Below are 72,089 nucleotides of genomic sequence, written 5' to 3' on the forward strand. Positions count from 1 at the left end.
CACAAAGTACAGTGTTGGAGTGACAGGATAGGCATTTCACTAATCTGGCTGACCCATAGCTGACCCGAATAAGGTTTCCAGGGTCAACATCACTTAGGCTCGTGATTCCCCAATTGCACGTGGAAAATCAGTGCAGTACTTCTGGAGGTCAGGCAGGGGTGGGGAAGGTGATAACGTGACTGGAAACAGTGAGAGTGGGAAATTATAGTTAAGTGCTTGAAACAGCTTAAAGAGTCAGTAATAAACACAGAAAAGAAAATGTTTAAGTACCTGATGACATAATTATTGGCCTTACCTTCATTGCACTCACATCTGTTAATCTACTAAGCCCCATTGCAATGTGGAATAGGAGTGAGCATACAATTAGCATGGAAAGTGTGAACTCAAATTAGCTTTATGACAGTGATCCTGTGCAGATTTAACTCCCAAGCATCATTACAAGAGGCCTGGCTTCAGATGTACATTTGCCAGGAGGCTGAAGCAGAGACAAATCTGGAATGGTCAGTGCTACTCAGGTAAGAATGTGATGGGTCCAGAATGTGACAGGGATTGTGTTCAGGAAAGGAAAGCTTGTTTACCTACTCTTCCTGGCCTTCAATCTAATATTTCAATGATGACCTTCCTTTTCAGCCTTCATCTAGGCCTTCGCCGTTATATATCTGGTGCTCCTGGATTTACTAAGCTCTGGAATTAACATTCCTCCTTGATACTTACTGGAATTATGATCACTGAATCCCCCACTATCAACATCCTGGGGATTACCATTGACTGGAAACTGAACTGGACTAGCCATATATGTACAGCAGCTACAAGAGCAGGTCATAGGCAATGGAATACTGCAATGAATAACTCACCTCCTGACTCCCTAAACCTGTTCACCATCTACAAGTTACCAGTCAGGAGTGTGTCGGAATATTTCACAGAGTGCAGCTCCAACATCACTGAAGAAGCCCGGCACCAACACGGACAAAGCAGCTGCTTTATTAGCATCATTTGTGAAAACATCCACTCCGTCTACCACTTAGGAGCACCAGGGTGTACCATCTACAAGATGCAATGTAGAAATTACCAAGGCTCCTCATGCAGGACCTTCCAAACCATAAGCACTATCTTACAGAAGGACAGATATAGCAGATACATAATCACATCATCATTTGCAAATTCCCTCCAAGCCACTCACCATTCTGATTTGGAAATATATCCCCATTTCCATATATCACCATATATCACCATATATCACCATATATCACCATATATCACCACTATCAAAATCCTGGAATTTCTTCTCGAATGGCATTGTGGGTGTATTTACCCCAAATGGACAGCTGCAATCGAAGAAGGCAAATCACCACTACTATCTCAAGGGTAATTCAAGATGGGTAATAAATGCAGGCCAGCCAGCAAAGACCACATCCCCTGATTAATTCTTTTTAAAAAGAGGCTCCATGTTGTCCTTGCTTCATTGTGATGGTTCCAATCAAATTGTTGCAGTCCCAGCAAGTTACAAGTTATTAAAAGTTGCATTATTGTCCATCACCATTTGCATTCATGACTAAATGCTTGGACTGTCAAGTTTTGATCTGACATATTGACTATATTGACTATAGGATGACTTAGGTCTGGCCACAACAGGGTGTGTCCACTGCTTAGCATGATTTTATTTATGCTGCAGCTTCATCAGTTTGTCATCTTATGTTCAGGCATCTTTGCGGCAAGTTTTTTCATATTCCTCATTGAACCAGGGTGTGGTGGTGATAAATTTGTGAGGGATATTCTGATTCTTGAGATTATAGATTGTTGCAGAATAGAACTCTGTCACTGCTGATAGTCGATTTGTTCATCATAGGTGTTTTAGTTTGCACTGCTAGGTCTTGTCTTAGAGTCATAGAGTCATAGAGATGTACAGCACAGAAAGAGACCCTTTGGATCAACTCATTCTTGCCAACCAGATATCCCAACCTAATCTAGTCCCACCTGCCAGCAACTGGCCTATATCCCTCCAAACCCTTCCTATTCATATACCCATCCAGATCCCTTTTAAATGTTTCAATTGTAGCAGCCTCCACCACATCCTCTGGCAGCTTATTCCATACACGTACCACCCTCTGTGTGAAAAAGTTGTCCCTCAGGTCTCTTTCATATCTTTCCCTCTCATCCTATATTGGTGCCCTCTAGTTCTGGGCTTCCCCAGCCTAGGAAAAAGATTTTGTCTCTTTATCCTATCCATGCCCCTCATAATTTTGTAAACCTCTACAAGGTCACCCCTCAGCCTCCGATTCTCCAGGGAAAACAGCCCCAACCTGTTCAGCCTCTCCCTATAGCTCAAATCCTCAAACACTGGCAACATTCTTGTAAATCTTTTCTGAACACTTTCAAGTTTCACAACATCCTTCCAATAGCAAGGGGACCAGAATTGCATGCAATATTCTAAAAGTGGCCTAACCAATGTCCTGTACAGCCGCAACATGACCTCCCAACTCCTGTATTCAATACTCTGACCAATAAAGGAAAGCATACCAAACGCCTTCTTCACTATCCTATCTATCTGCAACTCCACTTTCAAGGAGATATGAACCTGCACTCCAAGGTCCCTTTGTTCAGCAACACTCCCTAGGACTTTACCATTAAGTGTATAAGTCCTGCTAAGATTTGCTTTCCCAAAATGCAGCACCTCGCATTTATCTAAATTAAATTCTATCTGCCACTTCTCAGCCCACTGGCCTATCTGATCAAGATCCAGTTGTAATCTGAGGTAACCTTCTTTGCTTCACCTCTAATTTTGGTGTTATCTGCAAACTTACTAACTGTACCTCTCATGCTCACATGCAAATCATATATAAATGACGAAAGGTCATGGACTCAGCACCGATCCTTGTGGCACTCCACTGGTCACAGGCCTCCAGTCTGAAAAACAACTCTCCGCCACCACCCTCTGTCTTCTACCTTTGAGCCAGTTCTGCATTCAAGTGGCAAGTTATCCCTGTATTCAATGAGATCTAACCTTGCTAATCAGTCTCCCATGGGAACTTGTCGAACACCTTACTGAAGTCCATATAGATCACATCTACCGCTCTGTCCTCATCAATCCTCTTTGTTACTTCTTTAAGAAACTCAATCAAGTTTGTGAGACATGATTTCCCACACACAAAGCCATGTTGACTATCCCTAATCAGTCCTTGCCTTTCCAAATACATGTACATCCTGTCCCTCAGGATTCCCTTCAACAACTTGCCCACCACCGAGGTCAGGCTCACCGGTCTATAGTTCCCTGGCTTGTCCTTACCACTCTTCTTAAACAGTGGCACCACGTTAGTCAACCTCCAGTCTTCCAGCACCTCACCTGTGACTATCGATGATACATGTATCTCAGCAAGGGGCCTGATCTATCCTGTAGTGAGAATGTCACAAAACAAAATAGAGGCTATCTTTAATGTGAAGGTGGGCCTTGGGCTCCATGAGAACTGTGCAACTGCTACTGTTACCAGTGTCTTGATGAGTCTGCAATGGTTATTTAAGTGAGGGATGAAATCTAGGTTATTCATTTGTTTTGGTTTTCTCACCAGCTGATAGATTTGAGCACATGAAATCTAATCTTCCAAAGGAAAAAAGCCCTCCAACTCTTTCCAACCCCAATGGCATAGTTGAAAACAGACCAAATATTAGATCTTTTAAAAGTGCAACCATGAGATCCATGTACTATCTGATTAAAGCTTATTACCCTTAGGAAAATTCAGGTTGGTCAATAAACATGGACTTACCAATGTCATCAACAGAAAAGAAATAATGCAAGTGAGAAATGCATTTGAAATACTTAAGATGTTACTTCAGTATTAATTGTATGACTTTTACTTAAGTTGTTAGCTTTGAATATTGCAAAGGGCATTATAATATGTAGCTGCCTCTTTCCTATCAAGGTGTGACAGTTCCAACACTCATTAGAGTGGAATGCACTCTTTACATGATAAAGTGATAACACAGCAGTGAGGATTAATGTGTGTTGTAGCAGTTTCCATGGAACTGAAATAAAATCAGTACCTTGGCATGGTACAAAATATTCCCTCTGAGCATGGAAATTCTTTATTATTGTTTTCATATAAGACTTGCAACTTACTGATAACGACAAAGCTACTATTTATTAATACAACTGAAACTGCAAGCACAGAGCAATGTGTTAGCCAATTGTTCTTTTTTATTATTATTTATTGCAAGTGCATACTTGATTCTAATTAATAGTTTGATCAAAGTTTCATGTTTCTTGAAAACATCAAAATTAATTTTTTTTATTAAGCAGACTGTTCCCCTCAGCATGATAATATTTTTCCTTTCTAAAGACACCCCACAAAACAGCTTGGTTAAACATTGATCCACAGACATTACTCACATTTGAGTGATAGAACAATCTGGGGTTACTTTAACCTAGAAAAAGATAAACTTGTTTGGAACTGACAGTCTTATTTGGAACCTACAACCTTATTTGGAGAACAAATGCCGAATTTAACTAAAGCTGAACAGGCTGGGGTTATTTTCCCTGGAGCGTCAGAGGCTGAGGGGTGACCTTACGGAGGTTTATAAAATCATGAGGGGTATGGACAGGATAAATAGGCAAGGTCTTTTCCCTGGGCTGGAGGAGTCCAAAACTAGACAATATAGGTTCAAGATGAGAGGGGCAAGATTTAAAAGGGACCAAAAGGACAACTTTTTTGCATAACGAGTGGTGCATGTACAGAATGAGCTACCAGAGGCAGAGGCAATGGTAGAGGCTAGTACAATTGTAGCATTTAAAAGGTTGGCTATATGAATAGGAAGGGTTTAGGAGGGATATGGGCCAAATGCTGACAAATGGAACTAGATTTATTTAGGATACCTGGTCGGCATGCATGAGTTGGAATGAAGGGTCTGTTTCCATGCTGTACATCTCTATAACTGGAACAAGAGGGCATAGCCTCAAATGTTTGGGGAGCACATTTAGGACTGAATTATGAAATTCCACTCAGCAGGTTGTGAATGTGTGGAATTCCCTGTCCAGTGAAACAGTTGAGGTTAGATTAGATTAGATTCTCTACAGTGTGGAAACAGGCCCTTCAGCCCAACCAGTCCACACCGACCCTCCGATGAGCAACCCACCCAGACCCATTCCCCTACATTTACCCCTTCACCTAACACTACGGGCAATTTAGCATGGCCAATTCACCTAACCTGCACATCTTTGGACTGTGGGAGGAAACTGGAGCACCCGGAGGAAACCCACGCAGACACGGGGAGAATGTGCAAACTCCACACATTGAATTGAACCTGGGTCCCTGGCGCTGTGAGGCAGCAGTGCTAACCACTGAGCCACCATGCCGCCCCATTGAATGGGGCTACGTCATTGAATGTTTTTAAAAGCAACATAGATACCTTTTTGAACAGTAAAGGAATTAAGGGTTAAGGTGAGAGGACGGGTAAATCAAGCTGAGGCCACAAAAAGTTGAAAAGTGTGACACGGGCAAAGCACAGTTAGTCAGGCAGCATCTGAGGAGCAGGAGAATCGACGTTTCAGGCACAAACCTTTTTTCAGAGTTCCAGATGAAGGGCTCCTGACAGAAAACATCGCTCCTGCTCCTTGAATGTTGCCTGACCATCTGTTCTTTGCCAGTGGCACACTCTTCGACTCTGATCCCTAGTATCTGCAGTCCTCACTTTCTCTGAGGCCACAAAAAGATCAGCCATGATCTTATTGAATGGTGGAGTGGGCTCAAAAGGGCCAGATGGCCGACTCCTGCTCCTAGTTCTTATGTTCTAGTTCTATGACTACAGCAAGAAATAAGAGCAGTTATGTTCAATAGGTCTGACAGCATCTATGGAAACAGAACTATTTCAATTCTCAGATTTGAAACTTCTGGCAACCAAGTCCCCTGCTTCCTGAGGCCATCCGTGAATGCGTTCAACTAGCTACCCAGGAAACATTAGATTAAACCTAGGCCAATATCTGAGTAACTACACAACTGACCTCCTATAATCATACTGTTTTAATGCCTAATCATCTAACTACTCTTACCCAGCCTCTTATCCAATTCAACTGATTTCACCCACCTACACATAGACACACCTATTCACTCACCCATCTAGCCAGACGCCCATTCACCAATCACCATTCTTTAATCCATCTTCCATATCCTTTAAACATAGCAAATGCCAAGGAGTGCTATAGTACGCAGGCATGTCCTGACCGTCCCCAGCTCTACTCCAATGGAGTTACTCGTGAGATGCTGCAGAGCATGATTCTGTAGAAGCTGTGATCAGAAAAAGAAATATGCATCAGCATCAAATTGAGAGGATTGACAAGAGCAGCCACAATCTATTCATCACTGCCATTGCTCAGAAACTTTGGGCATGCAAACCTGATTAAGTTACATCCATGTGAGAGATGTATAGTCTCTTCAGCCATCCCAAGTAATTGTAATTGCTAAGCATTGCCCATCTCTCACAAGCAATCAAACACAACATCAAATAGCCTCAGATAACAGGAATCCACAAACCATCACATTCAGGATTCCAGCCACAGTAATCTCCATGGGTGATCTGTGAGCTAATAAGTTGTGGGGAAAGTCAGAAAAGTAACAGAAGTTTATTGAGAGAATTCCTCAGCCTTCATGTCCATCACAATGAAGACTTGTGTTAGGCCTTGACATAGTGTGGCATGTAGACTTCTCAAAAAGGCTATTATCATACCTTCATAAGGAGCTCTAAGAGATGTTGCTTCATCCAATTATTATTACCATAAACAAAGTTTTAATGCTGCATTGAGGGTAAAATTCTTTTCATGAGTCACCATAACCCTAAACTCCCAATCCAAAACTACAACAAAGGAAAGCTCCCTGCCACATTAAAAGAACATGTCCTTGCATGCTTACATTTCAGCATGAGAGTCTGTGAGGCATTGTCTTTCGGTGACTAGAGAAATTGAGGCTCTAATCAAGAAATAAAAGGAAGCATATGGCAGGTATAGACAGCTGGGATCAAATGACTCCTTAATGGAGTATAAAGGCAGTAGGAGTATACTCAAGAGGGAAATCAAGAGACCAAAAAGGATGGCAAATAGGATTAAGGAGAATCCAAAGAATTTCTACAAATATGTTAACTGCAAAGGAGTAACTAGAGAGAGAATAAGTCCCCTTAAATATCAACAAAGCTGTCTAAGTGTGAAACGGCAGGAGATAGGTGAGATACTAAATGAGTATTTCACATCAGTATTTATTATGGAGAAAGATATGGAAGCTAGAGAACTTGGAGAAATAAACAGTGGTATCTTGAAAAGTGTTCATATTACAGAGGAGGAGGTGCTGGATGTCTTAAATCACATTAAGGTAGATAAGTCCCTTGGACCTCATCTGGTGTTTCCCAAAACGTTCTGAGAAGCTAGGGAAGAGATTGCTTGGCCCCTTACTGAAATATTTGTATCAGCGATAACTACGGGTAAGGTGCCAGAAGACTGGAGGTAAGCTAATTTGGAACCTTTATCTAACAAAACCTGTAAGGAAAAGCCAGGAAACTATAGACCAGTGAGCCTTATGTCAGTGGTGGGTTGGAGGGGATCCTGATGGATAGGATTTACATACATTTGGAAGGGCAAGCACTGATTAGGGATAGTCAGCATGAACTTGTGCATGGGAACTTGTCTCACTAACTTGAAGAGGTGACAAAAAAAAAGTAGTACACCGCTATTTGGACTTCAGCAAAGAGTTCAACAAGGTTCTGCAAGAAGACTAGTTAGTAGGATTAGAGAACATGGGATCCAATGGGAGCTAACCAACTGTATACAAAATTGGCTTGAAGATGGGAGAAAGAGGGTGGCGGTGGAGGGTTGCTTTTCAACTGGAAGCCTGTGACCAGTGGAGTGCCACAAGGATCAGCGCTGGGTCCACTGCTTTTTTGTCATGTATATGAATGAATTGGGTGTGAATGTAGAAAGTATGGTTGCTAAGTTTGCAGGTGACACCAAAATAGATGGGGTAGTGGACAGTGAAGGAGATTGTCTCAGACTATCTCAGATTGTCTCAGACCTTGATCAGATGGGCAATGGGCCGAGGAGTGACAAATGGAATTTAATTAAATGTAAGGTTTTGCATTTTGGTAAGGCAAATGGGGTAGAATGTATATAGTTAATGGTAGGGCTTTGGGAGTGTTGCTGAACAAAGGGACCCAGGAGTGCAGGCTCATAGTTCCTTGAAATTGGTGTCACAGGTAGACAGGGTGGTGAGGAAAGTGTTTGGCACGCTTGCCTTCATTGGTCAGAATATTAAGTATACAACTTAGGATGCCATGTTGCAGCTGTTCAGGACATTGGTGAGGCTATTTTTTTAGAATCCTGTGTACAATTCTGCTTGGGCTTCTTTTCAAAAGGATTTTGTTAAACTTGAGAGGGTGCAGAAAAGATTTACAAGGATGTTGCCAGGACTGGAAAGTTTGAGCTATAGAGAGAGAGGAGGAATAGGCTGTTTTTTTCCCCAGGAGTGTTGGAGGTGGGGGGAGCATTATAGAGTTATATAAAATCATGGGGAGGCTGAATAGCCAAGCTCTTTTTTTTCTAGCTGCGGGGAGTCCAAAACTAGAGGGCATAGGTTTCAGATGAGAGGGGAAAGATTTGAAAGGAACCCAAGGGGCAACTTTTTCACGAAGAGGGTAATGTATGTCTAAAACAGAGGAAGTGGTGGAGGTGGATACAATTACAACACTTAAAAGACATCTAGTTTGGTACTTGAATAGGAACAGCTTAGAGGGATATGGTCTAAATGGGACGTGGTCAGATTGGGATGTGTGGTCTTTGCATATTTTTAAGGCAACGGTAGATCAATTGTTGTAGCAAGGAGGAAAAGGTTGTCAGAGGTTGGCAGGAATGTAGATTTGAGATTACAATCAGATTCAACCTTGTTCTTATTGAACGACAGAAAAGGCTGAAGGAGGTGAGTGAAATCTTCCTGCTTGTAATCTGTTTGTTTAAATGTCTATCTTATCACTGAAACTGTGGAACTGTGACTGTGGAGGAGGATTTCAGATATAAGCTGGTGAAATAATAAGGGGAACTACATGAGTAATGACCATGTTTAGTGTGTAGGTTTGTTCGCTGAGCTGTAGGTTTGATATCCAGATGTTTCATTACCTGGCTAGGTAACATCATCAGTGGCGACCTAAAAGTGAAGGGAAGCTGTTGTCTCCTGCTTTCTATTTATATGTTTGTCCTGGATGGCGTTCCTGGGGTTTGTGGTGATGTAATTTCCTGTTCATTTTCTGAGGGGTTGATAGATGGTATCTAGATCTATGTGTTTGTTTATGGCGTTGTGGTTGGAGTGCCAGGTCTCTAGGAATTCTCTGGCAGGTCTTTGCTTAGCCTGTCCCAGGATAGATGTGTTGTCCCAGTCAAAATGGTGGCTTTTTTTCATCTGTGTGTAGGGCTACGAGGGAGAGAGGGTCGTGTCTTTTTGTGGCTAGCTGGTGTTCGTGTATCCTGGTGGCTAACTTTCTTCCTGGTTTGTCCTACGTAATGTTTGTGGCAGTCCTTGCATGGAATTTTGTAGATGAAGTTGGTTTTGTCCATGGATTGTACTGGGTCGTTTAAGTTTGTTAGTTTTTGTTTGAGAGTGTTGGTGGGTTTGTGTGCTACTAGGATTCCGAGGGGTCTTAGTAATCTGGCTGTCATTTCTGAAACTTCTTTGATGTATGGTAAGGTGGTTAGGGTTTCTGGCTGTGTTTGGTCTGCTTGTCATGGTTTGTTCTTGAGGAATCTGCGGACTGTATTTTTTGAGTATCCGTTCTCCTCTGTTTTCCGAAGTTCATCTGTGCTGCAGTGTGTGGTGGCTCGTTGCAATAGGGTTCTGATTCAGCTTCATTTGTGTGTGTTGGGATGGTTGCTGGTGTAGTTAAGTATTTGGTCTGCCTAGAGGCCTGGCACTCCAACCACAACGCCATAAACAAACACATAGATCTAGATACCATCTATCAACCTCTCAGAAAACAAACAGGAAATGACATCACCACAAACCTCAGGAACCCCATCAAGGACAAACATATAAATAGAAAGCAGGAGACAACAGCTTCGCTTCACTTGGAGGTCGCCACTGATGATGTTACCTAGCCAGGTAATGAAACGTCTGGATATCAAACCTACAGCTCAGCGAACAAACCTTCACACTAAACCTCAACCTGAGCTACAAACCTTCACAAACCTTGCAATAATGACCATGTGTGAATCTCTGCCTGTCTGTCATGTGAAAGGCTCACTTATTGTATGTTTAAGCATCTGCTTTCTCTGTGTAAGTGGTCAAGCAGCTGAGATGCTGACAAGAGAAGACCCAAGTGAAGTCCATCTTTCCTTCCTGTCTCTCCAACCCACCTTGTAAGCCTCAAAAACAAAACAGAAATTGCTGGGAAAAGCTTGGCACGTCTGGCAGCATCTGTGGAGAGAAATCAGAATTAACATTTCAGGTCGAGTGACCCTTTTTCAAATCTGGTGAAATTCTGAGGATCTGCAGTTCTGAAGGTTTCTGACCATAAACACCCAGTGACTCCCTGCTGCAGATAGTGAAATCAACCTCACACCACTATCATGTGTGAAATAAACTTCCTGAGGAAGTGGTGGATGTGGGTGCGATTACGACATTTGAAAAACATTTGGATAAGTGCATGAGTAGGAAAGGTTTGGAGAGATATGGGCCAGGAGCAAGCAGGTGGGACTCCTTCAGTTTGGGATTATGTTTGGTATGGACTAGTTGAGCCGAACAGTCTGTTTTGTGCACTATGATTCTATTACAGTGATGAGATGATGGGTCATATCTGTTATCCATCACTAATTGCTTTGGAAAAGGTCATGATGAGACCTCTAGAACTGTTGCACTTCATCTTATGTAGGGACACTCTTGTACTGTTAGGAAGGGAGTTTCAGGACTTTGATCCTGCAACAGAGAAAAAAAATTATGATATACTTCCAATTCAGGATGAGGTATTGTTTGGTGTTGTATGAAAGCTGCCCTTATATTTCTTAATGTAGAGGTTATGATTTGTAAAGTACCACCAAAGGAGTCTTTAATGGTTGCGAAAGCGAATCTTGTAGATAGTACATAATGGTGTCACTGGTATTGCAAGGAGTGAATGTTGAAGGGGGAGTGACAATAAAATATCCTGGACAGTGCCAAACTTCATGTATGTTGTAGAAGCTGTACTTCCCCATGTGAAAAAGGAATATTCCATGACAGTCCTGATTTGTGCCATGGTGAAAAGGTTTTGGGAATTAGGAGATGAGTTTCTTGCTGCTGAACTTACAGCCTTTGACCAGGAGATAGAAAGGATGTGATCATGGGGGAATTTCAATATAGGTCTAGGAAAATCAGGTTGGTCATGGATTACAAGGAAAGGAATTTGTGGAATGTCTCTAAGATGGCTTTTTGGAGCAGCTTGTGGTGGAGCCCACTAGGGAAGAGACAATACTGGATTTAGTGTTGTGCAGTGAGGCAAACTTGATAAATGAGCTTAAGGTGAAGGAACCCTAAGGAGACAGTGATCATAATATGATTGAATTTACTCTGCAATTTCAGAGGGAGAAGATAGAATCACAGGTAACAGTATTACAGCTGAATAAAGGCAACTACAGAGGCATGAGGGAGGAGCTGGACGGATTTGACTGGGAGAGGAGTCTAGCAGGAAAGACGGTGGAACAGCAATGGCACAAGAGTCTGGGAGTAATTTAGGAGATACAGTAGAGATACATCCCAAGGAAAATGAAGCATGGTACAGGGAGGATGAAGCAACCATGGCTGACCAGGAAAGTCAGGGATAGCATAAAAGCAAAAGAGAAAGCTTTTAAAGTAGCGAAGAAGAGAGGGAAACCAGAGGATTGGGAAGTTACAAAGATCAACACAGGGCAACAAAACAGTATTAGGGAAGGAAAAGATTAAATATGAGGGTAAGCTAGTCAGAAATATAAAAGTAGACTGTAAGAGTTTCTTTGGTTATATAAAGGGCAAAAAGAGAGGCAAAAGTGAACATTGGACTATTGGAAAATGACACTGGAGAGATAGTAGTGGGGAACAAGGAAATGGCTGAGGAACTGAATAATTACTTCAGGTCAATCTTCACAGTGGAAGACATGAGTAAGATCCCAAAAATTCAAGAGAGTGAGGGGGCAGAGCTGAGGATGGTGGCCATCACCAAGGAGAAGGTGCTAGAAAAACTGAAAGGTCTGAAGGTGGATAAATCGCCTGTACTATATGGACTATACCCCACTAAAGGAGATAGCTGAAGAGAGAGTAGGGGCATTAGTGGTGATCTTTCAGGAATCACTAGAGTCAGGGTGGGTCCCAGAGGACTGGAAAATCACTAACGTGACAGCTCTGTTTAAAAAGGGAGTAAGGTAAAAGACAGAAAATTAGAGACCAATTAGCCTAACCTTGGTAGTGAGTAAGATTCTGGAATCCATTGGGAATGATGAGATTTCTGAATACTTGGAAATGTATGGTAAAATAGGGCAAAGTCAGCATGGTTTCATCAAGGGGAGGTCATGTCTGACAAATCTGCTAGAATGTTTTGAGGAAGTAACGAGCAGGTTAGATCAAGGAGCTCCAATGAATGTTACCAACCTGGACTTCAAGAAGGCCTTTGACAAGGTGCCGCACAGGAGGCTACTGAGTAAGATAAAGGCCCATTGTGTTAGAGGCAAGGCGCTAGCATGGATAGAAAATTGGCTGTCTGGTACAAAGCAGAGAGTGAGAATAAAAGGGTCTTTCTCAGGATGGTGGCCAGTGACATATGGCGTTCCACAAGGCTCAGTATTGGGACCACAACTTTTCACTTCATGCATTAACGATCTCAATGAAGGAATTGAGGGCATTCTGGCTAAGTTTGCAGACAACACAAAGATAGGTAGAGGGTCAGGTAGTATTGAGGAGGTGGGGAGCTACAGAAGGATTTGGACAGGTTAGGAGACTGGGCAAAGAAGTGGTAGATGCAGTACAATGTGGGAAAGTGTAAGGTCATGCACTTTGATAAGAAGAATGGAGGGATGGACTATTTTCTAAATGTGGAGAGAATTCAGAAGTCTGAGGTGCACAGAGGCTTGAGAGTTCTTGTCCAGGATTCTCTCAAGGCAAACTTGCAGGTTGAGTCAGTAGTTAGAAAGGCAAATGCAATGTTGGCATTTATTTTGTGAGGACCTGAATATAAAAGCAGAAATGTACTTCTGAGGGTCTATACGACTCTGATCAGACAACATTTAGAGTATTGTGCACAGTTTGGGCCCCATATCTCAGAAAGGATGTATTGGGCTAGAAGGACTTATGCCTGAAATGTCAACTCTCCTGCTCCTTGGATGCTGCCTGACTTGTTGTGCTTTTCCAGCACCATACTCTGATCTCCAGCACCTGCAGTCATCACTTTCTCCCAGAATGGTCCCAGGAACGAACTGCTTAACATATGAGGAACACTTGAGGACTCAGGTAACTTGATGGAGTTTAGGAGGACTGGGGGGACTCTAATTGAAACTTACACTTTACTGAATGGCCTGGGCAGAGTGGACGGTGAGAAGATGTTTCCATTGGTAGCAGAGGCTAGGTCCCAAGGGAAGACCTTTTAGAATGGAGATAAGGAGAAACTTCTTCAACCAGAGAGTGACAAATCTATGGAATTCACAGCTGCAGAAGGCTGTGGAGGCCAAGTCATTGCGTATATTTAAGGCGGAGATAGATAGGTTGTTGATTGTTAAGGAGATCAAGGGTTACAGGGAGAAAGTAGGAGAATGGGGTTGAGAAACTTATCAGCCATGATTGAATGGCAGAGCAGACTTGATGGGCTGAATGTCATAATTTCTGCTCCTATGTCTTATGGTCTTCTAGCCTCAATATTTATATGGCAAGTCCAGGTCAATTTCTCACAGACAGTAACACCCAGGGTGATTTTGCTGGGTGATTCATCAGTGGTAATTCCATTAAACATGCATAGGTGGCTAGATGGTCTGAGGTTGAAATTAGTCATTGCCTGGCACTTGGTGGTGTGAATGTCACTTGCCACTGGACAGTTCAAACCTAAATGTTGTACAGGTTTGACTACACATAGACTTCTTCAGTTTTGGGGACTTACAGATGGAACTGAAAATTATACAATTGTTAATAAATATCCCCACCATTTTCTGATTTTCCACATTGAAGCATAAATGGTTATGTTTTCTGGGAACAATTTAGCGAAGGGTTTATTCTGGAGCACAAGATTATTGCCTTGAGCTGATTCTTACTAACATAACCTAATGGTAATATCATTCGACTGTTAATCTAGAGACCTGGGTTCAAATCTTGCCTTGGCAGATTGTGGTATTTGAATTCCATAAAAACCTGGAATTAAGAGTCTAATGATGACTATGAATCCATTGTTGATTGCTGGAAAACCCCATCTGGCTCATAATGCCCTTCAGGGAAGGAAACTGCTATCCTTACCTATTCCAGAACCTCAGCAATGTGGTTGAACCTTAACTGCCCCTGAGGATGGACAGCATGGTGGCTCAGTGGTTAGCACTGCTGCCTCACAGTGCCAGGGTTCCAAGTTGATTCCAGCCTTGCATGGCTGTCTGAGTGGAGTATGCACATTCTCCCATGTCTTGTGTGTGTTTCCTCTGGATGCTCTGGTTTTCTCCCACAGTTTAGATGTGCAGGTTAGGTGGATTGGCAATGGAAAATGCAGAATTAGAGGGATAGGGTGGGAGAAGGGTGTCTGGGTAGGATGCTCTTTGGAGGGTCAGTGTGGACTTGATGGGCCAAATGGCCTCTTTCTACACTATAGAAATTCAATGATTCTATGATGGGCAATAAATGCTACCCTCATCCCGTGAATGAATGATAAAGAAATCTGGTGAAGTGAATCACATTGGCTGAAAGTCTAAAAATACTCCATTAAATATTGAACTGCAGATGGTAGAACATTTGCTACATTATGAGATACCCAGACAGCATGTTGTATCTCTCCAATAATATCCTTGATTAACCAATAATGGATCTTCAATAGTTACTACGGACTCTGCTAAACTACTGTCAACCAGTTATCACACACACAAATATTTTAAGACACTTTAGAGAGGTGTAGTTGTTCACTTGGTAACACAAATAACCAAATATGAGGTGTGCTTTATAGTAGAAAGTACAATAATTATAATTTATGGCTGCCTAGCATCAGCCTCTCAGACAAAAGTTCATAAGTTTATATCCATAGCTTGGCCTTTCATTTGAACTCTTATTGCTTACTGAGTGAGTTTCATTTATGAAGCTAACTGGGAAACATCATGGAAATTATTTGTTCCATGTCAGTGAAAAAATACACTGGAAATGCCAGTTACGGCCAGCAGAAGGACATGTTATATCAGCCAATCAGAGCAGAATACAGATGCAAACTTGGCTTTCAGTTGGAGGCCAATGGTTCCTTAAGAGTAGTAAAAGTAAATAAAGAGAAACTGCATGTTTCATTGAATAAATCTAAATAAATCTCAAAAGGCTTTAATGCAGGCTAATACAGCACATTACAATAGATTGATATTTCCATCTGGATTTAGAAATTTATGTATTTTGTAACCTCACATTGTGTCTGATTTTAAAACTGCCCACCCAGAGGGAACAGAGCAATGAGGTCAGTAAAATTCTGGTCAATGTTAGCCTTTGACTGAATTTCCCATGTGTTTGTGTCCACTACTATAATTATTCTGCTGATACTAATTATAAGGATTCAGGTTCAGGCAGCTACATATCTATTAATGTTTAAAAGTGATCTTTTATATGGATCTTGCCATGATTTGTACATCTCATGTGAGTAGTGCTCAATGTCCAATCTAAATCGTGAAAACTGGCAAGACAGGCATTTAATATCAAGAGATGCTTAAGTAAGTTTCGCAATGGGCAAGGAGGAATAAGAATTGTTAGCCTTGCTATAAAACCTTGAAGGAGCTCTATCTTGTTGAATGAGACACAACTGGGTTTTTAAATGGTGCACTATATTTATAATGACTGTTAGACATCTACACTCTCTAAAAAGCTAATACTTGTGGAATTTAGGTTTGACCATTATTTTGAACACAAACTACATTTAAAAAAAAATAGCTGATTTTGTTACTTTATGTTGACTTTATCTTAATACAATCAATTTGCTATATAATTTAAATTGGGAGTAAAGAGTTTGAATGCTTTCTATTGCTGCCTGTGAGCATACTTCAACATGATAGGGTAAGCAGCCAAACTCCATTGCTTGCTTACTTCATTGCTGCTGCACATCAGGGGATCAATTTGACATGATGCCAGATTTAAGCTGCCACTGGGAAATGGGCATACACTCCACAGAGATCTTTTTTTTGGGGCAATATTTCTTGAGGTCAGTGATGAACATTGTAACTTCAATGTTGACGCAAAATGTGGGGAATTGACATAACACATTTTGGAAACGCACACTCCACTTATGACTATAGAAAATTTTGTTTAAACTGGCACTTCATGAACCAGCACGGTGGCACGGTGGGCGGCACGGTGGCACAGTGGTTAGCACTGCTGCCTCACAGCGCCAGAGACCCGGGTTCAATTCCCGCCTCAGGCAACTAACTGTGTGGAGTTTGCACGTTCTCCCCGTGTCTGCGTGGGTTTCCTCCGGGTGCTCCGGTTTCCTCCCACACTCCAAAGATGTGCAGGTCAGGTGAATTGGCCATGCTAAATTGCCCATAGTGTTAGGTAAGGGGTAGATGTAGATGTAGGGGTAAGGGTGGGTTACGCTTCGGCGGGGCGGTGTGGACTTGTTGGGCCGAAGGGCCTGTTTCCACACTGTAAGTAATCTAATCTAATCTAATCTAATCACTCACAATAAACTGGTAAAAATTATATAGCTCAAATACCAGTAGTATACGGTATTATCGCAATCTCCATAATGTCTGAGTAGTCAGTTAAGAGTGCGAGTAAGAAGGCTCTGTGCTGGTAAGTTTTATCTAAAGCAAAGATGCATTATTATTTCAGTGACTTATGCTGTAAAAAATGCATAAAAATGATGTGTACAACCCCTGCATTATGTTTGTACTACTTAGTGTATGTTTTTATACTGATTATATGGACCTTTTGATCAACAGGAATAATTGATCAACTTCTGGTTCCATGGCTGCTGGTACATAAAAAGTTTATTGTATTTAGTTTCACGGCCCAACATAATGTAAAGTTTTTTAAAAATATATGCTTTAAACTGATTGAAGTATTATTCAGTTACTAACACCACACAATGTACTTGAATTATTTTTTGGTTCACCGTGAAACCTAAAAATGTACATACAGACTTTTTAAGCACTTATATGAGAGACTACTGTAAATCATTGTGGCAGCTTGATTATAATAGTATACTTCAAAAGCAAAATACTTCTTTTTCTGTAAAAGAAACGGAAACTGCGTTACCATAAAAAACTGCAAGTAACAGTGTAATACAGAAAGTTGCCTTTAACTCAAACATTGAACAGTGGCCAAGTTTTGTAACCTTCAAAACTTAAAATTCTCAGGACTGAACTGCTGCCAGCTCCACGCTAACAAAAAATTGTTTCCATGAGAGAGAAGAAAGGCTATCCTATTAAAGCTTTCTAGTTGCTATGGGAGTTTGAAATATTCTGAAAACGCTCCTTTTATGTTCTTGACTCTGTTTATTCTGTCGCACAGTGCCAAGGGAGGGATGAGAAAAGTTGCAATGTGTCGTGGGGTTGTAAGGCTGTGTGTACTTAAAAGACTAGCACAAATGGATCCATTTCCTTTTGCCCTCCACACAAAGCAAGAGGGGAGGTCAGTTTAGAACAGGAAATAAAGGAGGGGGGGGGGGGGCGGAGGGGGTGGCGAGCAAGAAAACAAGAGATTGGATGCCCCACTCAATTAAGTCCCAGGAGCAGCATCTGCTGCTATGATCAGAAGAGCCGAAATGATGTTTTCTAGAAAGCAATTTTTTTAAAAGGCAGCAACAGATTACCTGAGCACTCAAACTGTGCACTAATGTCACTTCAGTATGCAAAATTTTAATAGTTTCTCATGACATATTCTGACAGATGTTTCCTTTTTTCAACCGTAATATATTTACACAGCAGCTAATGACTGGAAATCAGAGGCCAAATTATAACCTACACTGGAAAATATTAAAGCACTAAAATTACACAGGTGTTGAATTTAACAAAAACAATATTTCAGAATACACCAGGAAATCTCCTGCAGTTGCCCACAGTATTTCAGTAAATTTTGCAAACACTGGAGCATTAAACCGTGTAACAGAAATGTATTATTTTGCTGTTCAAGTTGAATGCAGCCACACTTTTAATTATTCTGTTTTGCTGAGATCAACCAAATGTCCGTAATAAATTTCAATTCACTAGAGGTTAGACTAGCATTTTCATATTCTATAGTGATAGAGATCACAAACCAGTATGCCATGAACTCCAATGTGCATCTCGCCCAATTGTGGAAGGTAGGTGAAATCAAAAGTTAGAAGCCCATTCACTCTTCATTAAAGACTAATTATAACTTGGTAATTACTAATAATTATCAATTTTAAATTATTAGCATGTCATATACCAAATTAATTAACTTTTGCATATTTGAGTGGTTTTACGGTTGGCACTTGGACTGAACGTACATCTTCCTGTTGATTAAGGATGAGATGATAGCTCATGGTAGAGAGTGGAGTTAGAAGTTTGCAGTTAAGTTTGCAGCATTGCCTGGTAAACCTTTTTACTTACTATATTTATCAATTATGTTGTTATTTGCCAATTCCCTGAGGCTCATAGCTTGAAGGGCCTTGTGTCAAAGTGTGCTGTGAAACAGTCAGGCTACAACTCAAAAGTCTTCATTGAGCCAAATGTGGTTTCTGATTTCTCATGAACTCTTCTCAGCTGAGGAAGAGATTAAAAAAAAGGTGAGGATGCAAGCTGGTCAGTGGCTACAGCAACATGTCTACAAGAAAATGTGACTGGAAGAGGTTGAAAGTGTTGGAGGCCATCGAGGGCCATCTGGGAGACCAGCCAAGTAGAAATGCAGTGAAAACTCTCCAAAATAATACACCTCCAACTTAGCAAAATGAACACAATTTTCATCCCTGTGTAATCATCAGTGAACATCCCCACATTTTGGTATTTCTGATAAAGGGAATGCCAAGAATGAAGCAACCAACATAGGACCCAGTTCTGGTAAAGTCCTGCAGAGTTGCCTGTGGCTTAGTTGATGGACTTCCATCAACTCAACCAAGATCCTTTAATCCATAGGGAGTTTTCTCCTTGATCCTCACTGACTTCAATTTTAGTTGTATTTAGGCACCTTGATGCCACCTTGGTCAAGTAGTGCCTTGCTGTCAATTCTCTTCTGAAAGTTACAATTGAATCTGCTCCCACCACACTCTCAAGCCATACCTTCTAGATCCTGACAGATCCATCACAATTTTGAATACCTTTATCAAAGATCTCTTCAACACTCTCTAAGAAGAGTGTTGACAAATTATCCAGAAAGCTGAAGTGACTTCTCTTCAGAATATTCTTGCAGTCTTTTCTGCACCCTTCCAGTTTTCCCTTAAGTATGGTGTCCATTTGAGGCTGAATGTAGTTCTGTAAAGGTTCACCATAACTTCTTTCCTTCTCTACCTTGTGCCTCTATTTATACAGCCCAAGTTCCTGGTTGCTGCGGTAATTGCTTTCTTAATCTGCTCCAACACTTTCCTCAATGTGTGCATATAAATCTTCTTCTAATTTCTAAAAGCTGTTTGAATTCAGCTGATCAAATTTGAAAACACATTTTAAAAGCCAGATTGTTCTGGGGAGATGAGTTACAAACTTCAAAGTAAGATGAATGAAATCTTCACCGATGATAGATGAAACTAAACACAGGTGGTGTGAATATCTGTACATGTAGGATTGAAATTATATATAGATACCAATCGTAGGTACTCTGGAAATGATTTTGTAATAGCTAAAGATGAAATTGGAAAAAATGTGGGAGATTTAATAGATGCAGTGCTCATAGGCCTAACAAGTTCAGAGTAGCAATCAACAACTATAAAACTGAACTACTTGTCAAATTAGTAGCATAGAAATCAGAGGAACAAAGGCTGCAATTTGACAGACCACATCTTGGATACTGAACCCAATTTTGATCCCAAAATACAAGTGAGGGTGTAGTTGCTGGGTGGGGGCGGAGGGGGGGGGGGGAGCGGGGGGGAAGGTGGCTGAAAAGAGGCTTCTTCCTAATGGATGAAATTACTCTTGCAATATAATACAAAGCAGGTAAGTGGTAATTTGTAAGGCTCTGTGCACACCACCCATGTGGTCAAAGTCAATGGCAACGAAATGTGTGCTGTATGTAAAAGGACTACTGACTTGCCATGACCTGTTTTGCACCAGTACCCAAGAATAATTTCACCCGTGAATCAGAGAACTGAAATATGAGAGAAGACTGAAGTAACCTAACATTGTATCCTGAGTTTTGTAGATAAGTGAGAGGAATAGACACAGAGAGAAAGGTCTGGAGGCCACAATGCTGCAAACTCAATGTATATGGTTAAAAAAGGAGCAGAAAATAAATTGGAAGAAGGTGAATTGCCTTTATGTATATAATTTAAAAATGAAGAAAAAGAGAAAAGATTTTAAAAAGTTAAGAGATAAAGAAAATGAATAGTATCAGGAAGGAATCTGAAAAGAAACTTAAAAATAAGGGCTAGTATTCTACAAGTTTAGGAAAGAGAAAGTGACATATCTAAGATAGGTTACATTCAGCTCACTGGGAATACATGGAATGTAACCTGAAAATTAACAAATTTTTAGCTTAAATATTTTTAGCTTAAAAGAGTGTCTGGGAGGAGGTAAATCTTCGAGACATTAAAAAATGATGAGATAATATAAGAGAAAGGAAAGTGTGAGAAAAGCTAAGTTAAACTAAAGGGAGAGATAAGGCACTAGATATAGTTGAAGCAGGCTGGTGAATGGCAGCTACCAGTCATTAGAATTCAGTCTGCAAGGTATTTGCCCTGCAAGGTGCTTGAAATTAGAAATGGGAATGGTCTGATGGTCTCAACAGGGCACTGGGAACTGAGTAAACAGGAGAAATAACTGTATCACCTTAATTAACCAGATGGAAGAACTATGAAATAATCAGTGCAAGATTTAAACAATGAAGAATATGTTAAAAGATGAATTTAAAGGAAAGCACCAGGGGAAAAGAAAGCAAAAGAAAGAATAAAAACAGAAAATTCTGGAAATACTTAGCTGGTCAGGTAGCATTTGAGGAGGGAGAAGCATTTCAAGTTAATAACATTCCATTAGAACTCTTTCATTCAATTTTATATACCGTCCCTGCTCCTGAAATCTAAGCCAATAAAGGAAACTTCCCATATGCCTTTTAACCACTATGACTAAATTCTGGAACCTGAAGTCATGAAATATCAAGGCCTCGTACTAAACTCGACTGGCAGGGGAACAGGAACTAAGGGTAGGATCAGATGGATCAGATTCAGAGCTGGAAACAGGAGGGAGAACATGAGTTAATGATGTAATCAGTGACTCGAAAAGACAAAAGAAATGAGATTCAAAAGCATCCGGTAAAGGAAATTGAAGGAGTTGAGTTGTTTATACTTCAATGCAAGGAATATAACAACAAGGCAGATGAACTAAGGGCATAGATAGAAACATGGCAGCACGATGTGGTTCCTATAATGGAAACCTGGCTAAAAAAAGGTCAAAATTGGCAGCTCTATCACTGGCAGTATAGAGTGAGTGACAAAAATAGAGGGGGTGGGTAGCAGTATTGATTATAGAATCAATTACAGTGTGAGAAGAGATGACATACTAAACAGGTTAACAAATGAGGCTTTATGTGTTGAATTTAGGAATAAAAAAGGGGCAGTCACACTACTAGGAATATACTACAGACCCCCAACCAGTGGGAGGGAGATAGAAGAACGTGTATGTATACAAATTTCTGCCTGTAGGAATAAGCGGGCAATGATAGTAGGAGACATTATCCCAATATTAACTTAGTTTCAAACAATACATGGGGTATTGAGGGTGAAAAATTCATGTACTGTGTCCAGCAATTTTTTTAAACAATACATGACATGTCTAATGAGAAGTGACACAGTTCTGGATTTAGTCCTGGGCAATGAAGATGGGCAAGTGGGTGAAGTGAAAATGGGCGACAATATCAGCAATAGTGACCACAATCCAATTAGATTTAGTATTATTATGGAAAAAGATAGAGATAGATCAGGAGTAAAAATTTTATCCTTTAACCGTCCTATCCACTTCACCTCATAGAACATAGAACAATACAGTGCAGAACAAGTCCACACTGACCGTCCAAAGAGTAATCCATCCAGACCCATTCCCCTACCCTATATTTACCCCTAACTAACGCACATAACACAATGGGCAATTTAGCATGACCGATTCACCCAACCAGCACAAATCATTTCTCAGTTTTGTAATATTTTCCTTCCTCAGTTTAAAACCAGTAAACCAATGGGAAGCACTTTAAAAGTGAGATCCTTTGGGCACAAAGCAGGCATGTCCCCTGTAAAAAATACAAATGGTACAGTCAAACCTACCCATGGTTGTCTTGCAAAACACAGGAGAAGATTTAACAGAAAAAGAAAGCTTATGATTGCATAAAAAAACTCAGCACTGCAGAAAGCCAAGAGGAGTATAGAAAGTACAGGGATCAAGTTTTAAAAAAAGGACTTTATGGAGGGCATGAATAAAAAACAGGCAAGATAAAGGAAAACCTGAAGATGTTTCACCAGAACATAACAGCAAAAAGATAGTCAAGGAAACCTATCAGAGATGACGAAGGGAACTTGTGTGAAGATGCAGAGGATATGGGAAGATGTAGATATAGTAATCCAAAGGGAGCAGTGGGAAATATTGGTCAAATTAATCATATCAAGAGGGGAGTTGGAATTCTTGAAAGTGGATAAGTCACTAGGTCTGGGTGGATTGTTCTGTAGGATGCTGGAGGAGGTCAGGGACGAAATAGCAGATGCTCTGAGGATTATTTTCCAATCTTCACGAGACACAGGTGAGGTGCTGGAGGACTGGAGGAATGCAAATCTGGTTCTGTTGTTTAAAAAGGATACAAAGAAAATGCCAAACAATTATAGATACTTCAGTATTGGACAAATTGATAGAATCAATCCTGAGAGATCAGATGAACAGTCAATTAGAAAGGCATGGACTAGTCAGGGATAGTCAGCATGGCTTTGTTAAGGGAAGGTCATGCTGTATAAATTTGATTGAATTCTTTGAAGATGTGACAAGGAGGATCAAAGAGAGTAGTACAGTGGATGTTGTCACATGAATTTTCATATGACATTTGACAAGGTCCCACATGGCAGCCTGGTTAAAAAGAAATCCCATGGGATACAGGGTAAGGTGTTAAATTGGACCCAAAGTTGGCTTCGTGACAGGAAACAAAGGACAATGGTTGAAAGTGGCTCTTGCAAACAGATGTTTCAATTGATGTTCCACAGGGCTCAGTGTTGGGACTCCTGCTGCTTGTTTTATACATTAACAATTTGGATTTGAATGTGGGGGTACAATTGGGAAATTTGCAGACAGCACAGAAATTGGCTATATAAAGGATAGTTTCAAGAATGTAGTGCTGGAAAAGCACAGGTGGCATCAGAGGAGCAAGAGAACCAATGTTTTAGGCATCAGGAACTCCTGATGAAGAGCTCTCGCCCAAAACGTCAATTCTCCTGCTCATTGGATGCTGTCTGATCTGCTGTGCTATTCCAGTACCACACTCACAACTCTGATCTCCAGCATCTGCAGTCCTCACTTTCTCCATGTAATGAATAGCGTAGAGTATAGCTGTAACTCCAAAATGATATAAATGGGTTGGCAGAATGGACAGGAAAGTGGCAGATGGAGTTCAACTGTGATAAATATGAGATAATGTATTTAGGGTGATCAAATAACAGAAGGGCATACACAATAAACAGGAATATACTGAGAGGGGTTGGCGAAGTGGGAGATCTTTACATGTAAATGTGGCACACATTTGGGGCAGCATGGTTGCTCAGTGGTTATCACTGCTACCTCACAGCACCAGGGACTCGAGTTCAATTCCCGCATTGAATGACTGTCTGTGTGGAGTTTGCACATTCGCCCCGTGTCTGTGTGGGTTTCCTCCAGGTGTTCCGGTTTCCTCCCACAGTCCAAAGATGTGCTGGTCGGGTGAATTGGCCATGCTAAATTGCCCACAGTGTTAGCTGCGTTAGTCAGGGGTAACTATAGAGTAGGGGAATGGGTCTACGTGGATTACCCTTTGGGCAGTCAGTGTGGACTTATTGGTCTGAAGGGCCTGTTTCCATACTGTAGGGAATCTAATCAAATGCATAGGTCTCTAAAGGTAGCAGTACAGTAAATAAGGTTGTAAAGAAGGCATACAGAATTCTTTCGTTCATTGAATACAATAGAATACAATAATAGGGACAGAATGATGAAACTTTATAAGACAGTGGTGAGGCCACAACTTGAGTATTGTGTGTAGTTCTGGTCACCTCATTATAGGAAGGACATTATTATTCTGGAGAGGGTGCAGAGAAGATTTACTCAAATGTTCCCAGGGCTGGAGAATTGTAGGTATGTGGAGAGATTGGACAGGTTGAGTTTGTTTTTCTTGGAACTGAAAAGGCTGAGGGGTGACATGAATAAAGTATACAGAGTTGTGAGGAGTAGAGATAGACAGGAGGAATTTGCTTTCCTTGACAGAGAGTTCAAAAACTAGGGGTCATAGATTCAAGCTAAGTGGCAGAAGGATTCAAGGATACGTGAGGAAAAACATTTTTATGCAGAGGGTGGTGGCTGTCTGGAATTCACTGCCTAAGTTGGTGGTGGAGGCAGAGACCCTAAAGTCTTTTAAAAATCACCTAGGTCTGCAGCTTAAGTACTGTAAACTGCAAGACTATGGGCTATATGCAGGAAGATGGGATTAGGAAGGGCATCTTTTTAGGTTGACATGGACAAGTTGGACCTTTTTGTGCTGTATCATTTGTATGGTTCTTTGGCCCCACAATTTTGCTAGATTTTTCAGCATCCTACCATTTATTGTGTACGTGTGACACCCGCACCCCCCCCCCCCTCCAAAATGCATTATTTCACACCACTCTCCAATTGGCTGTTGTGGCACAGTGAGAATATCTTCACTTCTGAGGCAGGAGACTTGGATTAAAGTTTCACCTATCCTAAACATATGTAAAACGTTGCTGAATGAGTTGATGAGAAAATAGCTTTTTTTTGATTAATTGATACTTTTCCATTCACCAGAAAATTGGTATTTTCTAGCAGTGTATAGTTCTCTTCCTCACAATCACATGGTTAATCTTCACAACTTTGGCAATTTTTTATTATATCCCTTTCATGTAAATCTAAACTATTTCTACACTAAGAAAAGTGTACCACTCAGTCCTGAGACCTGTGGACCACAACTTACAACCACCTCCTAGCCCCAAAAACCCCATCAGCTATGAACTTTTGATTCCAGCAACAGAACTAATTTTGGATCCAATGTAACATTTACCCCTGGACTCCATTGGTTTTTCATTTTCTGACTCGTCTTCTAAAACCTAACAGCCTGACCAGACATGGGATATAAAACAAAAATACTCTGAGCACCGGAAGTATTGACCCTAAAGCACAGATTTATCATAAATTTTGGCTTCCTGTCAGAGTAATTTTATAACCATGAAATCAACTTCCATTTCATTCCCAATGAGAATAATGGGGCATTGCACACGTTAATTTGAGAACCGATAATAATTATTTCAGATTCATAATTGTTTTCAGTAACAGCTTCATTCATTTATATTAGGACAATGAATTGCAGATGTGCTTGGTGGAGAACAAGTAATTAGATTGTCTGCTCCGTTTCTGTGCCTCAACCCCCAGCAATGATAATTGAACAGTAAAGCCTCTTGATTCTATGATATTCTGTAGTTACCTCTTCCAAAGAATGCGTTTATGCCTACATCAAATAATTTTCCTTTCAACATGTTACAAAAACCAGGAAAGCATTTATGTTGCCTTGAATTTCCTATAGAAAGCTATCATTAGCTAAGCTTTAACTCCCAGTAATTATACTCAGGCATGAAAAAAAGATTCCCAAGCTTTTGTTGTCACTTATTCAGAGAATATTGTGGATCCAGATCTAAAGTAATGGAACAATATTAATTTTAGTCTACAATATTCATAGCAAAGTTGATGGGCTATGAGACAATATCTGATACATATGGTAGATGAATTTATATTTGGAAACGAAAGAAAAGACAAGATTACATTTTGCATTTTCAGATTTTCACTTCCAATTTCTATCATTCACAGTTTATTTTCTTATAAAACCTTTTTCTGTTTTGTAACTGTTGGAGATAAGTATTTTGGCAATTGATAATGAAACTCAGAGGGCTGAAATTAAGCTTTTCTCAATTATACCTTGGGATGGAAATAATCCAGTTATTTTGTTAATTTTATTAGATTTAGTCTTTATACTTAAATCTGCTAATATTGTAAAGGGCAATCTTAGGCTAAAATCTCTGTCTCTCCTATTTTCTTTCTAGCAAGATTATTAATAATTAAATCTCTTTATTTTTATAGATCCACACGAGAGAACTGATGGAATCAGGTAAGACTTGAACTGTGGAAACCAGCACCAGTAGAGCTTTAGGATTTATGACCATTCAGATATGAAAGGACACATGAATAATTTCAAATGCAATGTGAGATCAAAATAAATGAGTCATAACTATAAAACACATTTACTCCCACTCTTAGTGTTTGCTTAAGCTCTTGTATTACATCCAATGTATTACAAGTGTGGGGGCCTTAGAAAAGCAAATCAATTAAATGCCAGCAATAAAAGTAACTTCAATCATTTTGAGGTGCTTCTGTACTACTTATAAGAATGTAGCTTAAGCACAACAAAATAGTTTACATAGTTTTATATGCTATTTATGTCAAGTGGTCTACATTGGTATTAATACTCCTCTCACCTTTTTCCATCTAACCTGACCCATGTAACTAACTGTTCTTTTCTTCTTTATATACTTCGCCATCTCCTCCTTAAGCCTGTTCACGACATTCAAATCATGTACTCCATGTGCTAAGGAGTTTCACATTCTAATTGCTTTCTGATTAAAGTCTTTTCTCCTTAATTCCTTACTGGATTTACTAGTAGGTCAATCATACTTTGCAGCTTGCAAGGATGTAAATTGGGCCTTGAATCAATGCAGACATTGTGTACCATAATTTAAATACAATGTTACCCAAGTCAAATTCAGCCTATATAGTTTTACTCTGTGCCAGATTCTCACTGGCACCAGTGACTACTGGGCCAACTTAGATGTTGTCAATGATCTGTTCTGATGTAAAGAGAATTCAGGCTTCCCATGCCAGAGAGACAATGGAATAATTCAATCACAAATTGATATTACATCCTGTTGGAACTACGTTAATGCAAAAACACTGAGTAACACTTCCAACAAGGATATGAACATGTTGAATTCTTCTTCAAACTATACAACTAAGGTAACACTTTCTTTCAGTTTACCTGTAGGATATACTCTTGCTACTTTAGTATCAATCCAACATAAAGTGCTCTAAAAACTGACTTAAGTCCAGAGTGAAAGGATTTGATTCACATTAGATTTTTTTTAAATGAGCCTGTTAGTGGTCATGATGTGAGCCCAAAATACCAACTTAATTGGGGAAAATGCTAGAAGGCATTTCTGGATGCTGGTCAAACAGAATGGCACCTACTGATGCCATTCAATGCCTCCTAGAGAAATTAGCTGTAAATTAGGATACGATTTTAAAACTACGCTACTGTTTTCTGCTTCAGCCAATACAGATACTGTGCTAGTTTTTGCTCTTCTGGACACCCCGACCTGAAGTATAGGTCAAAATCTGTAAGCCCTGTAAAATTAATGAATAAACTCATAAAGTTTGAGTAATTTATGGTGTTTGAAGATGGTGGTGATCTAGGAAGATCGTGTTGCAGAGCTCTGCACCGCAGCACAAGCAGGACGAACTTTAAACCTGCCCTACCCGGACCACCACGATATCCTGGGACTCTGGGAAGGTCATGGAGTTCCAGGAAACTGTTAAAAATAAACTTACCTTTGTTCTTGCCGTCCAGAGATGCCAAAGGAGGGAGGAGGCGCATCCAAGGCCAGGCCGGCAGTCCAACCTGCGGTATCCTCAGACTCGATTTGTTACCAGGCCCTGGTGAAGGACCTTGTGAAATCTCATGAGATGATGGGCAAACAGATAGAGGAGAAGCTGGCCCCGATCTCTCTCATGCCACAGAAGCGTGAACAGGAGTTGGGAGACCTGGAAAAAAGGACGGATGGGGTAGAACACAGTCACAGTGGTAGCAGCTGATACCAGTTCCTCCAAGGGAAGGATCCAAGCCCTGGAGATGCAGGTCTTTAATTTGCTTGACCAAGTTGATGACCTCGAGAACAGGGGCAGGAGAAAAAGTATTCGGATCATCCGTCTGTCGGAGGGTAAGGAAAGTGAGCGGCCAGCGGAATTTATGGAGGACTGGTTGCCAAAATTCCTTAACTTGGAGGTTGGAATAGAGGCTTGAAGATCGAGGGAGCTCACTGGGTCACAGTGCAGAGGTCAGGTCTGGGTCAACATCCTCGTCCTCTCTTGGTGTGGTTTCATCATTACAGAGATAAGGAGAGAATCGTGGAAGCTTCCAGCATCGAGGGGAAGGCCCTAATTTACGAGGGCTCTAAGATCATGTTCTTCCAGGACTTCTCAGCGGCGCTGATCTAGAGAAGAAAATCCTATGACGGTGTCAAGAGAAGACTGGGGGAGCTTGGGATCCAGTACTCTCTGAAGTATCCAGCAGTGCTGTGGATCACCTTAGATGGATCTGTACATCTCTTTGACACATCGGAGAAGGCAAGAGACTTTATGGACAAATTAATTTAATATGAACAATTTAATATGTACAAATATTAGTGTTGTTTGGGTATTTATCTGTTTCTCTTTCAAAAAAAAGAAGAAATCCGGTCAGGGCTTTCTCTTCCCATTTTATTGAAAGGAAATAATCTGATCTAAAGTATGTTTGGCAGCACTTGAGATGTGCATTTTCAATTTCTAAGTTAAGTTATACCAAAGGATGGGTGGGGTACTTACCCTTTTTTTTTCAAAATTTCTTTATTCACATTGTTATTACATGGTTTATTTCCTTGTGTTTGCGGTGTGGCTCTAGCTAGGAGGGGGGGAAATGGTTGGGATGGCTAGATGCCTACTTATGGGCAGTTTATGCCCAGTTTAGGTATTTAAATGCCCGGGTTGCAGTATTGGCAGCGGGATGGAAGGTTGGATTTTGGGATGGGTAGTTGCCCCCTTTGGGCCAGGGGTGAGTTTCCCTATTCAGCATTGTTGGTGCTTTATATGGTGGGTTTTGTTTTTGGTTTTTGTTGTGTATAATCTTTGATAGCTTTGTAGGTTTGTTAACTGTAGTGGTTTTAGTTTTTGTAGTTTTTATGTTCACTGGATCTTGTGACACTAAGGCTCGATGATTTGTAGTTCAAGTTCCTCCTCTCTTGAATCAAAGTATTACTGCAGAAAGTTATGGCTAATGACTTGATTAAATAGAGTACCTGGAACATCAAAGTGGGTCATTCACCAATTAAGAGGAAGAAGGTACTTTTGAGTCTTAGAAAGGAGAAAATAGATATTGCTTTGTTACGGGAGACACACTTGATGATACGGAGCATTTGAAACTACAGCAGAATGGCTTTGATCGGGTTTACTTTTCATCTTTTAATACCAGAAGTAGGGGAGTGGCTATATTGGTTAGAAGGAATCTCCCAGTTAAGTTACTAGAGTGTGTTAAAGACATACACGGGGGTGGGGTGGGGGGGGGGGGAGTTGGGGGGGTGTTGTAATTCTCAGAGCCCTGATAAATAGGGAAGAATATGATGTTTTAAATGTTTATTGCCCTCCGGCCCATCCCCTCAATTTCTGGTATGTGCGTTCTCTAAATTGATCAGTCTCGGGTCCCGGCATATCATTATAGAGGGAGATTTTAATCATCTCATGGATCCCACAGTAGACAGGTTGCCCAATGGCTCTACGATATCCTCTGTACAAATGAACAATTAGTGGATCTGTGTGTGGGGAATTAGGGTTGGTGGATATCTGGAGGTGGCTCCACCCTACAAGCAGGGATTTTACATTTTTTTCCAATCCACACAGATGTCAGACCAGCATTGTTTTTTTTTCTGAACCCGTGGCAACTCTGGACTTGGTGGTATCTTGTACAATTAGTAATATTACCATCTCCGATCACGCTCCAGTGTACCTGTTAGTTAAGATAAAGGATGTTACAGTGGATTCTAGGCACTGGCGAATGGATCCTTTATTCTTAAGGATAATAACTTTGTAAAGTATTTCTCTTGGGAATTTAGGGTGTTCCTGGACATTAATTCAGGTTTGGTTAGTAGCCCGTCCGTCCTTTGGGAAACTGCCAAAGCCTATGACAGAGGATTAGTTATTTCCTACTCTGCCAGTAGGAAGTGACAGAAGGGCGAGCAGCAACGTCTCCTCAAAGCAAGGTTAAAGACAGCTGAGAAGCCTAACTCTGATAGGCCCTCGTTGGTCAAGCTACAGAGGATTATGGTGCTGCGGTCTGCATTGAATTCCGTGCTCACGTAGACAGCAAAGTAGGAGATTACTTTCCCAAAACAAAGGATATATGAGCATTGTTTCAAACTGGGCAGGAACTTAGCATATCTCACCAGGAAAAGGAGTGTCCCTCAAGCCATTATGTCGATTAGGGAAGGGTCTGGGAACCTAATGTGTGACTTCAAAATGGTTAATGTGGCTTTCCAGAGATTTTACTCTGAATTATACCAATCTAAGGGTTGTGAGGTGGGGCAGGCCAAAATAGGATCTTTTTTTAAGGATCTGGAAGACCCAGGCGTGACCCCCGAACAAGAGTCTTTTCTCAATGCCCCGTATCAGAGCAAAAGGTGCAGGAGGCTGTGAAGCAGCTTCAGACTGGAAAGGCGTCTGATCCTGATGGACTTCCCAGCGAATTCTATAAGGAATTTATAAACATATTGTCAGGCCTGATACTCAACGTGTTCAATGACTCGTACAATCATGATCGTCTCCCGCCATCTCTAAGAGAGACCAATATTTTGCTTATTCGTAAAAGAAGAGAAGGTCCTAGAGGACTGTGCTCCATATATGCCCATTTCGCTCTTAAGTGTGGACTTCAAAATCCTCTCTCAGACTCTTGTGTTTAGGCTGGATACTGTGTTACCTTCTATTGTTAAAGAGGAACAGAAGGGCTTTATAAAGGGCCGCAGATCCTCCAATAATGTTAGGAGGCCGCTTACTGTAATTCAGGCATGTCAACAACAATCAATCCAGGGATGGGTGATTTCTCTAGATGCAGGGAAGGCAATTGACTGAGTTGAACGGCCGTACCGTTTTAACACTCTGGAGCTGTTTGGCTTGGGTGAAGCCTTTGTAAGATGAGTAAAGGTTCTCTGCAGTGACCCTCTCACTGCGATCATTACCAGTGGGGTACAATCAAGCAATTTTAATAGTTTTAGGGGTAGCCAGCAGAGTTGTCCCCTTTCTCCATTGCATTTTACATTGGTGATTGAACCATTGGTGGAGGCCATTCGTAGAGAGCCGAATATACCAGCTCCAGAAGTGGAGTCAAAATTACATAAGATTTCATTGTATGAGGATGATGTCCTCATTGTTTTGTCAAATCCAGCAGTTTCAGTGCCTCACCTGATACATTGGATCAGCACGTTTGACATATTTTCACTGTACAAGATTAATTTTGCAAAATCAGAGGCTGTGCCTGTGGGTGGTCTTACGAAGGTGCTCGTCTTGAGGGCGAATATCAATTCCCATTTAAGAGTTTTGTGTATTTGAGCATATTCATCACTCCAGTTCTAGATTGGTTGTTTAAAGCTAATTTTGTTCAAATATTTGGCAAAATCAAACAAGACATTCCAAGATGGCAGGCGCTTCCTGTCTCATGGTTGGATTGGATAGCACTTATTACGATGAATATTCTCCCCCGTTTATTATACCCTATACGGATGCTCCGCCTGATCTTCGAGAAGCAAAAGTTCAGGAGACTGAAAGGCTAGTTCAACTCTTATTTGGCATCGCAAACGGCCCCTTAGTAAATTAACTAAACTGCTATTGTCTCACAGATTGGGGGGAGTAGATCTCTCGGACATTAAAAGCTATCAACCAAGTTTGCTTTTATCTTACTTGAGTGATTAGGCTTGTGGGGACCCTCTTCTCAGGCAGGTTGCTCCCTTACTAGCTTGCTGTTTTTGGACAAAATTAAGACAGTTAGGGCATATTGCCATAACCCAATAGTTATCAATACTGTTAAAGCATGGAAGGCAATTCGGCAGAGGGAAGGTAATATTGGCAAAACATCTTCTCTCACACCTATAGTGAGTATGCCGGGTTTTCAACCGGGGATGATAGATACAGGATTCAAATATTGGGCAGCTAGGCATGTGTCTTGCATGGCGATTTATTTGAGGGAGACACAATGATGTCCTTTGAACAATTAGCACAGAAAAATGAGCTAACAGGCACCTCTTTCCTTTTTTTTTAAGTTAGGAATTTTATTCAAAAAAAAAGGCTACACTTTTGATTGATTCCTCCAAATCCGACATACAGGGGAGGATGTTCAGTGCTAAGAGTGCACTTTCTGTCAGCACTTTGGTGAGTTTGATCAACTGCAGGGTGTGGTAGAGACAGCTGGGTATTGAGGTCTCCTCAGAGGCTTGGGGAGATATTTGGGAAAATGCAAGAAAGATATCAATTTGCAATAGGACCCATGCTTTACAGTTGAAGATTCTCCACAGGGCCCATTTGGCTCCGGATCATTTGTCAAAATTTAAAGCAGGAGTATCTTCAACATGTCCCAAGTGCAAGGTTTGTACGGGCACTCTCATCCATTGTCTCAGTTCCTACCTCAGTGGTAGGCTTCAAACATACTGGAGTGCTGTGGCGAGTGCAGTGGAGAGGATTTTGGGTATAAGAGTGGAGAAGGACCTGATCTCTTTTCTTCTTAGCCTGCCCAGTGTGTTCCTTGTAGATGCGCATAAGAAAAAAACGTTTCAACATCCTCACTTTCTGCGCAAGAAAGAATATCTTGTTAGGTTGGGTATCCGAAAACCCCCGGACCTCTCAGGTTGGTGGAAGATTATCATGGAGCAAATCCCCTTGGATTTTCTTACAAATGTGGTACATCACAAAACTGAAAATTTCTATAAGACACGGCAACCCTTTTTGGAATACCTGGACACAAATTTATCTGCCACACTAACAAGGGCTTTTATATAACCATAATGATTGTGTTTTACAACTTCAATGTCCGGAGAGGGGGAATCTGTGAATGTATGAATATGTGAAAACTAATGCTCTCGATATTCGAGTGAGTGTTTTGTTTGGTTGAGCTGTGTTATCATTATTTATTAGTTTGTTATAACTTATTATTTATTGAGTTAAATAGTTAATTGAAGTGTTTTTAATATACATTTTTCTATATATACTTATACATTTGTACATGAAGGCGATATGGGTTTTTAACTTTTTTTGGTGTTCGTTCTTTGTATTGTCTTGAATTATATTGTTTTGTATTTGTTGTAATATAAAAAAAATCTATTTTTCAATAAAATATATTTAAAAAGTTTGAGTAATTTATATGAGGAATGTTTACAACAGATTATATTTTGTTCGGAGCATATTGATCTTTGTTTAGGTATAATATTGCATAAGATGTGGTTATAAGTAACTGTATAAGAACAGACATTAAGTTGGGAGCTGACTAGAGTCTAGGCTTGAGATGCTTTAGAACAATTATAAAACTCGAAGCAAACGTTTAAGGAAAAGACTCCAGAGCTGCAGTACTTGTTCAGGTTTGCTTCCATAAATTGGATCTTGGCTGGGCAAATTGTCCCTAAAACCATGTGCAGCAATAAAAGATAGAATCAAAATATTGCAGATGCTGAAAATCTGACATAAGAACAAAATATGCTCGAGAATCTCAGCAGGTCTTGCAGCATCTTAGGAAAGAGAAACAGAACTGAAGAGGAGTTATATTGGACTTGAAACATTTACTATTTTTCTGTTTTTCTAATGATTTCCATCATTTTCTGTTGTTACTGATTTATACATGCCACTTGTGTTAATATATTAAATGAGCAATTGTTTTTAGTTGCAAGGAATGTTTAGTCTCATGCAGTAGCTGTAATAACAACAAAATAATTTGTTTTGCTAGACCTAACAACGCATCTTTACACAAAGCTCTACACTTAGAGTGATCGAGTCATAGAGATGTACAGCCCCTTCGGAAACAGACCCTTCGGTCCAACCCATCCATGCCAACTACATATCCCAACCCAATCTCGTCCCACTTGCCAGCACCCGGTCCATATCATTCTAAACCGTTCCTATTCATATACCCTTGCAGATGTCCTAAATGTTGCAATTGTACCGGCCTCCAGCACTTCATCTATTGTCTATTGTCTATTGTCTATTGTCTATATTCCTCTGGCAGCCTATTCCAGACACGCACCACCCTCCGCATGAAAAAGTTGACCCTCAGGTCTCTTTTATATCTTTCCCCTCTCACCCTAATCCTATGCCCTCTAGTTCTGGACTCCCCCACCCCAGGGAAAAGACCTTGGGTATTTACCCTATCCATGCCCCTCATGATTTTATAAACCTCTATAAGGTCACTCCTCTGCCTCTGATGCTCCAGGGAAAACAGCCTTAGCCTATTCAACCTCTCCCGATAGCTCAAATCCTCCAACCCTGGCAACATCGTTGTAAATCTTTTCTGAACCCTTTCAAGTTTCACAATAGCTTTCCGATAGGAAGGAGACCAGAATAGCATATATTATTAACCAATAATTACTGTGAATAATTAGCACATTGCTAGATCCATGTAACAACAGAATTCACCCTCTTTGGGTTCTCAACTTTGAAATTAAACATAGAAGATAGAATATAGAACATTACAGCTCAGTACAGGCCCTTCGGCCCTTGATGTTGCGGCGACATGTGGAACCAATCGGAAGCCCATCTGTCCTACACTATTTTATTTTCATCCGCATGTTAATTCAATGACATTTAAATGCCTTTATACTTGGTGAGTCTACTACTGTTGCAAGCAGTGCATTCCACACCCCTACTACTCTGAGTAAAGAAAATACCTCTGACACCTCCCCCATCCATCCAAGGAAAAGGCCTCTCACTGTCCACCTGATCTAACCCTCTGATTATCTTATATGTCTCAATTAAATCACCTCTAAACCTTCTCTTTAAATGAACACAGCCTCAAGTCCTTCAGTTTTTCCTCGTAAGACTTTCCCTCCATACCAGGCAACATCCTAGTAAATCTCCTCTAAACCTTTTCCAAAGCTTTCACATCCTTCCTATAATGTGGCAACCAGAACTGCATGCAATACTCCAAGTGCAACCACACCAGAGTTTTGTACAGTTGCAACGTGACCTCGTGGCTCCGAAACTCAATCTCTACAGATAAAAGCTAATCACACCATATGCCTTCTAAACAACTCTATCAACTTTCAAGGATCTATCTACATGGACACTGAAATCTCTCTCCATCTAAACTACCAAGAATCTTACCATTAGTGTAGAAGAGCAGAGAAATCTTGGTGGTTCTTTCCTTATGGAAAGATGGTTCTTTCCTTAACTTTAATAATAGGTCTGCTGCATTGCACATTGTTAATGAAAGGCATGTACTCTAAAATTTTCAGTTAGTTTTGCATTCATGCTTGTTTCCATTTAATACAATAATGGTCTCTGAAAATTACTTAATTAAGGTTATTTTGAAATGCCTAAGTTAATAGCTTTGCTATCAGTTGGCTGAGAAAGACCAATTTAATGGGCTTATTCTATTTTAAGCATTAATAGAAAACTAATTTAAGAGTGAAATGATGCATTACTTTCCCAACTGTAAGTTATATAATTTCTGTTCTGTTTATGCTGTATTCTTCAGTTGTTATTAAAAATACCAACTTGACACTAATTCCTACTTCCAACAACGTGAAGTCAGCCGACCCAGTTATATCACTGTCTGTATATACCCTCAGACCAGAGAACAGGGGGCTACTTGCACACATCATTACACACATGAACAGTGTTTCACTCACTTTTACGTAAAGGCCATTAAAGTTTTTATTTCAGAAATCAACCTGTTTGGCTGAGGCATGACCTAAACCTAGATCATTTGGACTAGAAGCATGGACATTATCACTTGCCACAAGACAAATTCAGCAAATTTAAATTCTACCAACTAGCATGGTGGGATTTGCTCATGTCACCAGAACATTAACATGGGCCTCTGGCATATGAGGGCAGCGTTATTATCATTATGCAACAATCTGTCCTTCATTCAATTTTAATGGTAACAATGACCCAACAGATGAATGAGCTAACTCTGAGATGATTATAAATTAAATTTCTAAGCACTATCGTGCATTTGTGCTTCACATCTGTTGTAATTATTTCACAAGTGTCTCAAACCAGTGATAGAATAAATTTTGGAAGTCCTCGTATTTTCCCTTGCTGAAATTAGACTTGTGCATCTCTACAGCAGAACTGAAGTGATTGGGTTGTGAACGTGGAACAAATGAATTTCCATTAACTTAAACTGTTTTGCAGAAGAGTCGTATAGGACTCAAAAAGTAAACTGTTTCTCCACAGATGCTGCCAGACTGCTGAGTTTTGCCAGTCTCATGGTCTCTATATTTGTTTCATTATATGGGGGGATTGCAGTCAATCCAACTGCATGTTGGAATTGTCCACATTTCACTTTTACTATTATTAACACTTTATTATAAGTAACTAATATAAATGTGATATATTTACAACATTGCAACAGTTACAAATGAATTCTTCTGTTATGCAGCATTATTTGATGCTTTGATTCTGTACTGTATTATCTGTTGTGTGCCCAGTACAGACTGGCACACTGAACCATTATATCTGACAGGATTTTGTTTTGGATTAAGGAATCACATGACTACATTCCATTTCAGTCTGAGGAGTTTTGTGTTGTGACAGAGATTAGTTTATCCAAAAAAGTATTGACATTGTGTGTTGGGAGGGAAAGGTAGCAGTATATGTCATGTTCATCTGGGAATAATATAGCAGCGCTCCATTCCAAAGCGACGTGTTGTGTACTTAGATAATTAAGATTAAACCAAAAATATAATAAACATGTTAAATTAAGCTAACCTGTTTAATCAGACTAACTAGATAACAATAAGTGAAAAGTACTCATGAGGGAGGTTGGAAGCTCAATATAATGTCACAAACAATCAAACTATATTTACAGATATTTTTAAATCCTTTGAATACCAAATATACAATACAGAATTGTTTTATTAAAATGGTAGTCCCTCCCTTGTATAACTCAGTGTTAAGGCCTGCATTATAACTAGCCATGCTTACAATAAATTGATAGTGTCATAACTTTGACTCTTTTATTTTTACATGTTTCTATGAGCAGTTGTGCCAACATCTCTGACATTGCTTTTTTGAGGCTTGGTTAGAAAGTGTGACCTAAATCCAGATGTATACATTACACTGGACATGATTCTCTGAAAGTAAAGAAGTAATGCTGCATGTACAAACATTTCTACTATTCAAGCTTTACAGATTTGTAAAGCTTTACAAGATTTCTGTGGCACATGTCAGGCAAGAAGACTATTTGGGGAGCTGAAGGATATTTCTTGTAAAAAAACATAGTTGTAAGTAAAATAAAAGCTGTCCTTTGCTAAAGAACCTTCAGAATTTCTTGAAAATATATCAAGGATATTAATAACATCTAAAATAGTTATCAAGCAATTCTTATTTTACAGCTTGGCATATCAAGAGTTAGATAGTCTCCCGATATTGGGCGGCTACAGAGACTCCATCAGGGAGGGGACTTGTTTATCCTGGATGTGTTCCAGACAGTGAAGCCAATTCTAGATGGCTGTTGTTGACAAGAGAACAATGTATGTCTGACCATGGGAGATTATCCAGTCCACCAAAAGTCTATGACTTATTTGCCTATATCATATCAGATTATCAACAACATAAAATACATTTGCCATTATGTACTTATATATTTAGGCATTTTTTTTCAGAACCAGCACCACACTCATAACAGTAACAATAATCAGAAAATCTATTTTCCTTTGCTGCAATGCTGCCACAAGTTGCATGTATGTGATGCTAACCTTGGCATAGTCCCGTGATTGACCCTGTCATCTACGTTGACCTCCCTCTAAATGGACCCTAATGATCTGCCAATCTCATACCAGTGGCTTTTGTGCTGGTTCTTTCTGTAGCTTTTGTGCTGAAACTACTTGATGGCTGAAAATCATGGCTCAGCTAGCTGCTTTCTGTCCAAGAGCAGCACAGAAAGGAATTTCCCCATTCAGAATGTTTTTGCCCTTCCTTTCTTTCTTTTCTTCACTCTTTCCTGACTCAAAAACCCACAAAAATGGCAGCCTGAGGTCAGGTCATGTAAAACGAGTGAAGACACCAGTTTTTTTTCTTTGTTTTGGCAGAGAGCGTGGAAGGAAAAAGGGACAGCTGTATCAGCCAGATAATTGTGATTTAAAAATTGTTTTCTTTCTTTATTTGAGAACTAGTTAGTCCTGTGGTTTTCCAAACTCAGGGCCAGCTCGTAGAAAGAGATTGGTCTCATCTGTTAAAAGCTGGTTATTTAGCAGTCGATCAAAGGACATTAAGGTTGAATTCCTGCAGTTACTTTTGGCTTGTAACTTCAGCAGAGGATATGCAGAAACCCGAAAGAAGTGACATATTCTGTGTCCTTGGAATTTGCAGGAATCTTAACAGAGTAGGACTTAGCAAAAGAAATAGTTGACTCTTCAAATCTGCCCCACCATCCAATAAGATCATGGCTCACCTAATTGTGGTCTCAGCTTCAATTTTCCTGTCACTCTTCCTTAAGTCTAGACTCCCTTGTCTATCAAATATTTGCTAACTCTGATTAGAATAAATTCAATGACACAGCCTCCACTGTTTTCTAGATAAGAGAATTCCACAACTCTGAGAGAAAAATAATTCTAATTTCTATTTTAAAAGGACAACCTGGAGTCTTAGCGTCATAGATTTGCATAACATGGAAATAGACCTTCGGTTCAACTTGTCCATGCCGACCAGACATTCCAATTTGACCTAGTCCCATTTGCCAGCATTTGGCATATATCCTTTTAAATCTTTCCTATTCATATACCCATTCAGATGCCTTTTAAATGTTGTAATGATACCAGCCTCCACCACTTCCTCTGGCAGCTCATTTCATACATGTGTCACCCTCTGGCTACAAACGTTACCACTCAGGTCCCTTTTAGATCTTTCCCCTCTCACCTTAAACCCATGCCTCTGACACCCCAAGAAGAAGACCGTGGCTATTCACTCTATCCATGCCCTTCATGATATTATAAATCTCTATCAGGCCACCCCTCAACCTCCAAACATCCAGGGAAAACAGCCTCAGCCTATACAGCCTCTCCCTCTATATCTGATGCTCCAGTCTTGGCAACGTCCTTGTAATTTTTTCAGCACCTTCTCAAGTTAACAACATTCTTCCTGTAGAAGGGAGGCCAGAATTCTATACAGTATTCTAAAAGTGGCCTCACCAATATCCAGTATTGATACAATATGACATCCCAATTTCTATGCTCAATGTTCTGACCAGTGAAGGCCAGAGTGCCAAATGCCTTCTTCACCATCCTGTCTACCCGTGACTCCACTTTCAAGGAACAGTGCTTCCCTGTCCTTCCCCAGAGTAAATACTGGCGTGAAATATTTGTTTTGTAACTCACCCTCCTTCTGCGGTTCCACACATAGATGATCTTTAAGGGGTCCTGTTCTCTCCCTAGTTAGTTATTTTTTCCGTTAATGTATTTATAGTATTTCATTGGATTCTCCTTAACTCTATTTTCCAAATCTACTCATGTCTCCTTTTTGCCCTCCTGGTTTCCCTCTTAAGTATACTCCTACTGTCCTTTTACTGCTCTGGGGATTCACTTGTTCCCAGCTGTCTATACCTGACATCTGCCTCCATCTATTTCTTGACCAAAGCCTCACTTTCTCTAGTCATCCAGTGTTCCCTATATGTAGGGGGCTTGCCATACATGCCAACAGGAACATACTGTCTCTGAACTCTCGTTATCTCATTAACCACTTATTCTTAAATTATAATCCTAATCTGCAAGAAAAAGTATCAGGATATTTAATGTTTCAATATGAGCACATTTCTCATTCTTTGGCAGTCCAGTGGGTATAGACACAACCTAATCAACTTTTCTTCAGAAGATCAGGCCTTCTTTCCAGGAATGAGTTGAGCTCTGAACAACGTCTTATACACTTGCAAATTTTCAGAAATAAGGAGACCAAAATTGTACATTCGATTCCAGATATGATTTCACCTGAGCACTGTACAGCTGCTGCAATATTTTTCTATTTTTGTATTCCATTCCTTTTGCAATAAATCCTAACATTCCCCTCTCATTTGAAACATGTCCTCTACCCAGATAATCGTTTCTGTAATCTCTCCCTATTGAAATAGCATTTTCACCATGTCAAAGGGCTCAAATTCACATTTTCCTACATTATACACCATCTGCAAAACTTCCGCATGCTCCGTTAATCAATCAATCGACTCCCACTGCAGATGTTCTACCTCTTCTTGGCAACTTAGTGTCTACTTATCTTGGTGTCAGTGGCAAATTTAGCAACCATACCATTTAGCAATCATTTCACCCAAGTCATTGATATAGATTGTAAAGAGTTGAGGCAGCTTGCCAACCCAACAACCCATTTATCCCAATCATTACTTCCAATTAACCAACCAACCCTTTATCAGTGCTAATATATTATTCCATATATCATGTGCTTATATTTTTACATAGTAACCTTTGATGTGGCATCCAAACCAATGCCTTTTGCCAACCCAGGTACCCATCTACAAGGTCTCCTTCAACCACCTTGCTTGTAACATCCTTAAAAAAAATCCAGTAAATTAGTTAAACACAATGTCCCTTTCACAAAGCCATGGTGACTGCTTGATCACATTTCCTAACTAACCTGCTCCACCTTCTTTAATAATGAGTACTAGAATTTCACCGTGACAGATTTAAAACCAACTGTCCTACAGTTTCCAGCTTTCTGTCTCCCTGCTTTCTTAAATAGGGTTAAATTTTACCAAAGGTCAACCGTGCCAGTTTTAGGTAATTTCATAGAGAATGTCTCTCTGCAATCTCTAATGGGATTTTTCACACAATTCACACAATTGTTGTACATGCAGCATACTCTTACAGCATCACGCTTATGCTATTGTGTCCTCACCTGCAGCTTCCACTGATGCCATATTTAAAGCCTAGCTGTGTGTCAGGCCAGCCTTGCACAGTATATGTGGTGGGAGGAACTGAAAAGGAAAAGCTTCTGAAAAGCTTCTAAGATTCTTATAGTGTTTAATTAACTAGGTGTAGAGATTTTTTTGCCCCTTGTGGGACGGAGGGGCATCATCTCAGAATATGTAGTCGTCAAGTTAGGACAGAAACGAGGAGGAATTTCTTCCCCTAGAGGACAGTGATTCTGTGGAATTCTTTATTGCAAAGGTCTGTGAAGACTGTGTTAATAAGCAATGTTCCCTCTATTTTTCTTTTGTGCCTGTGCAGATTTCTGAGTATATTTTAACTGGAGCAGAAGTCAATATGGTGGAGGATGATGGAGTGGGGTTTTTTTAGATACTGCACAGTCACACAGCTTTTTGTTTATTCATTTGAGGGATGTTGGGGGTAGGATGCTTACAGAAAGCATTGTCAATGAGTATTTTCAAGGCTGAGATAGATAGATTTTTAATCAGGAAAGGAATTAAGGTTATAGGGAAAAGGCCGATTTGTGGAGTGCAGAATTGACAGATCAGCCATGATCTCGTTGAATGGCAGAACAGACTCAATTGGCTGAATAGCCCCCCCGTCTACTCCTATATTTTCTAATCTTATGGAAAGCACATTGGATGCAAGAGGCGACACTTCATTAGAAACTGGATCTCATAATCGGAAAAGTATTCCTGCTTTATATTGTCAACCCTCTGATCAAGAGTCGTGGTAACTTCAGTTACAGAAATGAAGCTAAACAGGTTATCTGTGCTTAGCAGCATATCATGTTAGATCATGTCTGAAGGAGTGCTACTCTTTCCTAATACCAAAAAAGTGCAGCATAACATTTTGTCATTGTTCCATATGGGAGCATCACATATTGGAAAGCTTTCAAACAGTTGTAACTTTAACTTTTATTGAACAACAGGAAAAATAAAGAGAAAAGAAACTAACAGCAAAGCTTATTTATTTCTGGAAATAACCAGGGGCTGCTTGCCTTTCAAACAATAACAAATTTACAGTCAATGAATGATGACCTCGTGCAGCTCACATATATTATTGCCTGAATAAAGACTGAAAGAACTACAGAAGCTGAAAATCAAAAACAAAAACAGAAATTGCTGGAAAAGCGTAGCAGGTCTTCCTCAGTCAGAACTGAGGAAGGGTCACTGGATCTGAAACGTTAACTCTGATTTCTCTCCACAGATGCTCCCAGAACTGCTGAGCTTTTTGAGCAATTTCTGGCTTTGTTTCTATTCTGTCTGGCTTGTTGCACCTCACACTGCTGTGCTCCAAGATGCTGAAGATGATGTCTCTCTTGCTCAGTATCCTCATGTTCCCTCTCAGAGGTCTGCTGCCAGTTTCCCACATCTTCAAGGTTCATCACAAACCCTGCCCCAGATGTAAGCATAGTACCATGTAAGCATAGTATTGCTGTCTGTCTGGAGGGAACTGCAAAGCCTCCCAGACCGATCCAAGAAGTGCAATCTCATCTTCAGGAGGGCTATCATTTGCTCCTGGTAAAAGAATGGCCCTGTTGGGAGAATGAGCTGCTCTGTATCCACACTTGGCCTCAGACCCCATGGTTACCTGACAGAGTCGCTAGCCATGGTTTCAGTCTGCAGCCCTTGTCTCCCAGTGACCATCCTTATTAGACCTGCATCTCTTGAAATAAGTAGGAACCTTACAGTTATGAAAGATATTGGCATCATGCCAGTCTCCATGTGCAGACCTCTAACATACAGTGAGAAACTGTCTTTTCTTCAATGTCATCTTAGTTAAAGCAGAATTTCCTTCTCAAATTTGATGTTCTTTATCTCCACTTGGATTGCTGTTTCAGACTTAGCACAATAGGCCCAAAGCACTCTTCCTGTACTGTACGATTCAATGGTTTCTGGTTCTCTCCATGCAACTATATGAGAGCAGACATTTTATTTTTGCCCATGGGTCTTTATGAAAATTATGAAGGAAGCAGGAGATCTGAGGAAAGATGTTTTCACTTAGAGACTGGTAGAAATGTGCTGCCTGACAGGGTGGTGCAGGCAAGTACTCTCACAACATTTAAGAAGCAGCTGGACAAGCATTTAAAATGTCAGGGCATAGTAAGCTATGGGCCAAATGCAGGTAAATAGCATTAATGCAGTTTAGTATTTATTGGTCAACAAACACATGATGGGCCAAAGAACCTGTTCCTATGTTGTATGACTATGAAAATTGGGGAAGAAAGATCACAAAAGTTGTAAATGCACCTAGTAGATTTTCATCCATTTAAAAAACATGAAGTTTCAGATACCCCATTGTCAAGTTGGATAAGCTTATGATATGTGATCTTCATCCAGTTCATCTCTGTGTGCTGTGTCTAAGGTGGACCTACAAAGAAAAGGCATGAAAGAATAATGGCAGGTAAAATAAAGGAAAATCCAAAGTTATTTTACAAACACATTAAGGGTAAAACAATAATTAGGGAAAGAGTAGGGCTCACTATGGACCACAGTGGTAATTTGTGTCAAGAGGTTAAGGATGTAGGTAGGGTTCTAAATGGATATTTGGTGTCAGTGATCACTAGTGAGAGGGACGATGTTGGTACAAAAATCAGGGAGAATGACTGTGATATAAATAAAGAAATTAGCATAGAAAGAGAGCAGCTTCTGAGTGGTCTGGCAGTCTTAAATCTTAACTAAATCTCCAGGTTGCTGAGTGAGGCCAGGGTGGAAGTAATAGGGGCACTGGCGATAATTTTCAATTCCTGTCTTGCCGCAGGAGAGGTTCAGGGGACTGGAGGTCAGCCAATGTGGTCACTGCTGTTCAAGAGGGGAGCAAAGGATGAACAACGAAACTACAGACCAGCTAGTGTAACCTCAGTGGTGGGAAGCTATTGGAAGTAACTGTGAGGGATAGAATTAATGTGTGTTTGGAGAGGCAAGGATTAATCAAGAACAGTCAACATGGTTTTGCTAAGGAGAGATTATATCTGTCCAATTTGATAGAATTTTTTGAAGAAGTGATTAGGTGTGCTGATGAGGGCAATGCGTTTGGCGTAATCTACTTGGACTTCAGCAAGCATTCTCATAGAGTCCTACATAGGAGGCTGATAGCAAAGATAACAATGCTTGGGATCCAAAGAAATTTAGCTAATTGGATCCAGAATTGGCTGAGTGGCAGGAAGCAGAGGGTGATGTCGAGGAGTGTTGTGACTGGGAGGATCAGTGTTGGGGCCCTTACTATTTGTGATTTATATAAATGATTTATACTGAATGTAGGATTGTTGATCAGTAAGTTCATGAAGGATGTAACAATCAGTAGGGTTACAAATAGTGATGAAGGCAGCCATAGATTACAGGAGGATTATAGATGGCCTGGTCAGATGGACTGATCAGTGGCAAATGGAATTCCATCCAGATAAACATGAAGTGATGCACTTAGGCAGAACAAACAAGGTAAGGGAGGAGGAGGCATTGGAGGAGGCCCAGGACTTGCATCGGAGTGGGAGGGGGAGGGGGAGTTGAAGTGGTCAGCCACAGAGCAGTGGGGTTGTTTAGTGTGTGTGTCACAGAGATGTTCCCTGAAACGCCCTGTCTCCCCAAGGTAGAGGAGTCAACATCGAGAGCAATGAACACAGTAGATGAGGTGCTTGAATGTGCAGGAAAGTCTCTGTTGGATGTGGAAAGATCCTTTGGGGCTTTGGCTGGAGGTGAGAGGGGAGATGTGGGCACAGGTCTTACATCTCTTGTGGTGGCAGGGGAAGGTGCTGGGAGTGGAAGGTGGGTTGGTGGGGGGCGGGGACCTTACGAGGGAGTCACAGAAGAAATGGTCTCTGTGGAATGCTGGTAGGGGTGGGAGGGAAATATATCTCTGGTGGTGGGGTCTGATTGTAGGTGGCAGAAATGGTGGAGGATAATGCACTGTATCCACCACCAGATCCTAGCCACCCGCGCCTAGAGGAAGAACACCTCATCTTCCGCCTTGGGACCCTCCAACTACATGTTGTCAACATCGACTTCACCAGTTTCCCATCTCCTCTCTCCCCCACCTCATCCCACATCCAACCTTCCAGCTCGGCTCCACCCTCTTGAACTGTCCTGCCTGTCATCTTCCTTCCCACCTATCCATTCCACCCTCCCCTCGACCTTTCACCATCACCCCCCCACCTCCACCTACCTATCATCTGTCCAGCTACCTTCCCCCCACCCCAACCCCCCATTCATCTCTCAACCCCCTTCTCCCTCCCCAAAGGGCCTGAAACGTCAACTCTCCTGCTCCCCGGATGCTGCCTGACCTGCTGTGCTTTTCCAGTGCCACATTTTTTGACTCCAATCTCCAGCATCTGCAGTCCTCAATTACTCCTACTTACCTTTATTTGTTGGGGTATACAGTTTTAGAGCAGGAAGGTTCTGCTGAAACTGTATAGAAAGTTAGTCAGGCCATAGGTGAAATACTGTGCAGTTCTGAAATCCACTTTGTATTTGCACTGGAGAGGGTGCAAAGGAGAGTGTGAAGGATGTTGCCTGGGCTGGAGAGCTTTTGTTATGACGAGTGATTGGATAAACTGGGATTGCTTTCCTTGGAGCAGAGAAAACTGGGAAGGGACATAATTTATATATATAAAACAACGAGAGACACAGATAGGGTGGAGAGGAAGGACTTTTCTCCTTGGTGAAGTGATCAATGACCAAGTGGCATAGATTTAAAGGTAAAGTGCAGAAGATTTTAGAGGGAATGTTAGGAAAAATATTCCCATTCAGACAGTGAAAGGAATTGGGCACTCAGCGTCTGTAAGGTCGGTAGAGGCAGAAACCCTCATAACATATATGTTTTGAGATGGGCCAAGACAATGCCAAGACATACAAGTGCTGTTGGCCAAATGCTGAAAAGTGGGATAGAATAGTTGTAGTAGTTTTTGGCTGGCACAGATTCGATGGGATGAGGGCCTTTTGCTGTATTATAGACCTCTATGACTCATAAGTATTATTTGAGAGGAAAATCTAATCAGTCATGGGACTGAATGAATTACAATCTCACTGAAATGAATTTTCTTTAATCAATAAAGACAGCAGATTATGCAAATATGCACGAGTTTCTTCACACGCACTCACATAAATAATTCTCAATTCGTTCTGAACAGATAGCCTTGCTCCACTTTTGCTCTTCTAAATTAAAGAATGATTTTTGATTTTACTTGTGATTAAATTGCAAGCACCTCTGTTAGAACAATGTTTTTGTGCTCTTAGATACACTGAATATGGAACATCTTCCCACTTTTTAAAATATTTTCCCAACCAGTGAACAAAGGAAAGATTCCCTCTGAGATAATGCTCAAATGTTTTATTTCTACAGGTTCAGTTCTTCACTAACTTATTTAACAAGAACTAATTATTCAATCTGTCAACTGCGTAAATCACAAAAATTTATTAAAAGATTGCAGTCCTAAATGCATAAGCCAATGTCAGAAAATATATGTTGTACTGTACATATTCAGTTACGTAAGCCCTGTTGTTGCCTCTCTCGTAGGTTTATAAGACATAGGAGCAGAATTAGGCCATTTGGCCCATCAAGTCTGCTCCGCCATTCAATCATAGCTGATATGATCCTCACCCCCACTTTTCTGCCTTCCCCCCATATCCCCTCAACCCATTACCAATTAAAAATCTGTCTAACTTCTCCTTATACTTTCAGGTAACACAAGTTCTAGCTAAAATGCAACAAAAGTAGAAGTTGCTGGAAACTGAAGAAAGGTCACTGGACCCAAAATGTTAACTCTTGATTTCTCTCCACAAATGCTGCCAGACCTGCTGAGATTTTCCACTATTTTCTGTTTTTGCTTCAGATTTGCAACATCCACAGTTCTTTCTGGTTTTTTGTCCAGCTAAAATACAATTTGAATAATCATTTCTCACTTTTGATTTCAGAAAGAATTTTTATATCTGCAACTGCATTATATGCAAGATTGCAAAATGTACCAAACAAATTCTAAATTTAATAGTGGCGGTAAATAGTCACATGTTTCTATTTGCTTTTCTCTTCACCATAAATATATGGGAAAGCCCTTTTATGTTTTCTGAAATGATCTGTATTATTAAGATTGTGAACAATACTGCATAAACAAAAGCAGATTTGCTTGGAGCTGGGATGCAGTTCTGCACAAGAGTTGGTCAAGGGATTGAAAAGAAGATATATGCTCTTCTGTGTTGTGTTATGTCTCAGTGTACCTTTAAGACAGTGTTGTAAACTAAATTAGCCCAGACACTTATGTGGCTGAGCAATATGATGTTTCTATGTAATAGCTAGTTGCAATAAATTCAAAATCATAATAATCACTCCCAGTTTCTTATGTTACAGAAGATAGTATAAGCATTGACAGGAGAGGTAAAATATCCTATTGGTACATAAGCACATAAGAATTAAAAGCAGACATAAGGCCATTCAACCCCTCAAATCTTTCTCACCATTCAATAAGATGGTGGTTGATGCCTCAAGCCACTCCTCCTTTCTCATTTCACCTCAAAGTAACCCTCAAGTTGTTAATATTTCAAAAGTCTATCTACCTCCAGACACTCACTACCTGGCTGAAGCAGAAATTTCTTTGTATCTATTTATTTAACTAGTGTGTCCCTTTTAGTTTGTAACTATACATAGAATCTTACATTTTCTGTGGCAGTGTCAGTTGTCGAGTTTCATGAAGTGTCTCTCTCTGTGAGGTCCAATGGGTTTTTTTGGCTTATCTTACCAGGCTCAATTCATAAGCCCTGTTGTTGCCTCTCTCATAAGTTTATGATATAGGAGCAGAATTAGGCCATTTGGCCCATTGAGTCTGCTCCACCATTCAATCATGGCTAATATGCTCCTCACCCCCACTTTTCTGCCTTGTCCCCATATCCCTTCAACCCATTACCAATTAAAAATCTGTCTAACTCCTCCTTAAGTTTACTCACTGTCCCAGCATCCACTGCACTTTGGGGTAGTGAATTCCACAGATTCACAACCCTTTGGAGAAGTAGTTTCTCCTCAACTCTGTTTTTAATTTGCTACCCCTTATCCTTAGACTATGACCTCTCATCCGAGAATGCTCCACAAAAGGAAGCAACTGCTCCATGACTATTTTATCCATACCTTTTATCATTTTAAAAACGTCAATTTTATCTCCCCTCATTCTTCTAAATTCCAAAGAGTATAAGCCTAAACTGTTCGATCTCTCTTCATGTGACAAACCCGTCATCTCTGGGAGCTCTCATACAATTTTCATCCCATTCTACCATCTGCTATTACCAGAACAATGCTCCACTGCCAGGATATCCCAGGATTGATCAGCAACTCTGGCACTGGTAGCATCTTTAAAACTTTTTTGTGCACTTGGACAAACACTGTCAGCCTGGAGCTGTCCTGCACAGTTCCTGAAATTTTACCCAGACATAGCAGACAAAATTGGTGCCCTGCTTTCTGAACAGGGCCCTGGAAGTCCTGCTAGTTGGGATGATGCAGATGCAAGATGCCCTCTTCCTCAGGGCCAGCAGTGGTGGTCATGACATCAGGCTTTGACACTCTGGTCAGAGTTTGACACCCAAGTCAGTGCAGACTGAGCTATCTGGTGGGATGCCCAGCAGTGTAGAAAGAAGGTCAATTACCTTCTTCATTCCACCAACATATGTGTTACCATTCCCTGTCTGAGATCTCACATGCACTCTATCATTGCTATCATGTGTACCTCCCACCAAAACTCATGCTATACCATTCTCAGTATTGCGTGTAACATCTTCCCTCACTTACTGTCACTTACCCCAAGCCCCAGCATCACTGACCTTATACTCTCCCTACACTGCTCATCCAGGCAGGATCCCTCCCATCTCACCAAAAGTAAGTCATGTCACCTACTTTAATTCTTTCCTCTCTCTCTCTCAATCTTGGGTGGTATAGTGGCTCAGTGGTTAGCATTGCTGCCTCAAACCTAGGTTTGAATCTCTTCAGGTGACTCTCTATGTTGAATTTACATACTCTCCCCGCATCTGCATGCATTTCTCCTGAGTGCTCTGGTTTCCTCCCACAGTCCAAAGATATACAGGTTAGGTGGATTGGCCATGCTAAATTGCCCATAGTGTCCAGGGATATGTAGGGTAGCAGGATTAGCCATGGTAAATGTGGGGTTTTTTTTTAAAGATTAGATTAGATTCCCTGGAAACAGGTCCTTTCGCCCTACAAGGCCACACCGACCTTCCGAAGAGTAACCCACCCTCCAGCTAATGCACCTAACAACTATGGGCAATTTAGCATGGCCAGATCACCTGACCTGCACATCTTTGAAATGTGGGAGGAAACCGGAGTACCCGGAGGAATCCCACACAGACATGGGGAATACGTGCAAACTCCACACAGACAATCGGCCAAGGCGGGAATAAAACTTGGGACCCTGGTGCTGTGAGGCAGCAGTGCTAACTACTGAGCCACTGTGCCGCAGGGATACAGGTTGCAGGGATACCGGAGAGGGGTGGGTCTCAGTGGGATGCTCTTCAGCGAGTCAGTGTAGACTATATGGGCCAAATGGCCTGCTTCCACACAATAGGGATTCTATGAATCCAAGAGTAACACAGCGCACAATAGGGCAGAAAGAAAGAATCAAGACAGATGGTGGCTGTCCATCATTTGATTCTTTACCCCTTATGTGGACAGGATCCGGACTGTGACCACTTTGGGTGGCAATATGATCATATCCAAGCCCCTGCAATGGTAGAGAGATCTTGACTTATTATGACAGGATCTTTATCGAAGTGGATCATCCTTGATTGACTGATTCCTGCTGATGGCCATGACAAGTTTTTTGCCTGTGTTAAATGATACGGTGCGACAGCAGTCATGTGAACCAGGTATCTCTGGCTGACAGTCAAGGCATAAAAAGGCAAGACAAGGCAAGGCCCAGGTGAGCATCCAGATAGGCCCAATGCGAGGGAGCACTAACAGAGCAAGTGAACAGCGTGGAGAGACTCAGCAGGTCTGGCAACCTATGTGGTGAGAAAGCAGAGTTAATGTTTCAAATCCAGTGATCCTCCTTCAAAACTAGATTCAAAATGTTAACCCTTTTTTCTCTCCATAGATGCTGCTAATCCTGCTGAATTTCAGCAGCAATTTCTGCTTTTGTTTCAGATTTCTATCATCCACAGTTGTTTATTATATTTTAGCCTGGAGATACAGTCTGGTCCAGTCTATGAGTGGGTGCATATCTCTGAGTGGATCATGTCCTTGCTGCAGGATTGCAATGATAGTTGCTGTGGTGTGTTTAGTAACATTTAATAACTGACTCCATAATAAATAATTCTGCTCACCATCTCACCTCTTTGTGCTTTTAGCTATTCTTAGTTCCATTGCTAGATCTAATTCTCAATTTAGCTTTATTTCTAATTTGTTTGAATTTTAAAAGCATTCAAAATCTGCTTAAGCAATTTTTAATTGCTGTATTTCAACATTCACAAGTAAAGTTAAATTCTCCACATTATCATTAATGAAAGCAGAAACCAGAAAGGTGCACAGTGGTGAGGCAGTGGGAGGACTGTGTTTGAACTTTCATGAAACTGTGAGAGTTCAACATAGATGAATCGCCTTGCTGCATTAACTATACTTACACATAAAGGTGGCAAGTGAAAAACATGGAGAAGAAAGCAGTGACACAAAATAAACCACAATCACTTAAAAGTTAAAAATCAGTTTTGAAAGAAAAGGCATACTGATTGCTATGAACATTAGGCACATGGGCAACGATATTTTAAATGATAAAAACATGGGAGTATTATTGAAACGGGAATGCTATAATTTGTCCAAAATGATTGTTTCTTTTGTCCTATTTACAGAACTTGCAAAGATCTGTTTGACAATGTTTGGGAGGATAGATCATAGAAATATTCTTTCACAGAATCACAGACTGAATAAAATAATTTATCAGCCACAGTGCAGCTGGATTTTGCCTCCAAACCACCCACACAATGGCCTTCAGGGGCTCAAGGGAGTTCTGAATACCAACATTTTAGAATGTAAGGGATGATTGGTTTTTGAGCTCTTTGGCATGGAAATTAATTGTAAAGCCAACCAGCTCTGTTAATTGTAGCTCAGCAAATTGATTATACAGTGTGATCACATTATTGCCTATCTAGCTAAAACCAGATTAGACAGTTTCCTTCAACATTTTGCCAAGCTTGTTTCAAAACATTGTTTTCCTCTCAATGCACATACTTGCAGTGATTCACTTTCTGCATTCCCTGATACAGAGATGTTCATACAAACAACATCAGAGGCATGAAACTTGACAACTTTTTGTCAAATGCTACGTTGGCAAAGACCATTGGCCGGACTGTAGCACTGACCTTAACATGGCAAAACAAGATGAAGCCATGTAGTTTGGCACAAACTGCATCTGTAACAGGCTCAATACATTTGTGGGTGGAGGTTTGAGAGATCCCACACAGGTGTCCCATGCATCCTTGGAAGCAGCTAATTGCATAAAAAGTTCAGCACAGTCATGACCTTAACAGCAACTGAAACAGGCTAGCCACCTACCCATTCAGGTTGCAAGTCTGCCTTAAGTAGCATTGTTCCCTGATAATGTCTCAGGACACTGCACCTTGTTCATCTGGAGGAACTGGATCAAGCATGAGTGACTCTGGGCATAATGAGTGGACCTTCAGATTTTAGCTCTTCATGTGGAAGCTGTTTGGCAGCTGCTCGAGGTGATTGCCAGCTCCAGGTTTGCTGGTTCTTCTGTTCCTCCCCCATTTCTCTGTGCCATCTAGACACCACAGCCACAGCAACCCCAGTTCTAGCAGAGCAAGCTTTGTGTCTACAATAAATGGCAAGATAACACAGAAGTGTTGTGAACCTGTAACTTCTGAATAACATGAAGCTCAAAAAGGCAAGGCAGAGATGCTGTGAGTATCCAAGTAAGTGCACAGTAACTAAGAGAGCAAGCAAACAGCCCTGAGATGCAGCCTGGCCTAACCCATGAGATGGGTCTTTCGCTGTACGTGCAAGACAGCCTGGCCGCAGCATTTCAATGATAGGTCAACAAGCATCAGGAAAGTGATGGAAGGTGTTACCAACTGAGCTATCAAGCAACACCTATTCAGTAATAAGCTGCTCAGTGATGCCCAGTTTGTGTTCCACCAGAGCTATTCAGCTCCTGACCTTATCGCCTTGATTGAAACATGGGAAAGGTGAGGTCAGAGTGATTGTCCTTGACATCAAGGCTGCACTTGGCCATGTGGCATAAGGAGTCTTAGCAAAACTGGAATTAATGGGTATCGGGGCAAACTCTCTACTGGTTGGAGACATACCTAGCACATAGGTCATTGTTGTCAGTCACCTCAGCTTCAGGACATCTCTGCAGGAGCTTCTCAGTGTAGTGTCCTAGGACTGACCATCTTCAGCTGCTTCATCAATAAGCTTCTCTCCATCATAAGGTCAGAAGTGGGGATGTTCGCCAATGGTTGCACAATGTTCAGCATCATTTGTGACTCCTCAGATACTGAAGCAGTCCAAGTTCAAATGAAGCAAGACCTGGACAATATCCAGAATTGGATTGATAATTGGCAAGTATCATACACATTGTGTCTCTCTGGTGGAACACACACTGGAAGTCAGTGAGCAGATTATTGTTGACTAAGTGCTGCTTGACAGCACTGTTGATGACATCTTCCATTGCTTTACTGAAAGAGCTTAGCTCAAGGCGCAACTAGTTTTAGAGCACAAGCCTTCTGTATTATTGCATAAATGTTGTCAGGACCCTTAGTCTTTTCAGTATCCAGTATCTTCAGTAACTTGTCGATATCATGGGGATTAACTTATTTAAAGGCAGGCACCTGTAGTGTTGGGGACCTCAGGAAGAATTTTTCAGTATTTTAGGATGAAGATAGGTGCAAATACTTCAATCTTCCGATTTGCATTAGTTTACTGAGCTTGGGGATATTTGTGGAGACCCCACTTCCTGCTATTTGTTTCCTCGTCCACCACCAATTACAACTGAATATGGACCGCAGAGTTTAGATCTGATGGGTGTGGAATTATTTATTTCTCTCTATCGATTGCTGGTTCCACTGCTTGGTATACAAGTAGTTTAGTGTTTTAGCTTCACCAGTTTGATACCTCATTTTAGGCATGCCTGGTCCTGACTCCAATACTCATACCATATGTATTTTGGTATCCTCAGCTGTCAGTCTTCAATAATTAATGGGAATAATTCTTCACCTTCCATATAACTTGCTCAGCTTTTGATTTTTCAACACAAACTGACAATCTTAGCTCAGAAATTGTATAAGGGTGCTCATGAGGGATACAGAAATGTTCCAATAATGCAATGAATGCCGACTTTCTGATTTTAGGATAGAAACACCTTGACAAGACATTGCAAAGGTTTGTAAGTCACTTGGAATCTATCGAACCTGGAAGGTTTTGGTGCTGATTCTTGATGTCAAAGCAGAAGATGTTTAAATCAACGTTGTCTGCAATAAGCATGGAAATATAAGTTATTCATTTTGTTTCACACAAACAGACTTTTACTACATGACCTCAAGATGAACTTATGAGTTATATATTCCAGGAATGCCAGATAATAGATGGAAAAGAAACCATTAACCATGTAATGAACAAAAATGTTCCAAGCTATTTCTATTTCAACCAAGTATTTTTGGTTGAAAAATGAAAACTGTTTTTGGAAAATTTGTATTAGAATCTTTTATTTTTCCATCAGTTATGTTAGCTTACCGTCTTTATTATTTTTAGCTTGTTTATATCAATTTTATAAAAGCATGAAAAAATTTATTAAAATCTATGAATTACTAGCTTACATTTAAATAATTCTGAAAGTTCTGATTAGTTGTGACCAGTCTCAGACTATGCAAAGCAGTATTAGTTAAGTAAGGATTGTGTTAAATCTGCTTCCAACACCTCTTCAGGCAGTGTGTTCTAGGTTGTAATTATTCACAGCATAAAAAGCTTCAACTTAGAGACTGGCAAAAGGGTTCAGGGGCAGGGAAAAGCCCCACCAGATCATCTTACATGGGCTGTGAGTGGGAGAGGGAAACAGCAATAGTTCAATAAGGTTGTAAGGAACTAGAAGCATTAATACTGAAACATGCCTTAGGCATCAGACAATATGCTGATGTCATATGGGCAGGAGGTGGGGGGGATACAGGGTAGAGAACGGCTTAGGATTTCGAAGGACTAAGACCCTACCATACTGGAATAATGTCATTTGTATTAATGTAACTTACATACAGTTGCTCTCACACAATAAACTACTTATTGTTTAAGACAAGACCCTCTACTTGTTTGACTACCAAGCGGGTTTTCTCTACAACACTCAACCAAGCAGCCTTTGTCGGTTCTTACCAGGAAAGACAATGTGACTAGGCAAGTCGTACTGCACAATGTGGTAAAGATTCATTTTATAATTCTTACTTCAAGTGCCCTCTTTTTACTTTTGTACCATTTTCCAAAGTCGGCCTTCTGAGAAAAAGCTTCCTCCCACCTTGATTTCCAACTGCTCCCCTACCCCATCCCAGTCTCACCACCCTTCCCACTGTGAGACCTCGACACATACATAGCCCGGGATTCCTGGAATTTAAAGGTGGAAATGGTTTGTATTCCCTTCTGTGACATTTGACTTGCACAATGGACTGCTCCTGTCAGCGGTGTCCTGTTGTCAATCTTAGTGCAGGAAAACCACTTTCTGCCGGTTTTCTAATCGCTTTTCATAAGCAGCTAAAGTAATCTAAGATTGATTATGGGATTATCCAGATGGGCATGTGGTTTCCTTTGGTGCATTCTCATCTGCATCTTACAATTGAACTTTGGAGTAAAATCTAGAATTACTTTTAAAATGAAGGTTTCATCCTTACTAAACTATTTCAATGACCAACTCCATTTCCTAATTGAAAGTAATCAGCCACCCAGGGCCTGGGGATGGGGGTAGCAGGCAGTGTTAATCAGCAGAGTCCGTGCTTCTCAGGGGACCTGGGTTCGTTGATTAAGGAGCTTGTCCCTCAGGTTAGTCGGTGTCTGAAGATATCAATCTGACACGTCGACCATCCTGATTACGGGTTAATCGGCCAATATTCTGCCACTCTACACAACTGTATTTGTTTGCTGAGTAAAATGACTCGGATTCCTTATTCTTTCCTTTCTTTCTTGCATCATGTGATATCTGGTGAACGGTTCAGTCAGACCTTGCTGGAGTCTGGTGGAGTACCAGGTGAAGGATAGAACCTTCTTGAGGCCTGAGCAATGTGAGCCATCAAAATAACTGCACAGAAGCTGGGTCGGGTCACCAAATCACCCTTTATTTCCTAGTGCACAGTACACTGGCTGTAGTCAGCCAGCTTGGAGTCAGTCCTCATCTGAGGAGATTCCCAGACAGGAATTTCCTGTTTGGGATTGTTAATCTTGGTTAATGACCTCATAGTCAATGAGGTCCACCTGGTCCCAATCACTACTGCTCTCCCCATCCCTACCCTCTTCTCCCCAACGCTGAGGATGTGGGCCTGGTCTTTCATTTGTTGCTTCTCTTGTGACATTTTCACCCCAGGTCTGATTCCTCTGACTCAGACTCGGATTTAGGCAGTGTTTACCAGACCATGGCCCATCTCCTGTATTCAAAATGTCTCAGCAGAGTCCCCTCCTCTTCTTCCAGCAGCAATGATGCTGGAGTCTGCATCTGTTTTGGACTCAAAGGTTTCCGCGACACCAGTTGGAGGACGAGCACATGCAGTCTTTGCTGGGCATTCTGGCTGTTTGGAGGGGCCAGGTATGATTGCGCTTGCTGTTTGTGAGGTAAAAGCTTTTAGGTGATGCACATGGTTGTTCAGGACTGCGTCACTGACCCAAACTTTGTAAGTCATAGCACCTGACCTCATATCAATTTCACCCTGTACCCATAGAGGGCCATTTCCATTGTTCAAGCACCAATCTTCATCCCTTTAATTAAATTGTTTCTCTGACTTACAGAAGGCATTTCGCCAGTATTGGTGTTCCTGCTGCCATTTCACCCTCTCCCACAGGTCTGGAAATATCAGACTTAAGCTGGTGTTCTAACTTGTACTTGTGGGTACTGAGAATAAGGGCCCAATGCTGAATTCTACTGGAAGCTATGGATGGCACCACCTTTTCTTCCTTCAGTAGCCCTAGCAGGGGTTTGTGATTTGTACTATGACAAATTCCCATCCGTAAAAGAACTGGTGAAACTTCCTCACACCAAAGATAACCGTTAAACCTTCCTTCTCTATCTGGGCATACTTGCATTCGGCATTAGCCAAAGTCCGGGAAGTATACGCTAAGGCCACCAGTGAGCCAACACCACCCCCATACTGTACTGGGAGGCATCACATGTCAGCACTACCTCTCACTTCGGATCACAGTGGGCCAACACCTTAGATGAAAGGTGCATTTTCACTTCCTTAAAGGCTGCTTCTTGGCTTCGCAATCATAGCAGGTGAAAGGGTGCCAAGATGGAGGCCAGGTTATGTATGAATTTTCCATAATAAGTCACTAACCTGAGGAAGGACCTAAGCTCTAGTACAGGCATAGGAGCAGGGGCTCCTTTGATCACCCTCAGGTTTTCTTCCAATGGGTGTAATCCAGTTTTATCGACTCTGTAACCCAAGTCAGTCATATGGGGATGCCTGGGACACACATTTTTCACTTCTAAGGTTATCTGGAAGAAATATTTAAGTATGTCCGCGTTCTCCAAGTGCTCTTTATTGGTCTTCCCTATTCGTATATCATCCAGATAAATGGCAACCTGGGGTAGCCCTTGTAAAATGTTCTCCATGGTCCACTGGAAAAGAGCACAGGCTGATGATACCCCAAATGGCAGTCTTGTATATTGATATAAACCCTATGGGTGTTAACTGTGGCATACCTCTGAGACTCGTCATCTAGTCGCTGCTGCAGGTAGGTGTGGCTCATGTCCAGCTTTATAAAGGACAGTTCCCCTTTCCAACTTTGCATACAAGTCCTCTGTGCGAGGAATCAGGTATTTGTGGGCGGCACGGTGGCACAGTGGTTAGCACTGCTGCCTCACAGCGCCAGAGATCCGGGTTCAATTCCCGCCTCAGGCGACTGACTGTGTGGAGTTTGCACATTCTCCCCGTGTCTGCGTGGGTTTCCTCCGGGTGCTCCGGTTTCCTCCCACAGTCCAAAGATGTGCAGGGCAGGTGAATTGGCCATGCTAAATTGTCCGTAGCGTTAGGTAAGGGGTAGATGTAGGGGTATGGGTGGTTGTGCTTCGGCGGGTCGGTGTGGACTTGTTGGGCCGAAGGGCCTGTTTCCACACTGTAAGTCATCTAATCTAATCTATTTATCAAGCTGTGAGAAGCGGTTTACTGTTTGCTTAAAATACCCACAAAGGCAACATGAGCCAACAGGCTTCACAATCGGTTCAACCTGTGCTTCCCATTCTGCTAACTGCACTGGTCTGATGATTCTTTCACTTTCCAACCTTCGAATTTCCATCTCTACTTATGCTCACAAGGCAAATGGCACTGGCGGGCCTTGCAAAATCTCAGAATTACATCCTGGTCAACATGTAAAGTGGCTTTGGTTCCTTTGATAGTCCCAAGCTCTTCTTGAAAAATTCATATTTTCACTAGGACTTCGCTGAGGCAGCCATTTTCCAATCGACAAACGTTGAGCCAACCTAGGTGAATCTTTCTCAACCAACTCCACCCCAATAGTTCGAGACATTTACTAACAATCAGCAGTAGCTGCACCAACTGCTTCTTATAGGAGGCCAGAACCAAAGTCATACCCTTAATTTGCAACGGTTATCCAACATATGTTCTCAGTCTGGCTGAAGTCTTACACAAGCTTAGAGGTTGGAATCCTGAGCGAATCTTGTTCAAGACAGATTCTGCAACCACAGACACACCTGCATCAGTTTCGATCTCCATCGGACCTGGGTGACCATTTAACCAAATCTCCATTTTAATTGGCTCCAATTTGGGTGGGACTAAGCAATTTAATTGTTCCAACTGGTATGTAGGGGAACTTTCCATGATGTACGCTCTCCTGGACACTGCTCTGCAAGTTTTCCTACTCAAGTCAGGCCTTGTGGGACTCCTTTGCTATTGAGTCCACATTCCAGTAGCAACTACAATGCTCACTGGACCAGATCCTGAAGAACTGTTTAGCCTTTTGGCCAAGCTTGCTTTGTTGTGGGGTTCTGCCGTGGGCTGGCTTAGGGTCCCTATGGTCAGGACATGCCCAATGTGAGGCTCTGCGGTAACCTGCACTCAAGTGGTGTTCCCCAACCTCAGTCAGACAGGTGAGGTGTCCACTTCCATTGGAATGCCCGATAGTTTCCATGCTCCACTTGCCATATTTTCTAATTATGAGGCCAGCTGTGGTACCTGTTTGAAGTCCAATTGGGCTTCAGCTAGTAAGCGCTTCTGCATGGTTATGTCATTAATCACATATGCCAAATGATCTCGCAGCATTGGGCGGCAAGGGGCTCAGTGGTTAGCACTGCTGCCTCACAGTGCTAGTGACTCAGGTTCAATTCCTGCCTCAGGCAACTGTCTGTGTGGAGCATATTCTCTCTGTGTCTGCATGGGTTTCCTCTGGGTACTCTGGTTTCCTCCCACAATCCAAAGATGTGCAGGTCAGGTGAATTGGCCATGCTAAAATGCCCATAGTGTTAGGAGCATTAGTCAGGGGTAAATATAGGGTCTAGGTGGGTTACTCTTCAGAGGATTGGCGTGGACTTGTTGGACCAAAGGGCCTGTATCCATATTGTAGGGAATCTAATCTAATCTCATTCAATGTCAACCCAAAATCACATGCCACTGTCAGTCACCTTGTCAAAAATTCCAATATGGATTGCTAAATAATACCAATAACATCTCAGGATTAGAGATGGTTTTGGGTCATAATATTCTTTAACCAACTCTGTCAACTCTTGGAAGGTTTTACTGTCTGGTGCCTCTGGGAAAGTTAAGCCCCTTATAACTGAAGATGCTGCAGCTCCACACGCAGTCAGAAGGATTACTCATTGCTTTACAACTGTCCGAATGTCATTTGCCCAGAGAAAATACTGCATTCTTTCCACATACTGGGCCCAGCCTTTGACAGCATGGTTAAATGAGCCAAGATTCCCAAATAGAGTCACGATGACAGAAATGTTTATCCAAATCCAAAGAGGATTGTTGCAAGTGAATGTTCTTCACGTGGGTCCTGTTTTCTCTTGTCACCACTGAAATAACTGTACAGAGGCTAGGTCCCATCACCAAGTCACCCTTTAATTTACTAGTGCACAGTGCACTGGCTGTGGCCAGCCAGCTCGGAGTCAGTCCTCAACTGGGGAGATTCTAATGTCCTGGGTTTTTTTGTTTTTTTGAGGAAGTTCTAAACCCTGTTTTTATTTTTTTGTTTCTTTTCCCTGAACTGACGAGATTCCAATCTTCTGTTTTTTACAAGTTGTGTGTGTGCGCAGGTGTAGGACATAGTGGAGAACAACAGGTGCATAAATCTTTATTTGCATTCCACCACCAGGAAGGAAGGCAACACCCGAGTGGCCAGTGACAAGCAGTGCCCTTCTCAACAAGGGTAATGCTGGGTGAACAAACAAACAAAGGGGAAGGCAGCGACTAAATCAAAATAGAGTCAGAGCGGGAAATAAAACACTCCACACCCTACGGTGCCCATCTTTCCCTGAAAATCTGTCCTGGTTATTTCTTTTTAAAAACACACTGACTGTGGCCCAGAATCAGTCCCCTAAACTGAGGAGATTCTAAATCTCCTGGTTATATATTTTTCTATTCCCCACACTACCACCTAACAGCAGTAGTGCTTATATTTTCCACAGCACCCATGGTGTGTGTGTGTGCGCGCGCGCGCAGGTGTGAGGCATAGTGAAGGACAACATATCTACAAATCTATTCAATTTCCACCACCAGGAAGAAAGGAAACACCAGGGTGGCCAGCAGCAAGCAGTGCCCTCCTCAACAAGAGTAATGCTGCATGATCAGAAAAGTGAAGGGGAGGGCAGGGATTGAATCAAAATAGAGTTGGGGAGGTAAAATAAAGCAGTCCCCTCCTTGCGGTGCCCACCTCTCCCTGAACAGCTCAGGAGTGTTGGCAGACACCGCATGCTCCTTCTCCAGGGACACCCGGGCTCTGACATATCCACTGAAGAGGGGCAGGCAGTCGGCCCTAACGACCCCCTCCATGGCCCGCTGCCTGGACCTGCTTATGGCCAGTTTGGCCAGGCCCAGGAGCAGACCCACGAGGAGATCTCTGACCTACCCTCCCCCTTCTGCACCAGGTGCCCAAAGATCAGGAGCATGGGACTGAAGTGCAAACAAAAACAGTACAGAAGGTTTTCCAGAAAACCAAAAAAGGAGTGCAAGCACCCACACCCCATATTATACACATGGTCCACGGGCTTCACTGCACCACCGAACAAACAGTTGGGCTGGGAGTCTGTGAACCACCGCAAGCTGCAGTTGCAGAGGACCGCTGCATGCAGCACTGTTGGAGAAATTAACCCAATAAATTAGAGATCGCAGGAATTTCCAGTTTATTAGTGTGGGGATATTGCAGAAGCGAAATTGACTCAGCTGAAACAGCACAGACAGACAGACAGACAGACAGTCTGTCCAGGTAGCTGAGAAGTCTCTTCCTCAAGCTGAGGATGAAATCAGGTTTTTTTGTTTTTTTGTCATTTGACTGGAAAAAATAATGCATTTTTCCCACTTATTGGGCCCAGCCTTCAGTGGAAGGATCAAATAGGTCAAGCTTCCCAAATAACAGCGTGATGCCAGTAAATTTTACACCAACTCAAAGATGACTGTTAAGAGCCAATTTCTTCAGCAGCATGCTTTTCTCTCATTGCCTCAGAAATAAAGTCACAGATGCCAATATCCCATCACCAAGTCACCCTTTATTTATACATGGAGAGTTTTTGACACTGATCCAGCTCCCTCAGAGCGAACAGGATGTCTGACACTGCAATTCTTTCTCTCCCCCTACCCCCACACTACCGCCTAACTGCGGTAGTGCTTATTTTTTCCCCAGCACCCATGTTGTGTGTGTGTGTTTGTGAGACTGAGAGACATAAGGTGTATAAATCTTTACTTAAATTTCCACCACCAGGAAGAAAGGAAACACCTGAGTGGCCAATGACAAGTAGTGCCCTTCATAAAGGGCAATGCCGTGTGATCAAACAGTGAAGGGAAAGGCAGGGGATTAAATCAAAATAGAGTTGGAGGGGGAAATAATGCACTCCACTCCCTGCAGCGCCCACCTCTCCCTGAACAACTCCAGGGTGTTGGTGGACACCGCGTGCTCCTTCTCCACAGACAGCCAAGCTCTAACGTAACCGCGGAAGAGGGGCAGGTAGTCTGGACCTGTTTATGGCCAGTTTGGCCAGGCCCGGGAACAGACCCACGAGGAGGTCTTCAGACCTGCCCTCCCTCCTGCGTACCGGGTGCCCGAAGATCAGGAGCGTGGGACTGAAGAGCAACCAAAAGCAGAGGAGGAAGTTTTTAAGAAAATCAAAAAAGGGAGTGCAAACGCCCACACCCACCCAATATACATGTGGTCCATGGACTCCACGAACAAGCAGTTGGGCTGGGAGTCCGTGAACCACCGCAATTTGCAGTTGCAGGTGACTGCTACGTGCAGCACCCTCCACCCCAGATCCCCAAGAGAAAGGGGGACGACTCCCATGTAGAGAGCCCTCCACTGGGGATCCCCACCGCCTGGTGGCAAATGGGCACGCCATGGCGTGTCCGGACGGTGGATGAGGGAGAAGAGGTGGACAGTGTGCAGCAGCAGTCGATACAGGGCCCGCCTTTTTACGTCCTTAAAAAAAACGGACAAAAGTTAAAATTCTGGAGGTGGCTCAGGTTGTGGGGCAGGCTTCCGCAGGAAGTACGGGACCTTGGGGCCAATGTGAAATTCCGTCCAGGCTGGGATGAGCGCGGACGGGATCCCACCGCACACCTGAGCGTCCTCCAACTGGTGCACCACGTCGGGTCCGAGCACCGCCGTTTTAAGGCGTCGGATGGGGGTGGCCACGTACCGGACGTCTACCGCTGCCCTGCTCGCTATGTCCTGCGGCAGCGTCCAGCCCAGGCCCCCGGCACCCAACACGTCCCCGACCCTGGTCGCCCTCGCTGCCACGGCCCTCCCCTCTGACAGCCACTCGAACCCACGAGTACGGAGGTGCGGATTCCCGAGCAACGGCTCCCTGACGACAGCCGCTACTCCAGCCGGAGGGTAGGCGTGACGCGATTCGATCATGTTCCAGACAGTGATCAGGTCCTGGTAAAAGACAGGCAGCGTCTTGAGGGAGACCTCCAAACCGTCACGGTCGATGAACAAGAGCTGCGTGTTGAGGTTATGCACCTGACGGAAAAAAAATATGTCGCCAGGGCGCACCACAGAGGAGGAGGCTCGATGTAAAGGTATCGCTGCAAGGTCTGAAGGCGGAATGTCGCGACCTGGGTGTGGACGCACACCAGCGACTAACCGCCCTCCTCAAGAGGGAGACTCAGAACCTGCGCAGCGACCCAGTGCATCTTTTGGTCCCAGAAGAAGTCGACCAACATTCTCTGGGCGTCAACAGCAAAGCCAGGAGGAGGGACCAAAGTGACCAGCCGGTACCCCAGCATGGCGGCCACCAGCTGGTTTATGACCAGCACTCGACTCCTGTAAGATAGCACTCGGAGCAGTCCTGTCCAGCGGCCTAGGCGAGCCGAGACTTTGGCCTCCAGCTCCTGCCAGTTGGCCGGCCAGGATTCCTCAGCCGGGCTGAGGTAGACCCCCAGGTAGAGGAGATGGGTGGTAATCCAGCTGAACCCCCGTAACTCCTCCGGCAGAGAGTCCACCCGCCACGGACCGACCAGTAGTCCGGAACACTTGGCCCAGTTGATCCTGGCGGAAGACGCTGCAGAGTACATGGCCTGGCATTCGCGCATCCTCCCCAGGTCAGCCGGGTCGGTGAAAGTGAGGAGCACGTTGTCAGCGTAGGCAGAGAGGACCAGCCCCGTGCCCACGCTGCGCAGAACCAGCCCCGACAACCGCCTCCGCAAGAGGCGCAGAAAAGGATCCACGCACAGGGAATACAGCTGGCCGGACAGGGGCAGCCTTGACGGACTCCTCTCCCGAAGCAAAGGGGCACCGTCAGGGACCCGTTAACTTTAACCAGACACTCTGCAGCGGCGTACAACAGTCGGACGAACTAAGTCCCGAACCCAAATGCCCGCAGAGTCCCGAGCAGGTACTCGTGATCAACCCTGTCTAACGCCTTCTCCTGGTTGAGAGGTAGGAAGGCACTCAGCAGACCAGCCCGTCGACAGAAATGGACCAGGTTCTGGAACAGGTGGATGTTTTGTATATCCTCTAGCCCAGAACGATGTAGGACCGGTCCGGGTGAGCCATGTGAGCCAGCACAGAAGCCAAACAAGAAGCCAACACCCTGGTGAAAATTTTGTAGTCTGTGCTGAGGAGGGAGACCAGAGGCCAGTTCTTTAAGGAACGATGGTTCCCCTTCTTTGGTAGCTGGATGATGACCGCCCCTGTGCCAAGAAAGAGGCAGCTCTTCGGTATTGGGACATTCCCCCAGGACCTGCGCGTAGTCCCTCCCTAGGACATCCCAGAACACCCTGAAGAACTCCAGTCAGCCCATCCAGCCCCAGGGGCTTGCCCCTCGAGAGCTGGTCAGCTCCTCTAAACTGATAGGAGCATCGAGCCTTTCAATTTCCTCAGGATTGAGCTGCAGCAGTCCTCCCACAGAACTCTGAGCATCTTTACTGGATGGATCCAGAGAGAGCAGAACCATGTAATAAGAGTGGATTTGGGCCCTGATACCCTCCGGATCAGAGACAAGGGACCAGGGACAAGGAGCTGCTGACCGGTGCCACGCCTTTTTTCCTGATGAGCTGCAGGTCTCAGACCACGGCCTCCTTCACTTTGTACACCCCCTGCAGGGCCAGGACCACATCGGGCTGTCCGAGACATGACTCCAGATCCTTGATCCTGGATTTCTGCCTATTTGTCGCTACCCCTCTGGCGTACACCTGATAGAAAATACGAACGTGTGCCTTGACCACGTCCCACCATAGCCTCAGGGAGGGGAAACTACCCTGCTTCATTCTCCAGTCGGCCCAGAACCAACGAAACGCATCCCGGAACCACTGGTCCTCCAGTAGCAGGTTGTTAAAGTGCCAGTACGCAGACCTGAGCCAAGCACTGAATGGAAGGAGTTCTGCCCACACCAGTATTTGGCCCATGCACGGCACCTGCTGCATGGAGGCTGCCGGAAAGCAGGAGGCATACACCTGCGGAATGTACAGGCGGTCAATTCCGGACACTCCGACTCCAGGCCTCATGAAGGTGAAGGCGATGGAGTTGGGATGGAGATTCTGCCAGACATCCACAAGGTCAAAAGGACTTGACCAAGTCCCCCAACCCCCTCCCAGACACCAAACCAGACCAGGCACTGCTGTGGTCCCTCTCCTTGAGGATGCATTTGAAATCTCCCAAGGAGAATGCACTGGTCTTCAATGGAGGAGAGATGAGAGGACACTTCTCCATAAAAGCACATTTGCATCGGTCCAACTACAGGAGCATGGACGTTCACAAAGGCACACCGTCAGGTGAAGCAAACATCCTGGCACAGACTCCCTGAACCCGAGATCTCCAACTGAAAGTGTGGGCCAACAAGATCACCACCCTGCTTGACCTGCAGGTGAGGTGACTCCTGTAGACCCCCCTTTGGCCACTCCAGGAGCCAGGTGGCTTCATCTCCCGGGGTAGGGCCGAGAAGGCCTGGAATCTGCGCTGTGACTCTCTGCTGCCATTGAGGTGGAGGCTGGCTGTAGTTGTGTTCATGTCAGCAGTATTGTGCAACCACCACCAATATGATTAAAACTATATACATTTACTGGGAAGACGAGAGAGAGGGGCACAAAAGTCCCTTGTCCTCACCAGGGGTGCACCCAGGAAATTCCTTACACAATTTTGCTTGTTTATACCTCGCCTCAGTGTTTGGCAAGCAGCCTGGACTGACCAGTACACACGCTCGTGCCAGTTGAGCTCTATCCCGGGTACTTCGAGTTTCCTCTATAAATTCCCAGAGTTCCCAGAGAGGGATGAGAGGCAGCTCGGTGGGGAGCACCTGGGAGTCAGTAACGTTACTGGAGATAGACTCCACGTCACCCCACTGTCCACCACCAAGCCTGAACCCACCTCCAGGAAGTCATCCTCTGTCGCCTGCCTCTCCCCGACCAAGATTTGGCACCACCAGCTGGCCTCAAACCTCCAGCAACCCCACCCTCAGGGTCACTGGCAGTAACATCCTCAGTGCACTCCTTCCCAGAATGCCCGGAGGCCAGGTCATGGGGCAGAAGAGGCTCAGGGCTCCATTCCTCTCCTGACACCAGGACACGCATCTCCTTTGGGGAGGGGGGGGGGGGGAAAGGTTCTTCCCCAAAGGCCAAGACACCTGGAAGAGCAGTCTGGGAGAGGGGAGGGAGGAGGGAGGAGGGAGGAGCAAGGATAACACCTTCCTCCCCTCCACCTCTCAACAACTCAGCTGTATGGCCCACATTGGTTTCTAGGTCATCCCCAGGGACTGGCAGAACAGCAGCATCAGAAGGACATGCTGCAGCCCCTAGGGGTGCAGGCAGGTTAGGTCATGGTGCTGGACAGGCACAAGATGCCATGGGCTCATCCCTGGGGAGGGTCAGCACTGCTAGCATACTACCTAGAAGTCTCTCCCCTCCAGGGTGCAGCACCTCTTCCCTAGGCTGGCAGGAGTAATTTATGGGCCTTCCCTTCCCCGCCCACCTTGGTGGTCATGGGACTCAAGGCTCCTCCCTCCAGCCTCTCCAGGAACATTATTGGATGGGGGAAAGCAGGGGGTGTGGTGGGTGAAGGGAGAGCCAGTTGTGTCACTTTCTGTCCCATGCTTGGGATGCCAGGTGGTGCTGCCTTACTTCCTGCCCAGGAGCAGGAGCGGGAGCGGGAGCAGAAAAGCAAAAGCCAAAGCAAAAGCAAGAGCTGGGTTCCAGCTGAGTGGGGCAGGGCTCTGGAACCTCAGGGCCAAGTTCCCCAGGAGTTGTCACCGTGGGGTAGGTGTCAGTCAGAGGGCATAGATTCCCCAAGGATTCATGCCACACAGTGGGGTTCAGGGACTGGGTTGGGGGGGAGGGGTGGACATTACAGGGGAGGGAATCAATGAAGCAAGTTATGGGTACACATACAGGATCTGGAGGGGTGGGGGTCAGGGTTCCTGCGCAGGGTGACACTGGTGCAGATACAGAGGCATTTTTGTGCTGTGGTGGAGCAAGGTGAGGGTCCAGTCCTGAGGGAGGGCATGGGGTTCCATCCACAGGGGTGGGCTGGGTGCATTGTGTCTTTGTCTGTGTCTTCTGACCAGCTGTATGCTCACCCCCTCCCTGCCAGAGGCTGAGGTACCAGTAGCCCCTGGCTTAACCCCTGCTGATGGGGCTTGTGGTGTTGTCTGAGGGGGAGGGTGGGGGTGTGGGTGAGGTGGTACCATCTGTGGCTGCCAGTGTGGGCTGGGTAGCCTTCTGGGTGGGACATTTAATTCTGATGTGCCCCACCCTGTGGCACAAGTGGCACTGCATGCTGTCTGCCATCCAGAAGATGTGGTAGACCACACCCTCGTGGAGGAGGGCAAATGAGTCCTGGGTGACCTCCTCCTGGGCCAGGCATATAAACACATGGCGTCGGAAGGAGTACACATGTCAGAGGATGGGGTCCTTCAGACCGAGCAGGAGTGGTTGGATACCCAGCCAGATGTCCCCCAGTGTTTGGAAATGGGGGAGAAGGGGCTCACTCACAATGAAGGGCAGGGTGTTGGAAATCATGATCCTCTGGGTTGTGGCCTCCAGTGGGTTGACAGGGAGGAAAGTCCTGCCCACAGTGAGCCCCTTCTGCACTGCCAGATGGACCACCTGCTCAGTCCTAAGGAAGAATATGGTCTTCCTGTACATGCAGGCTGCAGCGACGATGGCAAGTGGGCCAACCACACTAACCATGACCTTGCTGCAAGCCTTGATGGTCATGTTCGGCTGTGGGTAGGCCTTAACCCCCAGGCGTTTAGTCAGGTGCCTGAAGGGGGTCGGATTTGTAGCTGGGGCTGGAGCAGCCGAGCCTAAGGCAGCAGCTACTCTGGCGTGGGTATGGCTGGGGCCTGCAGTATTGGGGCTCACCATGCTGTGCTACTGGATGGTTTTCTGGGTAGCCCAGGCGACAACAGCAACAGTCTCTGGTGTTGTAGGGCCCAAGTAGCAGCGGTGCAGGCAGGCCTTGGGCAGCAGTGTTTTTGTTTTGTCCAGGAGGGGGCTTTAGGCAAGTCCCAGGCAGCAGTGGCGTACCACCTTCTGTGTGAAAAAGTTGCCCCTTAGGTCTCTTTTATATCTTTCCCCCCTCACCCTAAATGTATGCCCTCTAGCTCTGGACTCCCCACCAGAGGGAAAAGACTTTGTCTATTTATCCTATCCATGTCCCTCATGATTTTATAAGCCTCTTTAAGGTCACCCTTCAGTCTCCAACGCTCCAGGGAAAACAGCACCAGCTTATTCAACCTCTCCCTATAGCTCAAATCCTCAAACACTGGCAACAAACTTGTCAATCTTTTCTGAGACCTTTCAAGTTTGACAACATCCTTCCGAGACCAGAATTGCATACAATATTTCAAAAGTGGCCTAACCAATGTCCTGTACAGCCGCAACATGACCTCCCAACTCCTGTACTCAATACTCTGACGGATAAAGGAAAGCATACCAAACGCTTTCTTCACTATCCTATCTATCTGCGACTCAACTTTCAAGGAGTCACGAACCTTCATTCCAAGGTCACTTTGTTCAGCAACACACCCTAGGACCTTGCCATTAAGTATATGAGTCCTGCTAAGATTTGTTTTCGCAAAATGCAGCTCCTCTCATTTATCTGAATTAAACTCCATCTGCCACTCCTCAGCCCATTAGCCCATCTGGTCAAGATCCTGTTTTAATCTGAGGTAACCCTCTTCGCTGTCCACTACACCTGCAATTTTGGTGTCCTCTGCAAACTTACGAACTGCGCTTCTTATTTGGTTCAGAAAGTTAAAGGTATTTTGACATTATTGTCCAGTAATTGGATAGAGCCAGGTACAAAGAAATGCAGTTGACTGAATAATATGAATGTTCAATTTCTGTGTAATTGTCTGCAAAGTCATGGGTTTAAAGTCTATCATAACGAAACCTGGGCTTTTGGTGAGCTATGTGAAAAGAAGCACAGTGTACAAAAGCCAAGTGCTTTTGCTAAACCTGCATAAAACTATTCAACTGATTACAGATCCCAATTCTGGGCACCTAACAGATGATGGATTTGTTAAGGAGGGATGGAATAAGAGTTACAGAAACCAGGAGGAACACTGAGACCCTTGGTTTCTCTCACTGGCCATTCAGCCCACACCTTCTGTTGTCTCCATTCGAACCAGAAATGGCCACTTTCTAGATGATGGTCTTTCAGTGTCAGTCTTCTAGCTTTTTAACTTCCCTTCTGAACTAAATTTTCCCAGTTTTAAGGGGATTAGATTCAAGTCAGCTTTACTGCCAATTAAAAAATTCTGAACTTCTGAATGTGAAAAACAAAGAGAAAATTAGTGACAAGAAGTTGCAAATCAAAAATTGCTGTATAAATCAGTAAAAGAAAAGTTCTTAGCTTGTATACTGTATTAAAGTACCAAAAAATTGCAGAAAAGTAAAACTGAATAACAGGCAATTATTTATACAGTTCACTAAAACCAGTTTCATGAAGCTCAAGGCTGAAGTCTTATCTAACCCGAGATAGTAAATTCTTTTCATGAGAGTCTTACCCTGAGTCTCCATGAGATTCTCCTCGTCTCTTTAACTATGTAACTATAGCTTCAGCAGGAACCTGTCAAGGAGCAGCATATTATGATTTAATCATTTACACTGATGGACATTTTGCAGATCTTGTTTTGAAAATTTGGTGAAAATGCCAACTCCTGTACAAACTTATTTTTCTCTATGATAGTGGAACAGTTAACATTGTTGGAGCTTATACATATGGATACAACTGTGGTATGTTGACACATCTCACCTTTAATCGATACTTTCAGTTTTCAGGCACTATTCACTGTGATAGCCATGTCACTGAACTGCTGTCCTTGGTCCCTGTTGAGCTAGGAATGAATGAACAAATGACATTTGCTGTGGTTTAAAGGGCATAATGATAACTAAGAGCAGCCTTTGGGGGAACATCAGAGTGGGAATCATGTCATTAAGCTACTATCCTTGCTCGACACATAACCAAGTATTTTAGATTGATATTTGAGTAATATGAGAGCTCATAGAATAAAAGGGACAGCAGAAGCATAGATACAAAATATTTTTAAGGCTAGAGGAACATTTGGAATGGAGTTTTCCAGGGGTTGAGATCATTGTTTTTCCTAATATATATTTTTGATTTGGATATTGTGCCTGAGTGCCCAACACTTTAATCCTTTTATGACTTTACCTGTTCAGACTGCACTGACGAGGAAAAGAACTTTGAATGTTTATTAGCTGAATATATTCAAGCTAGACATCGATAGATTTTAGAATCACAGTTTCTGAAATGGAATGGAATAACTTGAGGCCAACCATAATGTTACGGTGTGTGAGACTGTAAATTATACTTTCCATATTATAATGCAAGAGAACATATAGCTGCAAGATGTAGAGTGAAATGATCATGGCCTCAGCAGTGAGAGACCTCGTCATGTCAAACTGTAGTTAATTAAATATCCCAATGATTCAGTCATCATTCCAAAGCTAGACTAACCAAAATGATTGACTCCAGAATTCTAACATTCAATTTTAAGGAAGGGTAACATTCAGAACTTGAAAAATAGTGTTAGAGCTACAAACTTGTTAACAAATAGATCTCTATCGTGGCCTCATGGAGGATGTGAAGGCAATGTATCATGACAATAAAATAAGGAGTATTTATTTTTGAATTCCCTCAACTGATTGTAATACCTTGGCTCTGTCATGGACTGAAATGGCTTTTAAATTGAAAAAAACACTGACTGGAGATGGTCACAACAAGTCATAGGGTGGAATTGGGGGCTGAAGTTGAGGATCAGCCTCAGTCTTAATGTTTTTTATTCATTATTGGGATATGAGGCCACAGGCTGGACCAGCATCCATCATTTGGTAAGGGCAATAAATGTTGGCCTCGCCAGCAATATTCACAGCACAAGAATAGATTAAAAATTCGAGCTCATGGTTGATCTTGAACCTCAGTATTATTTTCCATCCTATCCTTCTCTCCCTGGCAGTCTAACGGCAGGATTTTTAAGGAGTCAATAAACTCCGCAGACATTCAGAAATGATGAGCAGAATTGAGAAACAAAACTCTGCCTCCATTTCCAATAGATCCAGTTTTAGCGAGTCGGTGAAAGGTATGACTTATACATGAGTGAAACCCAAACATGGCAGGGTCATTTAAGTTTAGTGCTGAGTTCAAATGGATCTGTTTTACACTGCTTAGTCCTGTTGTGACGGAATCACAAATTTATGGAGGAGATGTTGTTTTATATTGGTTAATCTAGCTTTGGCACAATTACTGAGCCAGTGGTTTGTTCAAACATCAAAAGGTTTATCATACACTAAGGAACAATATACAGCTCTTCCTGGGGCTCTCTTGTGAAGCAGTGGTAGTGTCTGTACTCATTAACCAGAAACTGATCTGAGCTAGTCACATGGCCACTGTGACTAAAACAGCAGGTCAGAGGCTAGAAATATTGCATCGAGGAACTGACATCCTGATTCGCCAAAGCCATACAGGGCACAAGTCAGGAATGTGATGGAATAGTCTCACTTGTCTGGATGGGTGCAGCTCCAACAATACTCAAGAAGTTTGATACCATCTAGTCACCATATGATTGTCACCATATTCATAAAAATCCACTCCCAATCCGCACCTCCGTACTCGCGGGTTCGAGTGGCTGTCGGAGGGGAGGGCCGTGGCGGCGAGGGCGACCAGGGTCGGGGACGTGCTGGGTGCCGGGGGCCTGGGCTGGACGCTGCCGCAGGACATAGCGAGCAGGGCAGCGGTAGACGTCCGGTCCGTGGCCACCGCCATCCGACGCCTTAAAACGGCGGTGCTCGGACCCGACGTAGTGCACCAGTTGGAGGACGCTCAGGTGTGCGGTGGGAGCCCGTCCGCGCTCACCCCGGCCCGGACGGAATTTCACATTGGCCCCAAGGTCCCGTACTTCCTGCGGGAGCCTGTGCCCCACAACCTGAGCCGCCTCCGGAATTTTAATTTTGTTGCTTTCAGGGACATAAAAAGGAGGGCCCTGTATCGACTGCTGCTGCACACCGCCCACCTCTTCTCCCTCATCCACCGTCCGGACACGCCTTGGCGTGCCCATTTGCCACCGGGCGGTGGAGATCCCCAGTGGAGGGCTCTCTACGCGGGAGTCCTCCCCCTTTCTCTTGGGGATCTGGGGTGGAGGGTGCTGCACGCAGCAGTCCCCTGCAACCGCAGATTGCGGTGGTTCACGGACTCCCAGCCCAACTGCTTGTTCTGTGGCGCTGTGGAGTCCGTGG

Source organism: Chiloscyllium punctatum, chromosome 1 (assembly GCF_047496795.1).
Source record: "Chiloscyllium punctatum isolate Juve2018m chromosome 1, sChiPun1.3, whole genome shotgun sequence".
In the NCBI taxonomy this organism is placed as follows: Eukaryota; Metazoa; Chordata; class Chondrichthyes; order Orectolobiformes; family Hemiscylliidae; genus Chiloscyllium; species Chiloscyllium punctatum.